This window comes from Nelumbo lutea, chromosome 1 (assembly GCF_056320005.1).
Source record: "Nelumbo lutea isolate HS-2025 chromosome 1, American lotus-T2T, whole genome shotgun sequence".
Lineage (NCBI taxonomy): Eukaryota > Viridiplantae > Streptophyta > Magnoliopsida > Proteales > Nelumbonaceae > Nelumbo > Nelumbo lutea.
The window spans coordinates 191,156,287-191,225,231 of NC_142684.1; the positions used below are offsets into that span (position 1 = coordinate 191,156,287).

Consider the following 68,945-nt stretch of genomic DNA (forward strand, 5'->3'; position numbering starts at 1 on the left):
GACCACCTCATGCTAAGGGCAGTTCGCCCCCACGCACTTCTCCACCAAGCAGTTCGCCGGTAAGCAGTTCACCACCAAGTAGCTCATCACTAAGGCACGCCACCACCGGGTCAAATGACGAGGTACTTAGCCAAAAAATTTTACATCACTAAACATCGGTACGTGGCCGAAAACGGTTACATCAATTGCCGCCGCCTATGAGAACATGCTACAAAAAGCTAAGTTCTCATCTTACAAAAGATAAGTTCTCATCTTACCAAAGCTAAGTCCTCACTTTTTAGCTATCGCTTTATAGTTTACATTTTTTATGAACTCAAAGACTATGCAGGGAGCTAACGGACTAAGTAGCTCTACCAACCTTACTTTCAATTCAGATAATGCCACAGCAATCCTCTCTGCAAGGTCCCCCCTACAAAGATGAGCTCTTCGTGGCTTCCGTAGGAGTTGGTGGCCAACTGACTACATAGGCACCCTTACTGGTCGAGCCTTCCAAGGCTCCCGTGTGAGCTGGCAACCTAAAGTTGGTAGTGCTGCCCCCGAAGGTCGAGCTCCTAGTAGCTTCTTGTAGGAGTAGGTGACCGGCATTACGAAGCTGATGCAGGCCAAGCCTACAGGCCACATTACTACTTAAGACCCGGTCACCTCTCCGACATGGGCAAAAGTCAAAGAAGAGTAGACCACTAGTCACTCCAAAGCCTACGGGCCACATTACTACTTAAGACCCGGTCGCCTCTCCGGTACGGGCAAAGTCAGAAAAGAGTAGACCACTAGTCACTCCAAAGCCTACGGGCCACATTACTACTTAAGACCCAGTCGCCTCTCCGGCACAGGCAAAGTTAGAAAAGAGTAGACCACTGGTCACTCCCAAAGCCTATGGGCCACATTACTACTTAAGACCCGGTCGCCTCTTCGGCACGGGCAAAAGTCAAAGAAGAGTAGACTACGAGTCACTCCTAAAGCCTACGGGCCACACTAGTAATTGGAACTTACTAGCTCATCGACTTACGGGCCAAAAGAAATCTACTCCCTTCGCTGAGTTACTATCAGCTCGGGAGTGGGGGGCTATTGATGAGGGCAGATTTGGCCCTCTAGTGAAATTGTGACACATGGCACCTCGTGACAACTAGGTAAACACCCAGCCAACAAACTTATGAAATTGGTGACCCACCCGGGCACCAGTCTGGCTGGCCTAACGCGCGCTTGCGCGACCTGCGTGCGGCCTGACACACGCCTACGCGACCTGCGCGCAACCTACGCGAACTGCGCGCGGCTTGGCACGCTGCCTGCGTGAATTGTGCGCAGCCTGGCACGCGGCCTGCGCGAACTGGCGCAGCCTAGCGCGCGACCGGCGTGACCTGGCCGACCTAGACCAACCTAGCACATGATTTGGCCAAGCCGCCCATAAGACGCCCACCGACAAACTCGGTGGCGTACATCCCCCCCGAGCTCGATAGCTCACCAGGGAGCTCGCCAAAGAGCCAGGCAGCTCGGTAGAGCTTGCCACAAACAGTTCGACAGAGCTCGCCACAGGCAGTTCGCCCCCAGATAGCTCGCTATAGGCAGCTCGCCACTTGTAGAGAAGTTCGGTACAGGAGTAGTTTGGCGTATCACAAAAAGATCTCCTGCCTGACGACCTGGCCTAGACACTGACCCGCCGACTGACACAAGCGCCAACCTGACGACCTGCCGACTGACACAGGCACCCCCTGACAACTCAGCCTAGGTGCCGACCTGGCCGCCTGATACAAGTGCCGGCCTGACGACCTCGAGGAGTTCACCACCGTACCCCAGTTCTGACAGGATGTGACGAGTCTTACCGTTTGGAGGCTTTTCACCCACCTAACCCACGAGGACTCCAGTATATGAAGACCTCACCCCCCAAAGGGGAGGGGGATGAAAAAAGGGAAGTAACCCCTGCTCTCTAGCTCTCTCATATTATCTCCAAAGCTCTCTACAATAAGAGTGCTAACTTAAGCATCGGAGAGCCCCCGCCGGGAAAATACCCCTGGACCTCTGATTCAGTTCTCGTAGGTCCCTCAGCTCCCGCTGCCTACAAAGAGGAGGAAAATATGGGGTTCTCGTAGGTCCCTCAGCTCCCGCCACCTACAAAGAGGAGGAAAAGATGGAGTTCTCGCAGGTCCCTCATCTCCCACTGCCTACAAAGGAAAGAAGACCACCTCATGCTGAGGGCAGTCGGATTGCGCCGCACCATGGAGCTCCACTGTTCTCTAAGTCACCGGCCGCCTAGTAGGGAGTTCGCCACCAGGTAGCTCTCCACCAGGCAGTTCACCACCGAGCAGCTCGCCACCGAGCATTTCGCCACTAGGCAGTTCGCCACCGAACAATTTGCCACCAGGCAGTTCGCCACCGGGTAGTTAGCCACCAGGCAGTTCGCCACCAGGGAGCTTGCCACCAGGCAGTTCGCCCCCAGGCAGTTCGCCAGTAGGCAGTTCACCACCAAGTAGCTCATCACTAAAGCACGCCACTACCGGGTCAAATGACGATGTACTTAGCCAAAAGATTTTACATCACAAAACATCGGTATGTGCCCGGAAACGGTTACATCAGAACCGTAGTTCTCTCCCCCAATTAAATGTTCAATTTCGACGATTGAAGTTTGAAGAGGCTCAATTAAAGGTGCGCAGTCTGTAGCCAGCAAACAGCTTGGAATAATCTTGATCGAGGAAGTATGTGGGGCAGCGCTACGGCACTACGCTCAACGCTTTGGTCTCTTTATGGTGTCAGTGCTCCCTCTCCTTGAATAGTGAGGCCCCACGGGCCACGGCCCGTCGGCCCCAGCTTGTCATCCTTTGGTTTCTGGTGCCTCTCGCCTACATGACTCATGACCCGCCAGTCCGCCGGGCCGTGCATATCCAACAGCCGTGAGACTCTAAACGATAAAAAGAAAACAAATAAAATAAAAATAAACGGAGGTAAGTACTGACTGAGGAACGGGGAAATGTCATGTCCTCCTGGCACTGGTTTCAGACTTCAGTTCGGCTGCGTCTGTTTAGCAATTAGGCATCTGCCACCCATCGAACGCTCCCAACACTCTCCAGGTGTTGGAAGCTGATCCGAAATCAGACGGGTGTTCTCCACTGTCACCGTGGGGTTAGGCCATTTTAGAATCAATGCCTTGAGTTGCAGACTGGGTACCCAGTTATCCCAGAGATCAATTTGGACTTTGGGTCAAAACTGTATGACTAATCTAAATTCCATTTGTAGCCGATGGTTAAGTTGCTGGGACCCCATTAAAATGCATTGATCAAAGAAGAAATCGCCTGATTTTGACAAGATGGATTTTCAGTTTCCCTTTCTGACTCATACATACATACATACATCAATCGGTACATATCCATAAGATTAGATATTCCAATCAAATGCACTATAGGATGGGCCTATGATATATATGCAAGTCGCAGGCTTCCCTTGTATATTCCAATATTCTCCTTTCGTTTTCGCCGAGGAAAATGACCAGTAAACCAGAAATGGCCACCGACCAACTCATAGCAAATGACAGGCTTGAGCCTTGGGCGGCCCCCTGCAAATTTTCGAATGCGTCGTCAATACAAAACAACGTGGATTACAAAATTCACCATGTCAGTTTGGACTGGCATGCAGTAGGTCTGTAGGTAGGCGTCACTGTTTTTAACTCACCGGCCAAAAGAGAGGAAGAATGAAAGAAAAGAACGGTGAACGGAAATTGAGCAGACAGACGATGAGACGAGGAAGTACGTCCTACGAACAGTTGCATCAAATGCGGTTAACTCCCTGTACACGGCATCTTTGGGCTCTTAGTCTAGCTCTCAGTCTCACCAGCCTAATTGCTCTAGGGACCATCATGACGGTTAAAGACCACATTTCAATGACATTGATATGACCAACGACATCCAAGACTGCAGCAGCGAAAAGACATCTTTGAACGTGACCCATTTACTGAACTACAACGTCCTAAACCTGTCTTAAGTACTACCTTTTCCTTCTTAGAAACGAAACAAACAAAAGCTTGCGCAACGCTACTACTATCTGTTCACTTGATTTCCCGAACCTTGAGCAGATTTGCCTTGGAGAGATGAAAATGAGATGGAGCCTGGAGGCTGACTCACACGCCAGAGAACCACTCTGTTTTCTAAGAAAAAAAATTGGAAAAAAGAAAGCTCACATTGTTTAACGCAGAACAAAGATGAAAGAACCCTTATAGACAAACAATACAACACTGTCCAGTAAGATCATAACCAAAATAAAAACCACGAAAACAACCAAACCAACCCCCCATAAAGCTTGAAAGATCCATGTGCAATGCAAATCTAATATCTGCTGCCGTATAAGCCAGTATAGCCAATTGTTTCCCCACGATATGGCATCCCAAGTCTATCCAGCCGGCCTGAACCAGGGTATGCTTTGCTAGCGAAATTAGCATGCAGAACTGAAGCCTTCTGCGTAGTAGTTGATCTTATATCTCCAAACCCATAAATAGAGAACCTCTTGGTCGAGCTACACTTCTCAAACTCGGGCCTCTGTTTGGGCGCACTCTGAGACCTTACCTTAGCTCTGGATGATTCAGTATTTGCCATGTAATTGGGATAGTCGCCGTACCCACTGAAGATGCTTCGTGAACAGTCGCTTTTAGTTGGAGTGAAGGACCCTCTCCTCGAGCTGCCACGCCGCGATGATGCTGAGAGAAACTGTGGGCTGTTACTAGCGCTGTCATCAACCTCGTAGAACTTCAGAGGGCTAGATGACTGAACTTCGCCAGAAGATGGGCTGGGAATTGACAGCTGAGCTGTAGTGGAGTCTTTGGATGGTGATTCCAATGTTGCAAAGCTCCGACTGTTCCTGTCTGAAGCTAAGTTCTGCTGGGATGATTGAAAGATATTGTGCCTCCGTTTGGAGCATAGATGTGGCTTCCCGGTATCTATTTCCAGAATCTTATCACTCTTCTCATCATCTGCTGGGTCAGTTCTTACTAGGGTTTCTTTGTGGTGATCCCATGATCGTTCGTTCATCCAATTCTCCAACCAATTTGGACAAACGTGTGCTTTGTCATAATTAATGTCACTGATATTTGGCTTCAGGCCATTCCTCTGCATCAAGCAAGGAGAGGGGTAATAAGCATTTCGTATACAAATACACGGACATCTGATATATATAGTCCTGTATATGTAGAACTATAAAATCTTTGGCATTAATATTTAAATACATGCTCTTCACCCAAAAATACAAACAAAATCCTCCAGTGGTGCATACCCTGAGACTGGAAGTCCGATCATGTCTAGCACTGTTAGCACGGGTAGAACGCTCATACTTCTCTGGGGTTGCAGGGCCCTGCAACAAAATAACATATAAGAGATCTATTGTTTCCACTGGGAAAGTGGATTTCAGAAAGAAAACCACTGAAATTTACATCAGGAAAGGACACAACTTCCATGAGCGACTAAAAGAGCACCAAAAGATTACAAGTACACGGTCTCCATGACAAGGAAAAATTGAATAAGCATCATTTTACAAGTATCATCTATCAATCATGACTCCGATTAAACAGAATATACTACGATCAAATTCTCACTTAGATAAGTATAAATGAGATACGAAGCCTGCACTTAGAAATACATCAAGAAAAAGAATCTTTTAACAGCCAATGCCCACATTCAGAACAAGGAAAATAATCCAATTAGCCATGACATAGATGAAAACCAGAGTTTGGACATATTAAACAAGAGTATATCATAAGACTGCTCTAAAAAGCATGCAAGGATTATGCTTAGGGGCATGCCTCAAGGAGAGATTCAAGAAAAAACACCTCAAGACTCAACATTGAGGGTAACAGCTGAATATATATGCCTTGAATTGCGTCAAGTATCCATAGGTGTCTCATTTCACACTTCTGTTCTAGTTCATTACTCCATTTATCAACTATAATGTGTGAAAGAATTAGTCTACGACTAAGCACCCATGCCATTATAGCACCATCAAGTCTCTGATACATCAAATAACAACTCCACTAGACACAGAACAGAGCACTATAAAACACTCAATGAAGCACAAAATACAGGTGAAGTAAAGCATGCTTACAGGATGATGGTATAACGAGTGCTTGCTGCTGAGATGCTGTGATTCTAATGAAACATGAATGCGACTTGCCCGGGCCCGTGCCTGGGCTCGTGCCAATGCCTGTAAACACCTTAGCTGCTCTGCCATCCCCTTTCGAACAATGTGGCCCCTCACAAGTGCCTGTAGTCTCACCAGACCCTTTAAGGCCCGCAAAGCCCTTCTTGCCTTCATACCCAATTCATCAAAATCAGAACAATTTCAAATCCAACAATGAACAACTATCATTAGATAGGGATACCAGATACCCAACAACCAGATACAGGGAATACAGGAATATAATAATAAATTGAGCACTTTCCAATAAAAAAAAAAAAAGTGCAGTGCAGATCCTAACATTATAATTTATAGAAGAAAGATGCGCGTTGTTGAAATCATTCAACAATCAGGAAAATCTGACCTTAAAGGAAGCAACCATATCTCATTAACCCACCATGGAAAAGGATAATCACATGCCTCTGACTATCTTATCTTCATAATAGTAATCTAACATGCATACTTTACATTATTATATGCCACTGTCGTCCAAACACCAGCCAGCCATTGAAACGACAGATATTCTCTCCACACCTAAAACCCTGCTCTGTAAAATCCATCTACTTTTATATCGGGTCAATTGTGTAGCCTCCATATGCAGAATGCTTGGGTTGGGCGAGTGGGCGTCAATAACTTTCTCAGTGGGTGAGCCTCTGTGGTGAAATTGTGTACAGAGGATGAAGTAAATCGCTAGAGGCTGGACAACATCCATAAACGGGTCCCGGTTGTCATCAAAACTAGGGTCAAAGAGACTAAGAGAGTAATTAGGCAGGTGGTTGTGATCAATCCTCTGCCATTGGCGAAGAACTAATTACTCGGAGCTTATTAGCTATAGATGATCTCCTTTGCCTATTGGTTCCTTATGTAAGAGCCTTCCTCAGTCCTCACCACTAATCAATCTTCATAGCGGTAAGCGGTAATCAAATTAGATACTAATAGGAAATAAACACCAACCTCCTTGTTGTAATAACAAAAAGAGTCATTTTCTGAAGAAACAGCACAGAACTGTAGTCATTTTCGTGTGAAAGTAGAAGGCAAAGAAGCACTCTATCTCCCTTACGCGCATTTCTATTATTATAACAGAAAATCATGTACTAGCAATTAGCAATGTTAAGCACATAATGAAATTATATGAATAATACGTCCATTTCAGAAACCAAATCGAAAAGGGGAGAAAAAAGATGAAAGTAAAAGAAACTCCCAAAGTAACAAACTTTTAGAGGTTAGAGAACAAGAATCGACTTCTCTGAAGTCCGATCTCTCTAATGGCCGACAAAAATCAGAAAAGAATCCCCAACACCTGGAAAGGCGGCAAAAGTTCGAGTAGGAAAGCATCCTAAAAGTGTTATTTGAATGCTTACTGCTCAGTGCTTTTGCCCAAAATTTGCAACAATAAACAAAATCGGAAACCAAATATTAAAGGAAACACGAGATTGTGAACAAATAACCAAAAATCAACCCTCTCCCCGTCTACCCAGATCTTGCAGAGTTTACAGGAGGCGTCAACAAAAAGCAATCGAGCCAACAGCTACGTAGTCAAGGACATAAGAACCATGATTTCGTTTAAGCTTAATTGCTTTTACACAATTCGAAAAAGGGAAGCAAAAAGGTCCGCTTGCTTAAATTGGAGAAAGGAAATACTCGTAAAGCTAAACAATGTTCACTGTAAATCCGCAAAATCATGGAAAAAAGAGACGCTTTTGCAACCTCTTACCCCAAGACAGAAATGAAGAAGAGTGCAGTTGATCAATTGGGTAAAAAACAAGGAAATCACGTCCGTTCAGTCCCGCAGATGGGGTATCGGTGTGCTTTCTGAAATTCCTATGGGTTCATGAGAAAAACAAAAAAAAAAAAAATAGCAGAAGTGAGTACTAACCAGATATCCTCGAAAAGCAGATTGAATCTTAATAGCCGCCCATACATCTCTCGTCCCACTGTTCACGCTAACATACGCCGTGGCGCAACGCCCACTACTCGTCAATTTCACAACCGCGGCAGCCGCCTGTGCTGCTGCCACTGCAGCCTCAGCCACCGCAGCAGTTGCCGCGGCAACAGCTATCGCGTGCTTGTTCTGATCAACACCGTCCACGTAGGAACAGGACCCTCCCTCCCTGTAAGATCCCTTCCTTTCATCTCCATTCACCTCTGGCCCTGGTATCCCAGAACGTTCCTTGTCCCTGAACGATCTGACGAAACTCCATTTCTTCTTCTCCTTGGCCGGTTTCCCATCCGATACACCAGCCTCGGCAGCCGACTCTGCCCTTCTCCCGCCCAACAGACCCCGAAACCACTTGGAGGTCTTCCCCATTTTCACAATCTGAAAACCGCCACCGGTTTTGGTTGGCCGTATCCCTTTTCCGTTAACAATACCATTTCAGAGAGAAGAAGAAGAAGAAGTGTCTGATGGGTCGGACGACGGTGAAGTGAAATGTGTGCAGTGATGAGAGTCGAGGGAACTAAACCAATAACCAAAATAAATAAAAATTTGCATAGAAGTACGGGAAAAGTTCACTGATCGGTTGAGTACTGAGTTCTGAGTATCCTATTTCTAGACGTGGGGGGAAGGAAAGGAATAGTCAATGACGATCCAGAACGTCCATCGCCATCATATACCATCAATATAGGGGACCCACTGGAACAAAGTCCAGATACTTTTCTCGATAATTTTCACAATTAATATTAATCATTAGAGCTAATTATACATAGATACCCATACTTTGGGTAGTAACAATTAGGTACACTCGAATTTCTTTTGTTTTGTGGGCAATCCGGACACTCCTAACCGCCGGCGGATGGTACTGAGAGGAAGATGGTAAAAGATTTTCGAAAGAATTGCCTGATGAGAATATTCCGATGATTAAGTTATAACGCTGGAGGAAGTAGTAAAGAGTGCGAAGAAGGCTATGAGTGCAGGTCGCGTTAGATCATTGAATACTTAAGATTAGCTTGAGACAAAGTTCAGATATATTTAAGATACATTTTCCCTTTCGACCAAGCGGCTCTTAAATATGAGCATTCTTGTCAAATCAGGCGTAACCACCACTGGACCTCTGTCGTAACCGTTATCTGTCAGGGCTGCGTAGGTAACCGTTGCAGAGTACTATCCAATCGGATGAGTGACACGTCCTGGAATGACAGACACACCACCATCTGTCGAGAGACGTGGATGCAATCTGTCGGGCTGGCAGGGACTGCGCCGTCAGTCAGGAGACGTGGTGTAGTCTAACGGGTACGGTCTTGTCAGATAGAAGCTTTCCGAAAACGTAGTGTCACTTAATAGCAAGTTGCCTCGTAGCGAGCTATCCCGTAACGAGCTATTCTGTCGCGACCTACCTTATAGCGAGCTCCTAGGGGTACTTCGAGGTGATTTCTCTTGAAGTTGCCCTTAGGGCAATTCTTCTGCCTAAGTGTTGGAGCAAGCTGGTTATTCCAACTCGCGAGCTGGGATAGACTTATCTTGGAGTATTCCCTTTTAGTACATCGGGGGTCCTCCAGCTCGTGCTGTAGCGAGCTCACCCTATGGCGAGCTGTCTTGCGGGCTCGTTACTTAGTCGTGGTCAGACTGTGATGCTGAGATGTTACTTGTGCTAAGTCATGTCCATGTGTCATCGTCTCAAGGGGTCGGGTCAAATCACCCTCCATCACATATAATAATAATAATAATAATAATAATAATAATAATAATAATATAAAATCATAGAAAATAACATATATAATATTTTTATTTTTATTTTTGTATATAATAATAACTAATTATTATAATTCTTAATTTTTTAAATAATAGATAAAAAATATTTTATATATACATAATTTTTTTATTTTTATAAAACATTTTTTCTAAAGTCAAGCTCGAGCTCAATGTTCTAACTCGAACCAAGCTCAAGCTCAAGGTCAAGACTTACACTACCTTGGCGAGCCAAGCTTGAGCTTAGTACTATTCAGCTCAGCTTGACTCAAATCCACCCCTATTTCCCGCCACAGAATCCAGCAATGGAAATGTTCATTGCTCAGCATTCTACGAAGGGTATTAGTATGTGTTGTATTACATCATCCTTAAAGGGTATTTTAGATAGGCTTTTAAATTTTAGGGGTCTTTTAAATCTTTATCACATAGTTTAGGGGTACTTTAATTCATCTTTATAACAAATTTAGGTAAATTAGATATAAGTACCTAGACTTTGGGGGTAGTGTCATTTAAGAGCTTAAACTTTCAACTACAAAAATTTAGTACCCTAAACTTTCAAAAATATACATTTAAGTCCAATTCCATTAAAACTGATGTTAAAAATTAAAATATATATATATATATATATATATATATATATATATATATATAAATGCCCCTCTTTATTTTTCTTTTACCTTCGTATGCATACATACGGTGGTAACAAAAATATTTGGTGGGCAGTACATTTGTATGGATACAAAAAGCAACATGTAAGACTTATTCAATATTCATCTATCTTGTTATCAAGAGGTTTCACTACAATTCAAATGTTTCTTGCTTGTTTCATGCTTTTATCTAATGGTCCATTTGATTGTTGAGAAGGAATGGGATGAGTCTTTATTTTCTCAATTTGGGTGCCTGTATATATTTGCCGAAACCTATTATCCCATAGAATTTATTTTCCAATGTTTAGTTGATGTGAAAATTTTGAAGGATGTTTGATTTTAGCAAAAATGGTATCAAACTCCATAACACAGCCCTATCATATCCAACTCCACATGTATTCACACCAAATGTAAAGCACCCTTGTTAAACCAAGCACTAATGCACATGGATGGCTTATTTCTACTTATCGGTGCTAACGCACTAAATTAGGAGAACGGACTTTTCTAGTTCTGTAACAATAACATGGATTTTGTTTTCCAAATCTATAATAATAGGGTTAAACCAGGCGCTAATGCACCAGATCAGGAGAAGGGATGGATTATTTCTACTCCTCGGCGGCGAAAAACTCGTCCGACCGACCATGGTTGAAAGGGCAAGACATCGAGAGGTTGATGGAGAAGCTTTCAACAAAAGTGAATGAAAATTGTACAAAAAATAATGGAAAACACGAGAGGAAGTTGGATCTATACTTACTATTGGAAGAAACTGCAGGGAACACCATTGGTGAGCTCGCAGTTGGAGGATGCGCAAGCAAAAGACGAGCAACTAGGGTGTTGGTGGCCTAACAGTCTCGATAGGTTTTCTCATGTAACAGATATAATTTTCTCGTCTCAACGAGGTCTCACCATTTTGGTGTGACCTCATGTTATAACTTTTGGGAACCTGCATCCCTTTATTTTCTTGGGATTCTATTGTAACAAACACGGGAAAAGTGGAATATTCTATCAATATTTTTTCATCCCTTTCCTTTCTCACAAACCAAACGGACCATAAGGGAGTGGTCTGTAGTGTGGATGATAAATTAGGTGGTGTATTCTCATCCACACCACACCACGCCACAAAAAGATAGTTGTTCTACATTATGGACAAAAATGGATGGATTGAACCACACCAAACCCCCATAAGCATTTTGCAAGGTGTGATGCATTTCAATACACACTTTGTTTTGATTCCATGCATCTAACCTACAATGTGTGAGATGATCTATGAAACAATATTCTATTTTTAAGTAATATATATTATAAATAAAATAATACAATTTAACTATCAAAATACAAATTAATGCATTTATACATAATATGAATAATTGAGATGATTAGTGAAAACCATCTCTTAAAAAAAGCAATAATAAATCACAAAAAATTAATAAAAAATATAAAAAAATCAATAATATATTAGCATTAGTAAATTGCCAAGAGTAATATTTTTTATCAAATAAAATAATTTTATAAAAAATGATAATTTTTATACAAGTGGTAGAAATTATTAAAATGAAAGGTCCACTATTTTAGAATTAGCAATTTTGGAATTATTGAATTTGGATAAAATGCATTACATGTGCAAAGCAGGAATTATCAATTTTGAAATTATTCATTGTGGTTGAAAAGTTCCACGAGATTTAACCATATACAATATGAGTTCAAATCAGCCCCCCACAAGACTGCCCCCCTAATGTCCCACAGCACATCAGCGCTGTGTATTGGGAACATCTCCCAATGATAATATCTAGAATGATTCGGGAGATGTTCCCAATACACGGCAAGGATGTGTTGTGGGACATTGTGGGGGACAGTTTTGTGGGGGGCTGATTTGGTCTCAAACAAGATTCTAAGATATGGTGTGGACCGTTCCATGATATAGTGTGATTCAGTTTACACCACGATGCAACCAAAAATGTTGAGAGGAGGTGTGGCACATTTCAAAACTGAATATATGAATCAGCATTTCTTTTATACCACCATTGGATTGCATTTGTAGGTAGAGAAGAGGAACAATAAAAAAAGAGAATCTAAACATGAACATTTTGAGTTCACATCTCTGCCCCACAGCACATTCTTGCCATGTATTGGGATCATCTCCCAATGATGACATCATCCGGACTAATACTATATAATCCGGAAATGTTCCCAATATACAACAAGGATGTGGTGTGAAACGTTGTGGGGTGGAGATGTGAACTCAAACATTCTAATAATAATCACCCTCATTACAACGATAGTTTGGACTTAAAGTGTATATTTTGAAATTTTAAGGTACTAAAATGTTACACTTAATTTAAGACTCTTTTATGTGTCACTAAGTCTAACATTACATGGTATCTATATGCAATTTATCAATAAATTTTAATTTTAAACGTAAAATTTATATACAAAAGGGCTCATTTTGTAACAAATTCTTTTCCAAAACCTTTTCTATCAATAGTAACAAACGGTCCAAATCCCTCTTTGATTAATTGGTTTAGGATGGAAGTTTTCTATGCGGACCGACTAGCGGACGCATTCCTAGTATTTCCTATTTTCCTAGTTAAAAATTAACAAAATAAATTTTTATAAACGGTCTTGTCATCGAGATAAAACAAAAAATTATCTAAATATAGGGCTGATATTTTATTCCAAGTTGTCGGTCCCAATGTTAGAAGACGGTTACATCTGTTTTTTTTTTTGTTTTTTTTTTCTACTTTGTCTTGGAAATAGTGCCGATTTCGTCCATTATTACAATATTACGCCTGTTACAATTTAAAATGTCTCCTATCTCCTGGTTGGACCTGAGTGACACCGGATCAGTTGGTTTTTTATCAAACCAATGGTTTTTTTTATCAAAAATATAGGTTTAACCTGGTCAAATGGTTTGAATGATTCAACCATTCGGATCAACACCAATTTGAAAATGCTGGTTTGAAAATAGGTGGCTTGCGGCCCAGCTCGACTCAACCCAAATTCTAGCTCGGGTCACTGGGTAAAAGATTCTAACCCGCTTTTTCCGAATGGATTGGATTGGATTAGATTCACAGATTTGACCAACTTTTTGCCGGTTCTATTAATTATTTGTAATATGGTTTTCAAAATTGGATCAGACTGGACAGTCGGACTGGAAAAACTGGGAACCGGTCAGGTGACTGATTCCATTTTCTTCAAAAACCAGATTTTCTCCCAAAACCGTTGATTTTGGTCAGTGAACCGCTGAATCGGACGATTAACCGTTCGAACGATTTTGACTGTTTTTATTTATTTGAATTTTTTATCAAAACAGGCCAAACATTTGATTCAAACAATCAAACCATTCGACCCGGTATCGAACCCCTGACCAATCTCCAGATCGATTTTAAAAACCATGATTTGTAAGCTGCTGATATCCTATAACCGGACCCCTGACCAATCAAACCTACCACTGACATGGTAGAGTGTTGGGAAGTATTATGTGGGTAAAAGATCCCAACTCAAGTGAAAACGCCAAATGTTTATATTTTTCGGCATCTTACAGCATAGCTTTCAACTCTACCGTGAGACAAAAGGGATAAAGGATAACTTTCTGTTTACTGTTACTGTTGCTTCAGGTTTTACTTCCTTAAAAGTAAAAGTAAACCAGCTGTATTCTTTTTTTTTTCTTTCTTTCAGGGGCTACACAACAGGGTATTCCATCCGGTGATTCACCAATACTCAGTTTGAAAGGTTATAAATATAAAATTTGTAGAGTATAAAATCTTGTACCCTTAGCTACCTGACTTATTCGACCCAATGGGGCAGATGGGGATTGCTTTGAGGGTGGGAACGGGATGGGGAATGGAGGACAATTTTTGAATTATATTATATATATATATCAAAGTATATTTAAAATATCAAAAAATATTATTAACCAAAAAATTTCAGGGATCTAGATCTCCATAGGAAACCTGTCTCCATCATGGATGGGGGATGGAGAACAATTTTTATCCTTGGCAGAAATCGGGGTTGGGGACAGAGAATAAGATCCCTTCCTTAAACCCACAATGAGTTTTCAGCATTTCTTTAAACTCGCCACAACTTTTCAAAATGTCAAAAGCTCACCATGTCACTAACTTGACGTTAAACAAACTAACGAGCGTTAATATATTACCATTTTAATCTTCATAAAAAATATAAAATATATACAAAATAAATTAATGGGTGTTAATATATTACCATTTTAATATTTAGACATGAAAAAAGGAAAATTTTCAAAAAAAAAAATTTCAAATACAAAATACATAAAAACATAGAAATGACAAAAAAATATAGAAATTACAAACAAAATAAAAAAAAATATTTTCAAATTATAGAAACTATAGAAATTGAAAAACAAAATCAAAAAATAAAAATTGTAGAAAAAACACAAAAACACAAAAAAAAATTATAGATTGTAGAAAATAGAAAAATGTAAGAAAAAAAACAGAAATTATAACAAAACACTAAAAATGCATAAAAAACAAGAAACTTTGAAAACTGAAAAAGACCATTTTTCCTCTAACTCACCATTCAAGGGTAATTTGGTCATAAAAATTGCTATTTATGTTGACATGGACACCTCTGTTAAGAAGCATTTCGATGCACTAAGAGAAGGTGGATTTTGGAAAATAAAAACTTACTAACATGGTGAATTTTGAACATTTTAAAAAGTTGTAGTGAACTTAAGAGAAATGTTGAAAACTTATGGTGAGTTTTAGACAATTTCCCTTTAATTTATTACTAGCGGAGTAGCACGGGCTTATATATATTATGATGGTCTGAGATCTGATTTGGATCTAAACCTGACAAAACTGGTTTAGGATAATAAACACGGATTTCTTTGTCCCCAATCGAATTCAACTTCTGTAGAGCAACACCTTTTGACCAGCCCCTTGCAACCTTGCATTAGGAATATCTCCCATGAAATAAATCATTTAAGTATGGAGATATTCCCAAGGTAAGGCTGTAAAGTCTGTTGGAACAGCCTTTGCCCTAACTGAAGCGGACTCTTCCCAAAATATTTTAAAATGAAAGATTTTTATTCATTTTGTATATATTTACATATTTTATTTTATATTTTATATTTTATATTTTATATGTTTTTATTTTTTTGAATTTATTTAAACAATTATTTGTGTTATTTTCTTATGGAACCCCATTTCATTTCATCTTTAATTTTTACATATTATTATTATTTTGTTTTTTTAATTTCTATTTTTTTTTTTACATTTTCTACTTCTTGTTTTTCTCTCCTTTTTTATTTTTGTATTTTCCTATTACTTTTCTCTTTCCGCCATTTATCTCCCCTAAGTCTCCCATGACATATCCGAGTCTATTAAATCAGTCTATCCATTTCACATTTCCCAATTTTTTTATTATATTACTTATTCCTTTTCCTTTTTTCTATTCTTTACATTGAGTTAATCAAATCCTCTCGGCCAATCACTCTTCCCTCTCAGAATCTACAAACAGAGTTTGTTCTGGTATCATATGCCCGTCACCATTCTTCATTCTCTCATTCCCTTTTTCTTTTCATTATTATTTTTCTCTTTTTTTGTTATTATTATCCATTACGGTTCTGGGAGACTCAACCGAAAGAATCTATTTGAATCGATACACCCGGTTAATTTGAAGTATTAAAAAGTATTATATTCGAATCAAACAGTTGATAAGGCAAACACAATAGGAAAAGCACAATGTTTAATCATACCATTCCCTAATGAAAACACTGCAACACTTCGATTGACCCAAAACAAGGAGTAAATAATTAACGACGAATAACAGGAACCTGAAGAATTTGAAGCATGAAGGGAGATCTAAATAAAGAAAAAAAAGAGAACGATAATAACAGATAAACAAGGGCGTATTTCAATCCTTCTCCCTTTTACATTCGTCATTGGCCAGGGAATTTACAGAGAACAACTCTTCAGAGTTTCGTCACCGTCTCTGGTAACTTCTACAGATCCCCGTCATCCCATAGCAAAACACAAAGAAAGTATAAAAAAAAAGGATGAAAAAATGAGAAAACATAGTGAGAAATAAGGCTTACCTGGGCTGAATGTTGGCCTGAACACGGTTACTGAAGCAGAAGAGCTTCAGTCTGCTATAGTCGGATACTGCTAGCTGGAACAGAAATGATCTCCATGAACTGTAACCGGGAGCATGGTGAGAAGAAACGATTCCTTGGATGCAAGTTTTTCCCAAGCTGAGAAGAGGGACAGCTGGGATGATGGATATTTTGTGACTTTGGTCAGCCGGTGAAGAATATGGAGAACGAAGAATCGATGAGCAGTCGGGGAAATCCAAAAATGTGAAACACACCAGTACGAATGATGCAGAATGATGAGGAAGCCTCAAAATGGTCAGAAATCGCCAAAAGCAGGAAGGAAAAACAGGTCGGCGTTGCTGCTAGATCCTCTGTTCTTGTTGGGGAAATCAATGAACAATATTCAGAAGGGATGGGTCATTTTATTCCTAGCTGTTTCCGTCACTATATCGAGTGTCAGATGTTAGGGGCGATGAACGGTGTTCGGTCGACTCTTCAGTTCGTTGGAAGAGATGGGGAAATCAGTCCAGACGACCACTAGCGGCGATGACAGGGAAGGGACGCGAGAAGACGAAGGAGTAGAGAACGAAAAAGGGGAAGGAACGAAAGAGAGAGAGAGAGCGCGGGCGGACGGAGAAACAGCCGCTTCCCGGAGTTGCAACGGCGGTGACTGATAAAACAGAGGGAGGAGGACGAGAGAGAAGAAGAGAAATAGTTCCTTGCAGAAGATCGCCGAGGAGGGAGCCATGAACGAGAGTTGAAGAAGAGATTTCACGTGACGAAAAATTTCACGTGCGGATACCTCATCCCGCTAGAAGCGCTTTTCGCACGTGAAAAAAATTTTACGTGTGGATACCGAATCCTGCGTGAAGGAAAGGTCGACCGGATCTGCTCCTCACATAGGGCGCCTCATTCGCGCCTCACACGCACATCGTACCATGCATTGGCTTATGAATTATTATTCGAGAGAGGTTCCAATGCACACATCCCATTCCATACTAATGTAACACAAAGACATTATTAATTGGGCCAATTGGCAAATAAATGAAAATTTACAAATAAACATAATTCAATTACACTCTCATACTTGAACAAGCCTCTTCAGCTCCCCTCATCAAAGTTCACACTTGAAAACGCCGTACTGTACGTTGAGAATTATTTGGGAAAGGGGGAAACTGGGAAAGTGATTCAGGCTTTCGGGAGCACTCGTGACATGTGGATGGAAGTTGGGAGATGCTCCTCACACCTGGCGCCTCATACACACATCCTATCATGCATTCAAACTGATGGAGGGAGATTTAACCCGATTCCTTGGCCATATGATACGTGGAAACAATCGAGAGTGATTTGGCAGAAGTGCTAATTCGGTACTACAGTGGGCCTATAACCCGAGTTCCGAGAAAAAGAGTCCTGAACTCCCCAAGGGGGAATTCGAGCTCTCCCTTCGAGGTCCTGAGCCTTACAAGGAGCATAAAAGACAAAAAAAAAAAACCAAACTGCCCACCCAGGGGCAGTTCAGGCCACACTTCTATCCGAACTCAAGATCACCTCGCACACCACTTCGGCTCCAAGTCGCCTGACTGAACAACCCTACATGACGCCCAGGAAGCCCATACACGGAGGCGGCGCACCTGACTGATTAGAGGTCCGACACATGACAGTCGCCCTTCAACGGCCACCTGCCACCGCCATCTCAGACGTGGCAGAGACAACCTTGACAAGGAACAATGGAGGTTATGACACCCAAACGAGCAACTGGCAACTGCTAGAGGAAATGACACCTGATCTGGCAGAGGAAATGACACCCGATCTGGCAGAGGTAATGATACCCGAACTGGCAGAGGTATGGAAGTAAGTGTACAGGGTGATTATAAAAGGCCCCCATCTCTCAAAGAATGAGGTATATGATTCTTGCGCTTTCTGGTCTTAGAGTTCCTCATTTCCCTTGCCTTCTAAAGAGCACTAACATGAGCTTCGGAGTGTTCCAATCGGATTCCTCCCCGGAAGTCTCCATTTTCTTCCTTGTTTCAGGCACCTCCAATCTCGTCAGAAGTGAGGTAACCGGCAGCTAGGACCGACCGGATTGCGCATCATCATTTGGTGCTGTCTGCGGGAAGACTTCAAAAAGCCTCCCCTAACCTTTAACTCTCTCTCTCTCTCTCTCAAAGAAACCTTAGCTTCCATGGCTTCCTCCAGCAGCAATAGGCACAACGCCGACTTGAATGTTGTAGGGGAACACCCTCAGCTCACCACTGTATGTATCGGACAATTCACCATCCCTCTCTTGACGGACGAAATCCCTAGCCTCAATGCACCAAGCATGGTGGCACCTGTGAATGTTCCCCTTCCCCTCCCTATCGAGACAACTTTCGCCGAACCTACTGTTGTCCATCTGGTGACTATCCAAAACCAATTCAATGGCTTGATGCAGTGCATGCGGGCAATGCAAGCCCAAATGCAACAATTCCAGCAACATCAGCTCCATCAGCAGCAAGTATTGCACCACATTTCTCAGTATCACTATCAACAGCAGTTCCCCCAGCTGCCTCTGAACCAACCACTGCTCCCACCTCGGCACCCTGCTCCGAAGCTGGCCAAGCCCTCCCCTTAGAGCGGGCGCCTTCACTGAGAAGGAGCCTCCCAACTCCAGGACCCCTCCAAGAGCCAAGCCTCATCCCCGGGCAGGAGGGAAAGACTAATCACCCCCAACTCGCAGCTCGCCGGCGGATCGGGAACCTCCTTGCTAGTCAAGTCAGCACCTCAGCACTCTAAGTTCGAGCTCCCACTCACAGAGAACCAGTTCGGCGTCCTGGCAGCGAACTATTAGCAGTCTGGGCCGATCAACCTCGGCAACACCGAGGCAAGTAGCGCCAACACCAGGCCCTCTAAGCACCAGCGAAGATGCCGACGAAGTCGTCAAACTACCACCCGCATCCTACCCGAGCTCCGAGGTAAAGAAGAAACAAGCTCGGACAAGGTAAAAGTTGCCCCTATTCTTTCAGCCCCTTCCCCCTGTCATCAGAATTCCTTGCAGTCCCCATGCCCAAGGATTTCAAACTCCCTCCTCAAGACGATTATGACGGGTCTTTTGACCCCAATGACCATGTCGATGCTTTCCAGTCCCAAATGCACCTGGCAAGGGCCAGTGAGTCTTGTATGTGTGTGGCGTTCACTACAACCTTCAGGGGTGTAGCCCGCACCTGGTACAGGAACCTGGCCCCCGGGTCGATAAGAAGTTGGACCCAGTTCGTGCAGGTCTTCACCGTGCACTTTGTTACCAGCAAGCAGTGCCCCTGAACCGAGGAGAGTCTCCTCGGAATAGTCCAAAGGGAAGGAGAGTCCATCTGGGGCTATATCAAATGGTTCAATGACGCATGCTTGCAGATACCACGTCTAGACCCCGTGGTACAGCTCACGGCAACCAAGAGGGGCGTGACACACAAGGAGTTCAGGTGGCACATGGTAGTCAACCAGCCTGCGACCGTAGCTGAGTTCCTCAAGCTCGTGGACAAATTCATAAGAACGGAGGAGGAGATCAACCAAAGGACTGAAGGCGGGATCGAAAAAAGGAAGAGGGAATGCGAGCCCTCCAACTCAGATGACAGGAGAAAAAGAGACTTCACCGAAGACGATGCGCGCGGGGTCCACTACCCCTACGACGACGCACTTGTCATAAAGATGAAGATCAACGACTTCGAAGTCCGTTGGATACTCATTGACTCAGGCAGTTCGGCAGACATCCTTTTTAAAGTGGCCTTCGACAAGCTCCAGTTCCAAGATAGCGACTTAAAGCCCGCGAACACCGCATTGGTCGGCTTCAGCGGAGAAGAGGTCAGACCCCTGGGAAAGGTCACAGTACCTGTGAAAGTCGGCACGTGGCCTAGCACGGTAAGACTCAGTCACAATTTCTTGGTGGTCGCGACCCCCTCCCCCTACAATGCCATAGTAGGTCGGCCGATCACCCACACTTTAAAAGGCGTGGTGTCCACTTACTATTTGGCCATGAAGTTCCCAACGAACTTCGGCATCGGGGTAGTGCAGGGTGACCAGCTCGAGTCCCGCAAGTGCTACGTTGCCGCCCTCAAGGAAAAGGCCAAGGTAACCAGCGACCTATGGAACAGAACGAGGAGCGAGTTGCACCAACAGAGGAAACTGTTCCCATCTCTGTCTTGGCAGAAGACACCACCAAATTACTTAAGGTTGGAGCATCCCTGGAAGAACCCCTGCGATCCGAACTGGTACGCATCTTACTCAGTAACTTAGATGTTTTCGCTTGGTCCGTGGCAGAAATGTCCGGCATAGACCCTATGCTCATAACTCACAAGCTCAATACTGACCCTGTAGTCAGACCCATTAGACAGAAGAAACGCAACTTAGCCCCTGAACGCTAGAGGACGGTCGATGAGGAGGTCAAAAAGCTCCTCGCAGCAGACTTCATAAGGGAAGTTCATTACCCGAGCCGGGTAGCCAACCCAGTTTTGGTAAAAAAAGGCAAATGGCAAGTGGCACATGTGCGTCAACTACACCGACCTAAACCGAGCTTGCCCAAAAGATTGCTTCCCCCTCCCCAGGATCGATTGCCTAGTGGATGCGACCTCGGGACACGAGTTGCTAAGCTTCCTGGATGCCTACTTGGGCTACAACCAAATCAGCATAGACCCATCCGACGAGGAAAAAACCACATTCATAACCGAGTTTGGCCTGTACTGCTACAAGGTTACGCCCTTCGGACTGAAAAATGCAGGGGCGACCTTTCAAAGGCTTGTGAATAAGCTGTTTCAGCTCTTAATTGGCACAAAGATAGAATGTTATGTAGACGACATGGTCGTCAAGACACAGTTTTCGCATGAATTAATACAAGACTTGCATTTTGTCTTTCAAATTCTGCGTCAATTTAACCTAAAACTAAACCCAAATAAGTGTGTCTTCGGTGTCACCTCGAGTAAGTTCCTAGGGTACATCGTCAACCGGCATGGTATTGAGGCCAACCCAGACAAAATAAAGGTCATCCTAGATATGAGACCACCTCGAAAGGTAAAAGAGATTTAGAGGTTAAGTGGCAGAATAACCGCTCTGAGTCGTTTTATGTCTAAGTTAGCAGATCGTTGCCTACCCTTCTTCAAGGCAATAAAAGGCAAAGGGTTCGAGTGGAACCCGAACTGCCAACTCGCATTTGAGGAGGTCAAGAAATGCCTCGCTAGTATCCCGGTGTTGACCTGGCCCGAAGAGGGCGATGTTTTAGAACTGTACCTCTCGACAAGCAACGAAGTGTTTAGTTCGGTACTGATAAAGAAAGAAGATCGGGTCCAACGACCCATCTACTATGTTAGTAAAATATTACAGGGAGCAGAAACAAGATATCCGAAGATAGAAAAACTAGCCTATGCGTGGATCTTAAAGGCCCGCAAACTCCATCCGTATTTGCAAGCCCATACCATCATCGTCCTCACCGACAAACCCTTGAGGCAAGTATTACTCAAGCCCGAGGTCTCTGGACGATTGACGAAGTGGGCCATCGAACTCAGTGAGTACGATCTCCAGTACAAGCCTGAACTGCTATCAAAGCCCATGCCTTGGCGGATTTCGTTGCAGAATGCACGTTCAGCTCCGATGTCCTTAGCCCGGTTGAGCACGAGGCTCCTAGTTCGGGTGAGCTTGATGCCCCCAGGTCGGTTGAGTCTGAGCCCCGTGAGGTCGCACCCAGTTCGGTATCTCTCTTGGTTAGGCCAAGCGTGAACTGGGATGAAGAGCCTTGGATCCTTCACGTAGATGGCTCCTCAAATCAGCAGGGCAGCGGAGCTGGTGTAGTTCTTCGTGGTTCGAGTGGCACAAAACTGGAGTACGCGTTACGCTTCGAGTTCGCGGCATCCAACAATGAGGTGAAATACGAGGCACTGATAGCAGGGCTAGCTCTAGCACAAGAGGTAAAGGCAAAACACATAGTTATCTGCAGCGATTCCCAACTCGTGGTCAACCAAGTTACAGGGGAATACGAAGCCCGTGAGCCAACTATGATCGCCTACTTGGCAAAGGTAAAAAAGGCTCTGCTTAGTTTCCAGTCACACTTCATCAAGCAAAGGATGAGGTCAGAGAACACTGAGGCCGACGCCCTGTCCCGGCTAGCCAATACCAGTGACAACACCATGAGAACTGTGTACGTAGAGGACTTACCTCGGCATAGCATTCTCCAAGGGGTAGAGGAGGTCGCTCCTGTCACCTAGGCAGAACTGAGCTGGATTGATCCACTCACGAGCTTCCTATTACATGGAAACCTCCCCATAGAACGCAATGTCACCAGGAGGGTTGAGCGCCAGGCAGCCAAGTACATCATGATAGATGGACGGCTGTATTGAAGATCCATGAGTTCCACCAGGCCTAGCCTATTAAAAATATAATAGTTGTAATATAATTTTAACTTGAAACCTTCATAATTATGTTTCTAGGTACAACCCTTTACTAAATACTAGGTCAAATATCAATCTATACTACTAATAAAAGAGTGAATAACCCCATTTTTGGACTTTTTATTAAACATTTTTATCCCTTATCTAAGCAACATACAACGGGCATAAAAAATGGCATATATGTCATTTACTTTCACTCCAAAAACTGCCCACTTATAACTGTTCAAAAATTGTCCATGAATTGTAAATAGTGTTGTCGTGGAGATGCTGTCACATGCAAATGCACATACATATTTACTAGTCTCTTAAAATTTCTGAATTCGTTCGAGTAGTTCAAATCTCTCAATCAAGCACGAACTCAAGGACCAATCTAATTTACTTCCTAAAGATTCTGTAGCCAATATGTGGGGACCTACCAACGAAAAACAGGAGAAATATAACAAATTTCTAATCACATCAAATTACTTTCTTGGTTGAAATAAAATACCTAACCAATCTGGATCTACTTAATAGTCTAATATGTTAGGAGAACGGAATAAAACACTTACCAGAGTTTTCATGTCTTCCTTGCACAAGAACAATAAGAATAATGGAATTGGGAAACTAGTATAGTGCAAATCTAATAATCCAATCTGAAAGAAGAGGAAAAAACAAAAACCTTAAAATAACACCATCAATAGGATTTTCATACAAATAGATGTAATTTTTTACAAATAAAATTTGCTCTATGCAAAAAATACAATTGTTCTTCCCTCTTCTTTTTTAAGAGACTTTTTGGAACTGTGCTCATGATTGGCCATCATCTTTCCATGTCTGTATAAACAAAATCAATTACAAATATATTTTCTTTTTGTGTATTCAGCATAAACATATCGAAATACAATTAAACACCATTTGTAAACACTAAAACCTCCCTTAATGGTTGACTGTGATGTCTCAACTGCATTACCGCCATTTGTGTGAAGAAGCACCGATTCCTTAAATCTAAATGCACTCAAAGCAGACTCCTGCACATCGCTAAAGTTCTTAGCCCCTCTAAGCTGGCACTGCTCCAAATTTCTGGATTAGACCAGTCATCCTTGGTATGATCTCTTCAAATGAAGGTCGATTCTCAGGATCACTGCTTTTTTACAATAAAACGAATGCTCAGTTCCAAGTAGATTGTAGAATTTCACTGCAATAGTAGGTTAAATCAATCGAGGATTAGAGTACCTTTGCCAGCAATCATGGATGATCAATGAGACACGAGGATCAAGGTCATCTGGTAAATCTAACCTACGATCCATGAAACCAACAATGCCAACAACCTTTAACAGATGAGAGGAAGGAATTAGTTGAGACTTGAAAGTAATTTTTGGATAATTTGAAGATTCCGATAACCCAACTCATGCCTATATGGTATTTAGAAAGAGATCTTATGGCAATATCTTTCACACTTGATTTCTGATCTCCTATTTTGATTTCTTGAAGACAAGTGCTCAACATGGTAACTATTTGAATTTCATTGAAAACAAGAGTATATATGCATACCTGCAAGGAATTTAGGTTGACCCATGGAATGGATATAGTCATTAACTCCCACAGTATGACACCAAAACTGAACACATCAGACCTGTACATAATATTTAGAACTGAGGCAAATCCATACTTTGGTTCGGTTTTACAGGTGTTTGGTAAGATTACATCTTTGTACTAAAAACGAAAGTAAATTTGTGTTTCCTGACATTTTTGCATTCAAAATGGGAGCAAAATTTGAAACTCAAAATTGGTCGATGTAAGAAAGGTAGATTCCAGTCTCAAAATTCGTTTTTGTACCCATCACAGCCAAACACAATATAAAATTTATCAAAGCAAAACCAAACCAAGTTTGCATCCGTACTTTTTGACCAAATTTGCATTTACATCAATACATATGTTGTTTGTACTCTTACCAAAACGTAAAAGGGTCATGAAATTGTTCACAAACACATAGAAGTTCCTATAATATTTTTTTATCTTTAAACTGAAAAGTAAAGAACAAATCAGTCATTTCCTACATTGTGTATGATTTATGGACAAAGATGGATCAAAATTCATCTCAAGTTCTCAATCCCAGAGTAGCTACCGAAACAACGTAACAATTTATATAAATTCTCAATACATCAGTTCTAAAAAGAGGATACTTTTCATTTGAAGGATCATTCCGGAGGACTTCAGGAGCCATCCACTGGGGCTGCATCAAAAATAAAAATACTTTTTAACAGATATACACAATGCCAAAATAGTTAACAAGTAATGAGATATTTATAGCCACAATGAAAATCAGTCAGATGGTATTGAAACAACAAAGATAATTTAATAGTAATTCAGTTTTCATGATTGACAGCATGTACAGGGATATACCTAGTAACTTATAAATAAATTTTAAGAGAATGAAGATGGATAAAGAAGATACTCACTGTTCCTCTTCCTGATTTTGCAGTCAAGAAAGTTGCATCCTTCAATTTTGATAGGCCAAAGTCCCCAACCTGATGACAAGAAGAAAGCAGATGTTTCAAGAAAACCACAAGTAAATCGTCCAACTGTCACTGTTAAATAGGGGACAACAGACCCGTATTTATAGCAGGGCATACCCCACTAACATACCTTGACAGTCCAACTTTTATCAACAAGTAGGTTTGAAGATTTGAGGTCTCTATGTACTATTGGTGGATTTCTGTGATGCAAATAATTCATACCTCTAGCCTGAAAAGGAAACATTTATCAATAACAAAAGATTTAAATCACCAATTCTTCTGATGGAATGAAAAATGTAAGAGAAGCAAAGAAGGAAACATACAACATCAAGTGCCATCCTCAGACGCCGTCTTATATCTAATGTCAGATTGTTCCTATGTAATGTCCTGAAAAGACTTCCCCTGTAAAAATAAATATTAAATTGCATACAATCACAAGATTATTCTACCAACAAAAAAAGGAACAGTGCATGTTTTTTTATAGGGAATTACAAGATTAGCACCAGGAGTGTTTATTACAATAGGGATGCAGATGTCACACAATCCATTTAGGTTTACAACAATGTCCATTACAGAACCCCCAAAAGGCAATTGCGCATCAGACAACAAACCTCCCCACATTTGAAGTATTGTGTACTAGGTTACCACTTCAGTCAAATTCCAGATTTTCTCCTTTACATTTGTCTTCTACCTTTTACAGATACTATCAGTTTACCTGGGTAGGAACTCAGTCACTATGGCAAGTCTCTCAGGTGAATACACCGCTCCCATGAATAGCAATATATTTGGATGTCTAACTCTTTTCATTATATCAATCTGTAAGGCATCATATATGATTTAGGAATCAGGTGCTTCATTTAACAATTGGAGGATTGATGGGATATTTCCATACCTCTGCGCTATAGTCCAGTAAAATCTCTTCACGATATTCATTCTCAAAGTAAAGCTTTATGGCAACATCCTGATTAAAACAAAAAAAAGGACAATAATTTTCCATCTAGTAGTATTCCTGTATCTCTGGAAAAAGAAGAGCAAGAAGGAACTTGTGAATTTTATATATAATTACCGATCCATTCCACATTCCTCGATATACAACAGAAAATGAACCTGAGAAGTAAAGCACAAAGAAATAAAATATAAATAATATAGTGAACACAAAGAAATTTAAAGACAGCATGGACCATTGCACCTACTTTTGTCTCCTCTAAACTCCAAGCTTTGGAGTCTGTTGGAATAATGTTAAAATAACTTAGTTGCAGATGTTAGGGCCTGTTTGGCTAATTAAAGTATTTTTTATTTCATTTTTTTTATTTCTGTTATGTCTGTTATTGTACTCAGGGGCACAAGGGTCTTTTCCCTTGTTATTTCTGTCGCCCTATATATAGTAAAATAAACAATGGCACCGCCAATACTGTTACATTGCAAACCTTCTCTCTTCTCTCCTCTCTTCTCTTCTCTTCTTCTTCTCTTCTCTTCTCTCCTCTTCTACTTATCTCTGGCCGGCTACACTGTCAAGATGGTATCAGAGCGGGAATGCTGATTAACAGAGAGCAGATCGATCAACCCTACTGTCAAGAGAAGATCGATCAACCCAAAGAACAGATCGAACAGACTAGCAGAAAAGAAATCTGATTATGGACTACAGAATAGCTACAACCGGTACAGTTCTCCCTATTTTTTCTCTTCTTTACTCTCCTTGGTCATGTGCCGAGTGAAAACCCTATGAATCTGGGGCGACTGAATGCTGTCGAACCTGTGTAACCCTAGTTTTCTTGGATCGTGTGATCCTGTTCATGTGTTAAGACAATTGTAGGTCAATGCTGACCTGTCTTCTCAATGGTTTGAGTTGACTATAAGTAAGAAGGATCTCTCCTGCTGATTAGTGGCTGTTAGACATTCTGAAATTCTGGTAGGTGGGCACTGATAAAACTATACAGGTCTGAAATCTGCTGAATATTACCTCAGTTTTTGTCCGGAATTTGGTACTGTTTGTGCTCAATCTGGTTGGTAAACCCGAGTGTGTGGGTGTGAACTAAGTGGAGCATTGTTTTGTGGAGTAAGGAGGGGTCCTAAGTCCAGTGTTTGGGACTGATTAACTGTTTGACCATGTCGACTGAGAATTCTGCTACTTCAGAGATCTCAGGGAACCACAATGGAGTGAGTGGGGGAATGGATATGAGTTTTCCCATGGCTGTCATTCCCTTTGATGGTCTGAATTACCTTGAGTGGTCTAGGGGGATAAAACTCTACATCACTGCTAGGGGGCGAATAGGATACATCAATGGGAGAATAAAGGAACCGAAGTATAGAAGTGCTGAGCATGATAGGTGGAAACAAGAGAACAGTATGGTGATGTCTTGGCTCTTGGTTTCAATGCTGCCACAAGTAAGGAAAGCAGAAGTGTGATGAATGGTGTAGAAGGGGAGTCAATTGCCCTAGCGGTCCGGGGAAATTCAGATAAAAATATCGGAGGAGGCTTTAAAAGGGGTGACACTCAGAAAAAATCAGAAGATAAAAGCAAGCTTTGGTGCACTCACTGCCAGAAGACACGACACACTAAAGATACATGCTGGGATCTCCATGGAAAACTTAAATGGGCACAGGATTTGGGTACGAAGTCAGCACCGGATCAGGGCAAGAAACCAGGCTAGCAGAATCAAAAAAGGTATAACTCAGCTAATATGGCATCGATAGAGACTAGTCCTTCCGTAACTCAGGAGAGACATCCCGGTTCTGACCCTAAGGAAGACATTATCAACTCCTTCCGTGAACATTTGGAATTGTATGGTAGGACTCTCCGCCAGGTGGATTCTGGGCCTACTCCTTCTACCTCATTTGCGTCTACATCAGGTAATGCCACAGCCTTCCATGTGTCATCTCATACTATGATTCACCTTGGATTATTGACTCCGGAGTCTCAAATCACATGACTGGTAAGTCAAATTTGTTCCAGACATATAACCTTCTCTTTGGGAGAGATAAGGTAAGACTAGCTGATGGTTCTTTTTCTACCATAACTGGTCGAGGCACCATATCTCTCCCACTTGGCCTTACTCTTCCTAATGTCCTGCATGTTCCAAAATTACCTATTAATTTGCTATCCATTAGTAGTATTACTCACTCTTTGAACTGCTCAGTCACATTTTTTCCGTCTTCATGTGTGTTTCAGGATTTGACCTCGGGGAAGACGAATGGTAGAGGAAGCATGGTGGATGGTCTCTACGTGTTGGAGAATAATGCTGGTCTAGTGGCGACTAAGTCCACAAGTTCGTCGAGTGAGAGTCAGGCCTATTTATGGCATAGTCGTTTAGGTCATCTTTCTTTTGAGTCGTTAAAAGTTATGTTCCCAAAGTTGTTTGAGTCCTTGTTAGTGAGTCAGTTACAGTGTCAAACTTGTCAGTTGAGTAAGCATTGTAAAAGTTCTTTACCTTTGAGAAATAAAAGATCTGAATTTCCATTTCATATTGTTTATTATGATGTTTGGGGCCCTGTTACTCTACCTACTGCGGCTGGCTATAAGTATTTTGTTACTTTGATTGATGATTATTCTCGATACACTTGGGTTTACCCTATGCGATCTCGAGATGAAGTGCCACAAATTGTGAAAAATTTTCAACGCATGGTGTTCACTCATTTCCAAACGGAAATTCATATTTTCCAGTCGGACAATGCAAAGGAATATTTCCATAGTGATCTCACGAAGTTCTTTGCTTCGAGTGGGTCACTTCAGCGAAGCTCTTGTGCTAGGACACCCCAACAAAATGGTGTGGCTGAACGAAAAAACCGTCACCTTCTCGAAATTGCTCGTGGCTTGCTGATTCATATGAATGTGCCAAAATAGTTTTGGATGGATGCAGTATTGTGTGCGACATATATCATCAATCGCATGCCCTCTCGACTACTAGAGTATAAGGCCCCACAACAACTCTTGTTCCCTACAACCCCGCTATCCACCATTCCGATGCGTGTTTTTGGGTGTCATTGTTTTGTCCACAACCTGTCACCTGCTCGTGGTAAACTTGACCCTCGGGCTATTCCTTGTGTTTTTCTTGGTTATCCTTCATCTCAAAAGGGGTATCGTTGCTATGATCCCATTGCCCGCAAGTACTATGTTTCCATTGATGTCTCATTATTTGAGAGTCAACCGTTCTTCTCGGTTTCTCTTCAAAGGGAGAGTAGGGTTGAGGAGAAACAGGCAAACTCAGATTCAACTACCTCCTTTACCCGATCCTCCTCCGTTCCAGGTTTTTCATCGTCGCCATAAGAGCCAGCAAAGTTCAAGAACCATGGAGCCGGACATTATGCAACCAACATCATCGGATTCACCCGAGGCAGATCTGTCTCATCAGCCAGGTACACTTGCTCCCATTGCTCCTTTAAATGTCGATTCACCTGTCCCCAATGATTTTAATATTCCTATTGCTAAGAGAAAGGGTGTTAGATCTTGTACCACTAATCATCCTATCTCTAACTTTGTGTCCTATGAGCATGTTTCACCTTCGTACCGTGCCTTTCTCTCTTCTGTGGATAGTGTCCCCATCCCTAAGACCGTGGCAAAAGCTTTGTCAAAACCTGAATGGACAAATGCAATGCAGGAAGAAATTGATGCCTTACACAAAAATGGTACGTGGGAGTTGGTAGATCTTCCTGAGGGGAAGGAACCAATGGGGTGCAAGTGGGTGTTCACAGTGAAACACAAAGCTGATGGAACTGTTGAAAGGTACAATGCTAGACTGGTAGCAAGAGGCTTCACACAGGTATATGGAGTGGAGGTAGCAAGAGGCTCCAGTAGTGAAGATGAAGCAGAGTATAGAGCGATGGCTTATGGGGTTGCGGAAATCATGTGGATAAGAAATCTATTAGGTGAACTGGGTTTCGTAGTAAGCAATCCTATGTCACTCTACTGTGACAATAAAGCTGCCATCAATATTGCTGCTAATCCAGTTCTGCATGATAGGACGAAACACATTGAAGTGGACAAGCATTTTATCAGAGAGAAACTTGAAAGTGGAGAAGTGTGCACACCATATGTCAGCTCGAAAGAGCAACTTGCAGATATCTTCACCAAAGGTCTTCATCATGTGCGGCACAAAGATTTGTGTGACAAGTTGGGCATGATTGACATTTATGCTCCAACTTGAGGGGGAGGGTTGGAATAAGGTTAAAATAACTTAGTTGCATAATGTTAGGGCCTGTTTGGCTAATTAAAGTGTTTTTTTATTTCGTTTTTTTATTTTTGTTATGTTTGTTATTGTACTCAAGGGCACAAGGGTCTTTTCCCTTGTTATTTTTGTTGCCCTATATATAGTAAAATAAACGCTGGCACCACCAGTACTGTTACATTGCAAACCTTCTCTCTTCTCTCCTCTCTTCTCTTCTCTCCTCTCTTCTCTTCTCTTCTTCTCTCCTCTTCTACTTATCTTTGGCCGGCTACACTGTCAAGAGAGTCCAAACCTGATGAGGGCGGATTTGGCCTCCAATGATATTGTGACACATGGCACCTCGGAACAACTAGGTGACACCCGGAACCACTTAGGCAACAACTTGCCTTAGCCAAGTTGATGGTGTCCCACCTGGCGGCCTGGCCCAGGTGCGAACTAGCGGCCTGGCCCAAGCGCGAACTGGCGACCTGGCCCAGGCACCGACCCGGCGGCCTGGCACAGGCACCGACCTGGCGACCTATGAGACGTGCTCGCCAACAAATTTGGCATGCATATCCTAACACTCCTACGATCCTTGGAAGTTGGCCCACGTGCCGAACGATCCGGAGGGTGGTCAACATGCATGGCGGTTGCCTCAGGGTGATCCGGAGGGTGATCTCAGATGCGGTGCGTAAAGCCCATGCCAAACAATGCCTATATAAATGCACCAACCCCAATGGCATAGGGGGGGCAAGTAAGCATATTCCAACTCTTATACTTTGTGATTTTTAGCTCGCAGCCTACTATGAGAGTACTGACTTAAGCATCGAAGCGACCTCACCGGGTTAGCCACCCCGGGTCCTCTGACATTGATTCCTTGCAGATCTCTAAAGAACTACGAAGCTCAACAATCAATCCAAATCGCCACCAGGCAGCTCAGCCCTCTGGTCAGTCGGCACCTAATAGGCAACTCGGCACTTTGGTCAGCTCGTCACCTACCTGCCTAGCTCGGCCCAGTCAGCTCGTCACCTAACCTGCCTAGCTCGACCTAGTCAATTCGGAACCTAACCTACTCAGCTCAGCCCAATTTACTCGGCACCTAATCTGTCCCCAGCTCGGCATCCAGGTCCTCATCCAGCAAAAGTTCACTTCGGCCTCCAAGTTATCGACCACTTGGAAGCAGACCAAATGACGAGGTACTTAGCACAAAAAATTGATACATCACAAAAAATTGATTCATCAAAACCCTTCCCCCTAACCTATCACCAGTATATATCAATACAAAACAAGCATATTTAAAGTAATGAATATTAACTAGATTTAATGCAAAAAAAAATTCATGATAATACCTTGCCCAATCTCCTCCCCTATATGCAGATCTTCCCAATTAATCTCACAATTAGCAGTGGAGTGTGATTCCCTATCTCCTTTTGTTGATGTACTTCCATGGCTATTACCAACACTTAGTCCTGAGCTCAACAGAGGTGAAGACTGTGTAAGTTCTGGCTTTTGTCCTAATGTAGAACCTACTTCTGAGTCTTCAGACTTCTCTGTATTAGTCTGTGGCTCCTCCTTCCTATCATGTTGAAGATCCAACACGGGCAACAGAATTTCAGGCCTGGACATAGAGCACTTGCAACGCTCCAACCCAGAAGTCAAAACAGTGGATTTATTGGTTGAGGAAGAAGAACCTTCCTCAAAAGCATTTTGAACTATGTCCACATTTCCATTTGAATATACTCCTTGAGCAGCATAACTGGAACATGAACCTCTTTGCAAGTTTGGAAAAATGACCCCTGAATTGCTGGATTGAGCATTGGATGAACCATGTGCTAGAACACTTTTACAGTCTTTTTGGTCATCATTGTTTCTTCCTCTCATAAGATACTTTGCTAGGACCTTGCCTGCCTACAGTCATTTCCAAGGAAGTAGTTTAACAGAAAATCCATTCAGATTGGAAGTAATATGAGTGGTATGGGTAAAGATGAAGTTATATGTCTATTAAACTATTCTAAATGACAGGCCAAAGTGATCAAAGGTCCATTAACCAATATTGGTACCAGATATCCAGGGCCTAGGGAGGTGGGCTGGATACAGACCTAACCTTTGGCATTTTTTGCACAAAGTGGATACTTTCAGAGTTGAACAAGCATTCTCACACTTGTCAGCCCAAGATTTTTCCATTGCACAAAGCGATCAGACTAAATAAATTTTTTATAAGGTTCAATGAATATCAAATACATGCCAAAATGCCCATCCTTTATGAAGAATTTCCTTTCAGTTCTACTCCTTCAGATGTGCAATCTGAAATGGAAAGCAGTTCATACAGATAACTATAATGGTTCCTTGTTCCTGACAACCAGAGTGTGAAGTAGAAGAACCACTAACAACACGAAAAGACTTACTTGTGTTTTGGTCTTCATTGATTCCATATGTTCAGTATCTAGGACCTGCTCTCCCCTGTTTTTGGTATTTGTACATGTACTGCAAGTATTATCTCCATGTTGACGTAAGAATACTTTTGATGCCTGCTTAATTAAACATAATTAACAATATTTGCTTGGAAAAGAAGTCAATAACAGGGTGAAAGTTGAACTGAAATATGACAGTGTAACACATAAGCACCAGATTTGAAACAGATGATGCAATCTGTGGAACCAGTGCAATCTGTGGGTGAGATTGCCACTGAATATTTTTCATGTTAAGCTTCCATTGTCTAGGTTGGCTGTGTGCACGATCTTGATGTGTTCTTTGGTTTTGCGAGTTTATATTATTAAATACAGCTGCATCGCATGAAACAGTAATAACACCAACAAGCTCGCCTTCTTCATATAATGGGCTTTTTGTCGCTATCGCCATAAATATTTCACCGGACCTCTTCTTAAATGGAAACTGACCTGACCATGATCGACCAATGCTTAATTCTGCCATGATTTTCTCCATGGATGCATAATATTCCTCATTGATCAGCAGATCTACAACTCTTCGTCCTAGTACTTCATATTCCGTCCATCCATAGAGTTTCTCTGCCGCATAATTCCTGGGATATAGAAATCCTTTTAGTACAATGGCAAGTCTATCACCATGTTCTTATCAAAACAATCATTAGTTTATGTTCCACTCAAAATTGTATGTCTCATTGTCTCTACAAGAATTAATTCCCATGGTTCAAATTTAAAGAAGGGAAAGATAAAATATATAGGATTAACAGGTTCATATTCCGTCCATCCATAGAGTTTCTCTGCCGCATAATTCCTGGGATATAGAAATCCTTTTAGTACAATGGCAAGTCTATCACCATGTTCTTATCAAAACAATCATTGGTTTATGTTCCACTCAAAATTGTATGTCTCATTGTCTCTACAAGAATTAATTCCCCATGGTTCAAATTTAAAGAAGGGAAAGATAAAATATATAGGATTAACAGGTAAATACAGCTTAAAACGTGAAAAGCTGCCCAAGGATTTATGATTCCATATTCTGTGAATCCTGCTAAACTTGGTGTCTTGGACATCTCTTACATGTTACTACTTTGTGTTTCTTTTTTTCCCTTCTGCTGTTGTAACTGTATCCAGATCATGTTTTTAGCTAATCTCAGACCAATAGGATATCTAAAACTTTTAACCTAAAAGGAATTTAATTGAAATGAAAACTTTAATTAAATGAAACAAAAAAAAAATTCCTAAAAGGAACCCTGTCAAACACCAAGCATATTTTTCTAAAATGAACTAAATCAAAAGAATGCTTCATAAGATTTCCTTAACATGCATGCTGTGATATGTCAATTGACTGGGATATATTTTTTGATAGATAAGCAACTGGATATGTTTGATACCACAGTCCTCCTTTCCTATAGCATCATCATCTATCATAGCCAAAGCCCAACTGGTAAACTAACCAAATTATAATACCAGATACAAAGTTTGTCTCAAACCAATAACAATTTTTCCTAGCGCCTTCCCATTTTCTCCTTTAAATGGACATAAAGAGTGGGAGACTGTAGTTAAACACTGAGGGTTACATTACTGTGGAATTTAATGTGGGAGAACTGTAGTTGCATATATAACTTTTAACACTTATTCCCATACATAAAATGGCAATGGTACTTCTGAAATTGCTAGTTATTCCATTTGATGGGTTGCCTGAATGTTTCAATCTCACTACTTATTTTTCCTCCCATAGTCCCGTTTAATAGTATGGCATGAAAAGACAATATAAAAGACACGAGTCCAACCATATAGAGGTTTTCATGAAATATGAACACAACTTTTTACTTTTTACCTTTGAATGTCACAGAGACAATGATGTTGCTATCAAAGCAGACCATCTAAATATTAGGCCACCCATTTAATGGACATACCATGAATTTGATTAAATTAGAATTATCTTGTTTATTAATAAGAAGAACGTACTGCAATTAGATAGTTTGGAGTTTGAACATGAAGCTGGCCAAGAAGTTGCAACATACCAGACGCTTTGGTTATCAAACAAGCCTTTTAGATGTTCAGAGTCCATTTCAATGCAACATAACCAAACTTTACACTCTTTACAATCCTAACATTGTAGATTTGTAGTAAAGTTCTTTACCAATCGGATGGCCAAAACAGTGAATTTAAGATTTGGACAGTAGTATGGTTCTGTGTTACATACCATCTTGTGGTGCTAGCCACGTATGCAGGTCAAAGGCATGCATGGAACATCGGCTGAGTTTCTTTCTTGCATTAGAACTGCAATCTAGTTCACTGCTTGAGTCAGGGAGTTAATACCGGAGATAATTAAGATTGTACGCATCAATTATGTGTGTCAATAATGAGTTATCAAATGGCTTCAAAAAAAAAATAATGAGTTATCAAAAGACAACTAAAGAAAGAGGAGTCAGAATCTATGTAATCTCTCGAATGCCATTCAATTGAGTATGTTCTGAATTACTATTTCCTTTACAAGGTTCGATATCCCTTTTAAGAAGTGAAGTTGATGTTCCACCACAGCTCGAGAGGGAAGAGTAAGAAATCTCAGGCTACCATTTCTCAAGTGCAAGAAGAGCTCCACAACAAGTTCACAGCAGTGTTGCCCCATCAATAGAATGCTCTGTTCCACTACATGTAACAGAGGTACATCCCGACAACACTAACCATATCTAACTGATGGAAACCTCAAAATCACATCAACTCATCTAATCAATAACAAAAAACTATAATCCCAAAAAGGAATTAACAGAATTTATACATATTTAAGCTTCAAGGAAACTATTTCATCAAACATGTGTAAACCGAAGTTACGTAAATCTAAAAGCTCTTCATCTCTCTGAAACTATTACTTTCAATTATTAAAGCAAGGCCTAGAAAGAAAGAAGTCGTGGCAAAGCAATAAAATCACAAACAAATGAACAGGAGTAAGGGGTACCAGAAAATGATCTCCCCAGAAGAAATTTTGCATACGTGAACAGCGTGCCCCATAGACTGCAACACTTTCCGGTACGGAGTCCTCGACAAGAAGAAACCTGGTAGGTGACCCCATCCGGAATCCGACGTACCCTCACCGGAATCTGACGAACCCTGTCCCCTCCCCCTCTGATCTTCTTCTCTCTCCTGCATCAACATTTCGAACTGCTCTCGAAGCTTCAAGTGACTCATCTCCAGGTCTCGGAACCGACTAACGAAGACCCGGTAAAGATCGGCTCGGTAGCTTTCGTCAGCCATGGTGGTGGTGGTGGACGCAGTCCGATAGTCGTCGTTGAAAGGGAGTAGAAGGAAAAAGGCAGTGAGAGAGAATGGGGATGACCGCGCTGTAGCTTTTGTTATTCGTAATCTTGAAGTGCGCGCTTTGTACTACTTTGTAGTTTGTATTTGTTGGGATGGAATCAGATCGTGAGACGGACAATGACTCGCCATTCCGCCGCGTGTTCTCTTTCACTTTGTAGCCATTTTTAGAGTTAGAGCCTTAGAGATTACGTCTTGCGTGTGAAGCGCCGCCGGGTGTTAGGAGCTGAGGCACCGACGAGGGCGAATCGGGAGCTTTGTCTGAATTCCTAGATCGGAGATGGCGGTTGCCGGTTGATCTCTAAACAACCTAAAACCAGAAATCTGTCCGTTGATTAATTTAAAGAAAGAAAATGCTCCTAATATTATCCAATTTTAATGGAAAAAACAATTGGAATTGCTTACACTCAAATCAGGATTCAATAATACATCTTTTTAATGGATTAATTAATTAATTAATTAATAATTTGTCATTGACGGCCACGTGACTATATCGTATCGGTGACTCTGGATTACGAAAACATAAGGAGGCTAGATACTTAGCATACTACACCTTAGTATGCAGTACCATTAAGTTCCATGGTCTACAGGTGCAACTGGGGCCGAGTTGGATTTGGGTTGAGGGAGGTCAACCCTAACCAATGTGTTTAAAACCGAACCGGATAGGGAACCGTTCTGGGACTGGTTCCCATGTGAAATGGCCTGACCTTCTGGTTTGAACATTTAGCCCATTTTAACTTAAAAAATAAGGGTGCAAATATGATATATCTAAAAAACAATCGATCAATAACATGGAATCATAAACGTGGTAGCAAACAAGGTGTTATTTATCAAAATTTATGGATGAGTTTTGATTGGTCAAAACTGTTTTCATATCATATCTTTCCCACATCATAGATTTATCCAAAAAATAATCAAAAACCATTATCTGATTCAATGATTCAACCATTCGGATAAATGAATCACTAACTAAATCAACAGTTTTTTTGGCAAAAATTGTTTTAAAGTGAAATGGAACCAATTAACTGACTGATTCCCGAATTTTCTGATCCGATGACGCTAACCCAACCCAATCTTCATCCAACATTCTCAACCCTAATCTAATCCAATTATGGGTTTGAATCACAACCGTACGTACAAAATTTAGATATAAGTATGTAAATGCACCATATCATATTTATGCAAGCACAAATATTATGATAATACTTTACGGGAAAAAAAAAAAAAAAAAACATGTATATTGATGGGCTTGTTATTGCTGGGCCAAGGGTTGGCGCCTTGAATTTAAAGATGCCAAAGTTCCATCAATGGACAGTAAGAGACTATAATGGGTAGTTAAAAATTATGGAATACAAGCCACGTAACCTCATGGGCCCAATTTTCCTTATGAGGCACCATTTGGCCATCACTTTTTTTATTTTAATATAATTAAATGAACCATAAACAATTTTGGAAAGATGGGTCTAGTAGTCAAGATCAATCTATTCATCTAGGCCCATAACTTGCAGTGTATTTCCATAAATTCCTTGTCTAGATTCTGAATCCACCATTGGTTGAGTTTTAAGTTTCAATTAAAAGTTAAAACATTGGCTATGCCAAAAATGAACATAATATGATAATAAGATTATTCTTTCCATCCAATTTAGGTACTATTTAGGTAGGAGGTGTTACTTAGAGATATTGGTACAGTTTTTTTTTTTTTTTTGGTAAAAGATTTTTATTAATGTTTTAGGAAAAAGGTTCAATTAAATGCATGACTAAAGACCACAATCAGTGCTTCCTTCTAAATTTAGGCCCAGATTATCTTATCTATAGATAAGATCCCTCCCGTGAATCCTGATTGGTTGGAAATTGGCCCACATGACAAATTATGAGGAGTTGAAACTTCTACCAATAAAAACAGGTTCCAACCCTCTACCAAGTTATCTAACACCGTACCTCATAATGAGACTGAGATACACCATAAATGTGGGCCCGCTGTATGAAATCATGTTGGTAGAGGGTTGAAACATGTTTTATTGACAGGTGATCCCGGACTCAATTATGACAGAGAGACTAAGTGGTCACCCACACTCATCCAAAAAGACATCAATTGAATTAGGCATCGACCAAAAGACCCTTGATAACGGTTGAAAGTGATGAGATGAATGGTTTATTGATTAGTGATTACCATACCCTAAGGCCTTAAGATATTTTATTATTTTGTTGAGTAAAAGACAAAGCAACGAAGTATTCATTCAATTCAGTTTCGGTCAGTATCGAATAGTTCTTTTTACCTTATTTTAATTTAACAAAGAAAAAAAAAACGGGAAGAAGAGGCAGAAAAGAACATTACAAAGGAGACGATAAAATAGAAAATATTGCTAGTTCATTACATATAAGAATCAGCTATTAATTATAATCAACCACCGCCTTGACTAGAATCAAAGATAAAACTGTAAGAGTGGCGTTTTTCCTTCTGTATTTTCACATCGTTATGTTAATATATTGCTTTTTTGATGGTTGCCAAAGAAAAATACAATTTGGTGCGTCTGTGTGTGGGGGGTGGGGGGAAGAAAATGCAGCAGATCTGACTAGGCTTGTATCCCTATTCTAGCTATCTGACGGGTATGGTAAATACGTTAATGAAACGCTTTACTTTTACAAAAAGTTTGACAAAAAAATACAAAGTATTAATATTTAGACTTTTATTATCTGGTGACGCCATTGTATGGATTTTGTAAATTCCAGAAACAAGCTTGATTTTCAAAGGTCTGAAGTGTGATATCTAAAAGTGCAATAATTACATTAAGAATTATATTAGTATTTGTGAACTTTTCTTATCCATTATTGATGATATTCAGTTAATAGATGTCAACACCATTGTATTCATCTAATTCTAATATACTGCAGATTATGTAGGGAGATGTTGCCATACAAGACCATAGTGTAATGGGTAGGGTAGGGATGTGGGAACTATTTGTGGATAAGAGATCCGGAGTGGCCTTGTACTCATAAACTGTTCAGCCCCCCTTAGAATTCTTACCCCCACCATACAGGTGGGATGAATCCTGCCCGAGAATGCAGTTTATAAGGGGGATTACCAGTAGACTATGGAAGCTATAATTTCAAAATTCTACAATGGGTTGCAGTGTACTTCAAAGATATCAAGGAGCTTCAAAAGTACTGGCATCTCTTTTCACTCCATCCCTGAACTGAATGGAATGGAATAATAACTTGCAGGGGGTAAGCAATAATCCTGTAAAAGCAATAAAGAAACATGAAACAAATGACAGTTCTTAAAACCCAAATGAGCAAAAGTGTGGAGTGGACCTCAACAATTCCAATCCTAAATTTGCCTTCTGTTAACTAACATGATGATAATGCTTAGACAAAGCGCATGCATGGGCAATGCACGAGCAGATAGTAAATACAATACAAAGACGACCAAAACCATTAGTCACAGTGAAGAGTCATCATATATATATAAACACGACATCCGGCTTCTTGAGCAATGCATGGCGCGCCACTGCCTGTATATAGATAATTTCCCTGGGGTTACCCAAACTTGACGACCCAAATCTCCATAACAAATATACCAGGGCAGTGTTTACAGAGGCAATCATCAATCCAAAACCATAAGCAGAACATTAGGATCGTAACTAGCCCACCAGGCTACATTTTCCTCGCTGCCCTAAGGTTGTATTCATGCTTGAGAAGATTGGCTCTGAGAAGCATCGCCCTGACATCTCGGTCAAACTCACTGCCAGTCTGTAGTACCCGTTGGAATGTAGCATTCCTTTGATCAGCATGTCGTGCATACAGAATTTTATTGTGCGAATCAATTCGAGCCTGCGGGGAAACCGGTGGGTCAATTAAGCATGAATATGTGTGAAAATTGCCAGAATTAAGGCCTTTGAGTTTGAGGCTCTTGGCTCTTTCTCCATGCAGGGTCAAATCAAAGTTGTACTTGAAAAGAGAACATGAAAATGGACACGATTTACTCCAAACCTTACCTGTATCTGGTTGTCAGTGATCAATGCTTCCAGTTCTTTCTCCAATCCTGCAACACTTGTCTTTAAGGCACTAGCCATCATTCGCAGATCAACAGACACGAAAGGGTGTGTATACTGGATGAGGGCTTTGTGACGAATTTGATTATAAAGAGTCTCCACATGGTCATACAAATGGATATCAAGTAACAGATTCGCCTTGAGATTCTCAAGGTACTCGAGACACGATGCATAATGGCTGCAATGTCAAAAAAGCTTTACCTTGCTTAGATTTTAGACCAGAAGTCCAATCGAAACTTTTACATCTGACAGTTTTTAGAAGCCCAAAGGCTGGATCTAACAATTATTAACTGTCATTTTCATTTGACAGTTAAAATAATTGTAATTACGTCAACAAAATATACATAATAAATTTTATAAAGAACCCTACTTTATCAGCAATATTGCAAGAACTAAGGGTCCTTTGGTTTGCAGTAAGAATTGGAATTTGGAATCGGAATTTGGAATCGGAATCGAAATGGTTCATTCCCTCACCTTCTTTGATTCATATGCGAATGAAATTAGCTGGAATGGGTTCTTGTTTCCAAGGAAGGGGGAGGGAATGGCGAATTCCTCAAATGGGGAATGTCATTCCACCTGGAATGGGAATGGGAACCCAATTCCACCCTTCCGCTTGGTTCACGGGAATAGGGGTTTGGAATTGGAATTAGAATGGTCCATTCCAAACTCCAACCGTTTGGTTGGGCGGAATCAGAATCACATTCCCATTCCTGCTGGAATTGGAATTAGAATGGTCATTTCCTCCCCTCCCCCTCAGGAATGAGAATCCATTCCAGCTGACTCCAATTCTGGTTCCCATCTGAACCAAACAGGTAGGGAGAATAGACCACTCCAATTCCAATTCCGATGGATTTCTATTCCGATTCCAACTTTAAACCAAACAGACCCTGAGAAGTCATTAATATGTAATGGGTAGGCTTTGGAAATATCCTCGACGCCAATCTCCTAAGTTGGAATATTCTCTTTGAAACTTAAGAATCTAGGAACTTGATTGAAAGTATTCCAATCCAGAAAACAAAGTACTTCCTTGCTATATGGATACCACAAGCAAAAAGTTTGGCAAATTCCAGTATTTCCATTGAGTTTGAGATAAATCTGAATTGAGGCAAGAAAGTGAACATTTGAACAGATCCAGAAGTATTGTATTTAAGGAGATTTTGGCATGTCTGTAGTCTCTTAGCAAAGTTCAATACCAACATGTTAAAATTAGGAAAAAAATATAATGATGTGGCTGATTAAAGGCAGCAAAATAAACATTGCACTTAATAATTCATGTTTCTTTACCTGGAATAGAAATCGTGAATAAGCTCCCTTACTTCAGGTACTAGCTCTAAGAAATTCCGGAAGTTCAAATTGTCTATAACTTTGTTCTGGCATGTAAATGCAAACAATGTAAACTTTCTCAATTAAGCAGAAAACTAACAAAACGCAGTACTTTCTGACAGAGAACAGAGGATACATACCTTCAACTCTGTCCTGTCAAAACTAGCAAGTGCACAAAGTCCACCATATGTTGCAACATCTTGAGGTGCAATCACTTCTGTGTAATTATTCCCCAATTCAGGACCTGTTTCCAAGAACTGCATATACACCAAAACAAGCAAATGCATCAAGGTGATGCATAGCTGCCTCGCCCAAGCACCCCGTGGGTTCTTATTGGCACTTAGTGCACCCTTAACAAGAAAAAAGACAACTAAATAAAGCTCTTAACTTCCGGTCCACAAATCTGTATCTTTAGCTTTGTTCTCTGTGGTTGATGGCTTGATACTAGTAACCCTTTTCTTTAAGATTTTCTGGAAGATGGTGAAAGCTGTTGGAAACTTCTTTTGCTTCTGTTTTCTTCTACTTGGAAATTTATATTGTGATCACTGCTTTTTGGCTGTACTTAGTGGGGTTGATGTACAGAATCTCTTTGCACGTGCATATTTATAGTATACATAATACAATACAATATAGCACCTTACCTTTTTCAATCCTAGTTACAAATTACTAAATTGTAACATTACAACATAGCTAATAATATTTTAAAACTAACCTGTCATCAAATCTTGCTAAAACACATTGTATACTTTTTTTATATTAGAGCATTTGCAAGTATACACGTGTAGACTTTTATATTAGAGCGGTGGAACTTCTCTTTTTGTTAATAAAATATTATTTTAATTATCAAGAAAAAAGTATACATATGCATATGAATATATAGATAGATAGACAATTTGACAAATAGATAGTTACAGTATATAGACAAAACTAAAATTAGCATAATCAAAATGAGATATACAATACAGAATCGTAATACAAACCTTCCGAGCAGCAAGTTTGTACTTTTTACCATCCAAGTGAGCCAACCCTGCAGCACATCTCAGTTTTGCAACTGTAACAGGGTCCAGTGCATCTGGTGTTTGTTCTGCTTTACTAACATAGCTGTTAACATGTGTAAATTGACCCATCTCGATGCTGACCAGAATTGCATTCAAACACATCTGAATTATGTGCTTAGATGTAGTGCAATAATCACGTGTGCGAACATAATTTTTAAAAGCATCACCAAGTGCACCATGGGCATAATAAAAATCTCCAAAATCATTATATCCCATTCTGATGCTTTCTTTGATTAGATTTGTCTGCAAAAGAAATAATAAACAAGTAAACAGATAAACTTTGGAATGTGTAAAGGCCAAAAAGGAGAGAAATGGAAGAAATACATAGTTATAGTAACTGATTATTAAATGATGAGTCATGGATAGATATTAGCAAGTGAGGTCAGATAGTGTAATTACACTCGAAAGGAATATGATTATAAAATAAACAAGTATCACCAATCAAATTAGACTATAAGAAGATGAATGTGCAGTTACTAACATGAAATGAAACATCTCAGTTTTGATAAATGTGCAGTTACTAACATGAAAGTTCAGAAAATGTTCAGTTACTAACATGAAATGAAACATGCAGCTTATATCTTTTGATAAATAACCTTTTAACAACTCATAAATTTTCACTGTATAAGCTGCACAAAGAAGGTAAGTGCTTGCAAGAAAAAATAAGTATCGTAATCAATGTTGGGGCACTTGATAGAAAATAAATCTTCTATTAGGACTGATCATGGGCTGGGCCTGGGTTTTTACAGAGTAGTAACAGCATTTTGAGCTGCCCAGGCCCACACAACAGGCCTTATAAGATGTCTGGGCCCAAGCCCTGGCTGGGCATCCAAGCTTGCCTGTACAATTAATAAAATTATACTTTAAAAGTTAAAATTTTAATCTAAGTTTATATTTAAAATTACAGAAAATATATAATTTATTATACACATATTTTAATAGATTATACACACGTATACTATAAATATTATTTATATGGTACATATATATTATAAATATTATACATAATATATTATACTGTTTATATTAACCTTTTTGGACCAAGTTGGACTGTCTGGACCTAGAATTCTAGGGCCTGGGCCCAGAAATTTCTGGGATGGGATGGGCCCAGGCAGAAATGATTGCTTTGCAAGTTAAACTAATTAACTTGATTAATAATTTAAAAAATAAAAAGAATAAGAAAGACTGACTAACACTTGTAGGCATGATCTATAAAAAAAATAAAAAGAATAATATATTATATATATTATCATAATTTGAAACTTTATGTTCCATGTGAAATGGAATAGCATTATCGGAGAGAGAGAGAGAGAGAGAGAGAGAGAGAGAGACGATAACAATATTATCATAGTTTTCAAGGTGCCAAGGCGAGGCTAGGCGACAAGGGGGCGCCTTGTCGCCTAGGCGATGGATTTTTTTAAGTGAAAAATACATATCCTAGGTAGTTCCCTAGGTTCCATAACCATCTTTCCTTAATAACTATCCATAATTTTCATAAGAAAATTATAAACTTCATGTTCATGTCTAGAAAATCAACATATTTATGAGAAGAAAAATAAGAAAGAAAATAAAATTCAATAAATATGGGACTGAACCCCTATTTTGTTATAGGAAAAGAAGAAAAGAAAATGTGGAAGAAGAAGAAGTGGAGGAAGAAATGTGTTGATTAGACAAAACTTTAAGTTTTTCCCTTATTGGTTCAAATTCTGAAGTCTTTGAGGGTTCAATACAGCAGTTAGCAATGTTTGTATTGATTAAACCCTAACAAATAAGAAAATAATAAAAAGAAATTAGTTTATAAACACAAAAAATGAATATTTTTGTTTAATAATGTCTATTTTATAATTATAATCTCAAAAAAGTAACAATATAAAATTATTATGTAAGAAGCATACAAAACTGCTAGGCGACTGGGCAAGGCAAGCCTCCAAGGGCGCCTTGTCGCCTAGGCATCGCCTTGACAACTATAAATATTATATAAGAACAGTGTCTTGTTGCCCATGTCAGTTCACAAATCCGCCATTTCCTTATTGGTATTGATAATTGGTTTTTATTGGTTCGGAAAATAAGAAAAATATAGAATAACATGCTAATTACAAAAATGAAAAGCCTAACATATTAAGCATTTGTATTGTGGTCTTTTTCTAAGGTAATTATAATCTTGTATTAAGAGAGGAAGAGGGAGAGTAAAGGGAGCCCAGTGCACAAGCAAGGTTCAAAGTATCAATACGATACGAGCTTCGGTCGTATCGTATTAGAACTTAGAAACGGCTGAAACTCTTTTTTTTTAGTTTTTTTTTCAAATTTTGGTTTTTTGGAAAGCTGATAACCTGTTTTTTATTATTAAAAAAATTGGGGGTCCAAAACACTTGGAAATAGACGTTTCAGACCTTATCGTTTTCAAAAGATACGATACGATACACCCAATACGGGATGTATCGTATCGATACTTTGAACCATGTGCACAAGGCTCCCACCAATGCAAGGTCTAGGGAAAGATAGATATACACAGCCTTAGCCCTGTAAATACACAGAGGCCCCATTCACTTTTCGGGAAGTTACTTACCCAAGTAAACCCATGTTCTTTTATTTTCTAGGTAAATAAAACGATGACCATTTTAGCCATAAAAAATCCATTATTAAAAGGGGCAACTTTGTCCCATCCTAGTGTCAGAAACTTTCTCCTAGTTGGGAAAGTTGCTTACCCACCTGGGAGATGAGTATCACTTACCTGGGTAAGTGATACACATGAGGGTGTCCCAGGTTTGATACTTGATATAGAGAAGGCTTATGACCATGTTAACTGGAGGTGTATTGATTTTGTGTTGCATCAAATGAAGTTTGGGCAGAAATCGAGAAACTGAATTAAAGTGTGTATAACCTCTCCCAAATTTTCAATTTTGATTAATAGTCAGTCAACAGGGTTTTTTGATAGCTCTAGGGGTCTAAGACAGGGTGATCCCTGTCCCCCTTGCTCTTTATTAGTGTTATGGAACTACTTACTCTGTTCTACAAAAAGCAGTTGATTCTGGTGATTGGGAAGGTTTTGCAATCGCTCATGAGGGGGAAAAGGCCAATATTCTCCAATTTGCATATGATACTTTATGCTTTGTGGATGCTTCTCCTTCCCAATTAGATTTTGTCATTGGGATTTTAACCTGGTTTGAGGTGGTCTTTGGGTTCAAAGTCAATTGGAACAAAAGTCAAATCATTCCAATGGGTCAAGTAACCAACATAGTTGATTGTGCGGAGGTGCTGGCTTGTCAGATTGAATCCCTCCCATTGAAATATTTGGGTTTACCCTTGGGGCCAAATTGTTTAGCTTCCTCGATTTGGGATCCAGTTATTGAAAGAATGGAGAGGAAATTAGCATCATGGAAGGCAAGATATCTATCTTTTGGGGGTAGGGTTACTCTGATAAAAAGTACCCTTTCCAATTTACCTACTTATTTCCTCTCTTTTTTCCCCATCCCAAACAAAGTATCAAAAAGATTGGAGCAGCTTCAGAGAAGTTTTCTTTGGAGGGGTTGGGAAGAGGAGCAAAGAATTCACCTAATCAATTGGGACCAAGTATGTCTTGCTAAGGCTGAAGGTGGTTTAAGTATAAGGAAGTTGAAGAGCTTTAATTCTGCCCTCCTTTGTAAGTGGATCTGGAGGTTCTCGGCTGAAAGTAATGCTTGGTGTAGATCCCTCATAGCTGGTAAATATGGGGTGGAGTGGGGCAACTAGAGATCTAGGGATCCTCCTCCAAGTTGGGGCAACTCCCTTTGGAAAGGTATCATGAAGAATTTCTTTGTTTTCTTGGAAGGGATTTCAGTCAAGATTGGTAAAGGGAATAGAACTAAATAAATTTTAGGACTCTTGGTGCTTGGATGAGCCTCTAGCTGAGTTTTTTTCCCTCTTTCTCAGAGTGCTTCTAACCAATAAGCATCTGTGGCTGAGTGCTTTTGTTCGGCTGGAGACTCTGTTACTTGGAACCCCCCCCCCTCCTTAGGAGGAATCTTTTTGATTGGGAGTTGAAAGAGATTGTAGAGATGATGACTCTTCCTCAGAAGCAGAAGATAGACCTGCTCTCGGAAGACAAATGGTGCTGGAAGTGGAATCCGGATGGGGAATTTTCTGTCAAATCCCTGGCCTCTAAGCTTTGCAGATTGGGTCTCACTGATTTCCCAGCTACACAGATATGGAACTCTACAAGTCCATCAAAATCCAACTTTCTGATTTGGATGATGGCCCTTGACAAATGTCTTTCCAGATCTAAATCTTGTGAGGCGGGGCATTCAAATTTTGGATTTATCTTGTGGTCTTTGTGGGTTCCTTGCTGAATCAACAAACCATTTGTGTATTCACTGTCCGTTCTCCTCTCAGGTTTGGGAGCACTTTCTCAAATCCATGAATATCAGTTGGGTTATGCCTAGATCGGTTAAGGAGCTCCTCTGCTGCTGGAATGTCAAAGGCCTAAGCAAGAAAGGGAAACTGGTGTGGAGGACTATTCCTGCTTCTGTCTTGTAGTCCATTTGGGCCGAGAGGAACAGTAGGATTTTCTGTAATAGAGCTAAGAGCCCTGAAGATATAATTCAGAGAGCAGTGCGCAAGATGATCTCTTGGGTGTCTGTTACTGAGGAGTTCAGAAGTCTGAATTTGTCTGTTTTGTTTCATTCTAACTCCTGGTGGAGATTGTAATTGCTGCGGTTTTCAGACTGCCTTTCTGAGTATGAATCCAGCTTGTATGTGTTTTGGTTTGAATAAAATTACATTACCTTTTTCCAAAAAAAATACGAGTAAGTGATACCCAAGAAAAATAAATTTGCCATGGACCCCATAAATCTGAAAAAAGAACATGGGTGTCTTGGTCAATGGGATTTTTAACTTCCCCCCCTCTCAAAAATCCAAAAAATGAACGAGCCCAGAGAAGCTGTTTCCAAGATGTGAACCCTGGTCACCCAGGTCGCAATGGAGCAACCCAACCATTGGCCAAGGCCCACAAAGGAAGAGGGAGAGTCCCTTACAAAATAATAACAATACTGATTCTTCACAATGTATACCAGAGTATTATTTATAGAAACTTTTCATAATACAAAATCCTTTTCTCAAATGATTGTTTGCTATTTGGTTGAAGCCTTCAAAACTTCTTGCATATGCTAGCCTAAAAGATGATAAGCCTTTTCACCATGGTTCAAAGTATCAATATGTATCATACCATATTATATGATACATATCGGTTTTCAGGGTCACCAATATGTGAAATACCAAGAGTTAGTGCCTTTTAATGGATTTAAACATTAGTACCCATCCTATTAGATGCATTGTGAATTTCCAAACTGCAAAAATAAAATTAAAAGAAAAGAATATCAACCTCGTAACACACTTGATACTTGAATGTTCAGTATCAAGGCTTCTAAATGCAGTATCTTACCCTCAAAAATTCTTTTGTTTTGTTCTAACCAGAGAGACCAACAGATAGATAGCTGCTGGTGCCAGCTTGCAAAAAGCATTTGTTGTGCTCTTGTATACCATGCATGCTATTTTATTATCTTGTAAAACACCAACACGATGCACTTTACATCCAAATGACTCATGATGAACAAATAACAATCAATCAAGAAAACAATAAAAAACAATCTATCAAGAGCAAAGATGCAAATTAAAGAAGCCTAACCCCAAAGAACCAATTTCACTTTTTTTCTTTTTTTATAAGTGATCTGACATTTTATTAATAACAGAAAATACACATATAACAGTCGATGTGGAGAAGAACCAAGCTCACTTTAGGAGTCTGAATTACAAAAAATTGAACCTAATCCATACTGAACCAACCAAGCAGGTATAAGATAATGCAGTTCTAATTTGCAACTTTGGCATTCATGCAATGTGTTCATTCTAAAAGTTCCATTGATTTGGACACCAAGTCATATATATATCACAAACCCAAGTCAGACCAGACATAACCAGAACTGCAGTTTCAAATATGTGATTAGCCTATTTCAATTCACAGTGGTTTCATAAGCAGTTTGCATTGTTTCTGTGTTTCTTTTAAACATAAGTTGGAAAGATCCATGTAGTCGAAGGCAGCTGGCAATGACTATGCATTTTTGCCTACCAAGGCAAGGCAATAAAGATGGAACAAATAAACAGATACATGTTTTAGTATGTATATAGGAACTCTTTAATCTTTGAGGAAAAAAAATCCCTGATGAAACCCCCGTAAAAATTCGAAAAAAGTTAAACTTTGATGTTGTAGTTCAGACAACACAGGTGAGTCGGGTATTGGAGGAGCACTCAGAGTCAGAGATCATAGGGGAGAGATTCTATATTTCTATTTGCTTTTTCAGGCCCAAAAGGTGTGTGGAACTCAATAAGGACAAAACTCCAAGCAGTGCTTTAAGATCTATGGCTAGCAAGGAATCTGGGTTTTAGAGTCATGCATATAGAAGGGGATTCACAAACAATCATTATTGGACAGTTTAAAGGCAAAATGTTAAGGACCATGGCACCATAGTCACCAGATTATGAAGCAATGCATTTGGCTAATGAGATGGAAGCAGTTCTCAATTGGGTTCATCAAACTGCCATCTGATTTGGGATGAAGTAGTAAAAATGTTGTTATATTAGAAGTTGTTTTCTAGGAGTTGAGGAAAGCAGCAAGGGGCTTGCTCTATTAGTATCTTTAAGGGAATATACAGGTTGTATAACCTTATGTACATATTTCTCCTCTATTAATAAAACATTGCTAATTGCTGACAAAAAACCAACCCTTCTGAGTTATGAACAGCTCCTAAGGAAAACTAATAAGATCTCTTAAATTATGGATATCAGTGCAGCAATATTTCAGGAAATTCCTCCATGTCTCTAGTTTTGGTTTTATTACCTTTTTCAACTCATTGTTCATGGGTTCTTATATACACATTTTCTATACCTTGGCCATACAGGCAATTGTATAAGACAAATCAGTACTTTGCCATTTCGGGGGAAAATATTATGTTAATTTTTTATCAAAAATAGGAATCAAAACAAGGCATATAATCCAATCATGTGTCCGATAAGATCATTGAGAAGTATAACACCCTCCCTCCTACAGACAAGTAAATTGGATGGTCTCTATGGCAAATGAAGAAATTGCCACAAAACATTAAGTACTATGGTTTTGGGACAGAGTGCATTTGCCATTTTCTTGAGCGACAAGAGATTACATTCCCATATCCATATTAAGTTGCCAATTTGAACAAAAGGGAAAAACAAGCATATAATCCAACCATGCGTCCAATAAGGTCTCTGGGAATAGATTCAATCTCCCCCTCATCTTACAGATGAGTAAATTGGATAGTCCCTGTAGCAACTAGCAAATGAAGAAATTGTCACAAAACATTCGATGTTTTGGTTTTGGGACAGAGTGCATTTGCCTTTTTTTTACCAGGAAGAGAGTAAATTACCATCACTTATAGTTATGTACATAAAAAAAGGAACTAATTGGAAGATGATTGCACATTAGAGGAGTCCTGAGGTTACTCTTCAATGGAAAATGAATAAAACCTTAAAGCAGTTTTTGGAACACAAAGTCACTAATTAAAGGAAGTGCAGAGAACTAAAAAAAAAAAACTAAAAATCAGATAAGTTTCTGGAAGTAAAGCTTCAAGATGTATCTAATAAGTGGTAAACAGCTAGAGAAAAGCATGTCTCAGTATTAAAGGAACTGAAAAATCAGCAATCAGATTCAATTGAGTGAAACTGAAAATATAATATTACAAGTATTTAGACATTTGGTTGCCTGAATCATATAGTTCAGATTCAAATAAGGAGCTACCTTGTACTCAAAACTTAACAATGAAATTTTTGGGAAAAATGTAAATCATAAAAGAAAACCAAAGCATGAGATTTCGAGGAAAAAAGATAAATTGAAGGACAGAAAAAGGTTAACATGATTAGGTATTGTATCTGAACTTTTGAACAAAAGTCCCATTGACATCAATGGACATCCATGTCAATTAACATTATCATATTAATGAGGAGTTTAAGAAGGAAAAAAAAGAGGAATATAATAACAGAAATATCCGAGTTTAAATAAACCAGAAAAACAAACCAAAGGCAACAGAGTCCCTTGTTAAAGATCCTTTCAAGTCCCCGGCTGGGAACTTATACTAATACTAGATGTCCTATCTGACAGAGACTGGAACTGAGAAAAAAAATGTACAGAAAATATTCTTCAAGAAAATAAATAAATGAACAAATCAGTTAGTAATATCAGAAAATATGATATATGGGTATCAAAAGGATTGAACCAGTAGTAAAGGGCCTGAAAAATCAGTGGATCAGATTCAGGTGAGTGAAACTGGAACTGTAATATCGCAAGTTTTTAACAGTTTAGTTGCCTGAATCATAAGAAGCATTGAAGATCCAGACAAGAAGCTACTAATCAAGTATTAGAAAAATAGTAAGAAAGTCAAAAGATTTAATAAAGGACCTAAGAAGCGCAATAATGGAAAAGATAGATACTCAAATGTCCAAAGTCCAAATTGCGTTGTGGGTTTTCAAGAACAATGAGAAATCATGGGCAACAAGTACAAAATGAATTAACAGACCTAGAATACCAGAGATCTCAAACTTAGGCTTGAGATCCAAAAGAAAACCACACATCTACAACAAAAATCAAAAATCAAGAGATGAATATCAGAAAAAGAAGTCTGATAGAAACAAATTAACAAAACAAATCCTACCATAGAATGGCCAGAGATGCCTGTAGGAGGCTCTCAATCTATAAACACAAAACCCTAACTCGGTCAAAATATTATGTTAAAATTGTACACAAGTATTATGGAATTTCATGTTAACCATAAACTACTAAACCAAAAATCAAATCAATAAATGACTAAATGACAACTTACACCAGATTTTAATAAATAATGACAAAATATTTGAATAACCTCTCTCAAAGGAAAAAACAAATACAAGTAAGAAACACTCATGTCGACCCAAAATGGATTAAACATATGGATCAATATATAAAGGGGGCAATTATACGTTATTTGCTTCCAATAGAATGTTTATAACCATATCATTTGTCTCATCACCCAGGTGATGGGCCTCCTTAACCACCTAGGTAATCACCTAATTGTTGCCTAGGCAACACTTGAAGAACACTAGGGCCAACTTGGAAAGTACAGCACAGTTCATTATTATTTGCTTTCTTTCTTAGGTGCAAGCTCTGAGATCTACATTGAAATGCTTACTTTCTGGTGTGTTGGTTGAACCAAATTTTCTGAAAAAGAAATTTGAAGATACTAACTAATATAACTTGTCCTAGCATCTTCTCGCATTCTATGAGATGGTATAGTTGTGCATCAATCTCAAAATAGAATTCTTCAATTTTAAGAAATAACTTCTATTGTTACCATGAAAAGTAGCGACAGTAGACACCTTATCCTGATGGCTATGTCCGTAGAGTTTACTTTGTTTCTTCCACTCAATGCAAGACAAAATGACGAAATACAAATTACTTTATTAGGAACTATTGAGTCAAAACACGGTCATGAACTTTATTGGTCTTAGCAAAACTTTGAGCATTAAAACCATTGACAAAAAATGAATTAGGTAATTTAAGCTAACAAAATATACCCAAAATAAAACGCGCTGCCAAGATAATCAAAACAATTTCTGGGCAAAGACATGAGAAGAATCCATTCTATCCGATTCAACTCCAACCTCGAGGAAAAGGGTTTCGCATGTAGAGGAGAAAGGAACCAATAAGGAATAAGAGCGCTCGATCAATTATGGATGTTTATCTACCCTAGCAGTTGTCTCAACCAGGATCTACATTTTTACAAGTAAATTTCAAGGCATCTATCTGAGATGTGGAATTGTACACTAAAACCGAATTCGATGCCTTCTTAGTTCCTATTTTCATCCCACAGTTTTGAATTCTGATGGTCTCTTCCAAGCCGAAATGAAATGCAATGATAACAGAAAAATAAATAGAACACAACGGAGAAAAATCAAATGGACAAGTTCAAGCAACATTGCGCCACTTGGATAAGTTCAGAGAGTGGTGTAAGAGACGAGTAGGTTTAAAAAAATACCCTATAAGAATTGAGTTCATTCTCGAGTTTCTCCTTCCTCTGCTCAGCTCGACGATCAACGTTGTCGGCCCATGCCTGGTCCATCCGATAAGCGGGCCCTAACCTTCCATCAATCTTCTGGACAACCTCTCTAAATAGCTGAGTATTCTCACCCTTCTTGATCTCGTCATACGCCATTCTTAACGCCTCCAACTGCATAGACTGGTTTCCACATTGATCGGCAATGAACAGAAGCCTAGTGATTTTTGTTCTCCCACTGTACAGGCTTGCATAAGCCTCCACGTCCATCTGTTCGCTACTTATAATCGGTTTAGTTCGCTTCTCGACACCTCCATTGGAGTAGATATCCTCGATCATCGTCCCTGCACCTTCCTCCTCGGCTTCCATGGCTGTTCTGCTGCAAGCCCTAATCAACTTCTCGCCCTACGGTTCCCTTTATTTCAAGGTTTGCAGCTAATTACCTCCCTGTTGCAAACTCTGTAGATTTTCTCGCTTTATTGGCTCGTCTATGTGAAGGGTTTGCTTTAGTTTTCCTCCACCGAAGCCTGTCTCTACTTCGGCCTTTCTACGCCGATGAAGGGCATCAGTGGCTCAGTGCCAAACCCAAAATCACAACTATCAAAGTATCAATCACCAAACCGGCAAACCCCTCCCTCCTCGCGAGTAGTCGCGCCTCTCCAACGTTGATCCGTTTCGGCTTATGCCTTTATGGAGGTGTTCTTAACAGTTGACATAATACAGGCGATATGAGATGGGTCGGATCAGAGTGTATCTATTCTTTACCCATATTGTACAGATGACCCAATGTCCCAAATCGGTATTCCGACTCCTATCACTTGAGCTCAGATTAGGCTCAAAGCTTTTTTTTTTTCATTCGGATTGGGGTTTTTCTATGTTGGACCCGATACAAACAGATCATTTCGACCCCCTACTAAAGATCCCCAATACCTTAATTTGCGACAAATACCTCCTGAATTTTAGCCGTTAGACAAAGATCTCCCTTATTAATGTTCTCACAGTTAACTTCGAAAAAGATTTCATTCACTTGTTTAAAGTTTTTTAAATCCCCAAACTATCCTTTCTTATTTATTTGAAATGTGAGAAGACATCACCAATCAGATCACCATGGATTTCATTGACCACGTCAGTGATTGATTTGTTCAATTCTCTTCAATTGGTGATTTCTATCATGGAAATCCACATAAATGGAGCCAGCAAGATCGCCTATTCTACTATTTGTGTGAATAACCAGTGGTGAATGTTGAGGGTAAGTGGTCATTGGCACTAATGGGGAGTAGAAGTGGAAGTAAGGGAGAGCAGAAAATGGTGATTGGCGAGCAACAAAGCCAGGGAAAGAGAATACGAGTATTAGAACATGTTAGGGTTTAAGAGAAATGGGTAATGAAAAGAAAATTAAAAAAAAAATCATGTGGATATTTTGATAATTTAATGCATTTCATCATATATGGCTTAATGGTTAAGGAGTATTTGCCGTACTGTAACAGTTTGGAGGAGTCTTTGTTGCAAATTAAAATATAGAGGCTCTTTGTCACTAACCCCATAGTACAAGGGGGTTTTTGTAATTTACCCTAAAATTTTATCCAAAAAGAGTCCAACTATCATCCATTCACTAATATGTATTGCACCTTAAATGAGATTTCAAACAATCATGATATCATATGGTTTATTTATTTATTTATCTTTTTATTTGTACATGTTTTATACTACCAAAATTTCAACTAATATTTAAAGATGTGTGCTAGTTCACGTTTTTGTTGCAAAAAAGGTAAATTATAGATCATTACCTTGTATTTGAGGGGGTAATTTCCATTACCCTAACTTTCATATTTTGGCAAGGATCCTAACCCCCTCCATTAGCATTCTGCCATTTAACTGTTTTTTCTAAATTTGTTATTGGTTTAGTTGATAAAAGTTGCATGTTGTGTTTGTTGCAATTCCAAGTTTTCATATAAGTTTCTCTTTTTATTTTTATTGTAGTTTCCATTTTATAGAAGCTTCTTTAGTGGGTATTTTGATGAATCAACTTCTTCATCACTCAACTTAACAAAGGGGGATTTGTTTGAATCTAGAAGTTTAAGGGGTCATTGTCACAAACGAAAATTCAAAGGCAATTGCCACTACCCCTAAAGTACAAAATAGTAATTTACCTATAAAAATAGGGCTTCTAGCTGATAAGGGCAACTTTTTGCCCTGAATATCAATATTTTTATAAAATAATTAAAATATTGTAACTTTTTTAGAAAAAATATCAAAAAAGGGAAGGTGATACTATTCATCGTCTTCCTTTGCCGCTCTCTCAAGAGGAAGACGATGGAATGATACAAGCGTGTCAAACCGTGACCCTAATTATTGTATCCTGAATCACACCGCATAACTAAACATTTCTCTCTCCAGGCCCCACCCCGCTACAAAGGAATTAAAAGAAAATTACTAATTAGATGCTTACCTGCAATAGCAAATGGACAACCGTTTGCTGACAATGGTAGCCACAAGTGTGGTGCAATCTATGTTTGTGTGAAAAGAAGGCCTGGGCGACTATAGCAGCACCCGATCAGTGGCATTCGCATCCACCCCGCACTGCCATTTAACAAGGCAAAGAGATTGAGAGGTAATACACCCAAACTGCGATCTATTCGAGAAGGTGATGCTTGATTTTGCACTTGAAAAGGGTAATCATGGGGCTGGTGGGTTCTATGCCTTGCATTGTGCAGCTCGCCGAGGCGATGTGGATGCAGTTCATCTATTAACCAGTAGGGGCTACGATGTCAATGTACCTGATAGGCTACGATGTGCCTTGCATTGTAAAAAGGGTTTTTGATCGCCTATTGCTATAAAATATTTTCTTGGGTGAGAAAAGAGAAGGAAGATGATGAACACAGAGCCATTGCCTTTATTTAGGGCAAAAATATCATTCCATCATCTTCCTCTTGCGAGAGCAGCAGAGGAAGACGATGAACAGTATCACGACCCTTTTTTGATATTTTCTAAAAAAGTTACTATATTTTAGTTATTTTATAAAAATATTACTTTTATTGATATTCAGGGCAAAAAGTTGCCCTTATCTGCTAAAAACCCTAAAAAGTATCTAAATCATCATTACTTGATCCATTCATAATGATACTAGGCCTATTCGATAATGTGCATAGTGAAACCAATTAACTATGGTTTATTTGGTTGTAGTGGAGACTTAGTGATCAAGTCATGCTAATAACAAGGGTTTAGGGGGTATGGCCATGAGGGTTTGCTTCCCTTCTGTAGCCCTACCCCATAGATTTAAAAACTTATAAAAAAAGTATGGAGTGATTGAACTTATTGCTTTTAGGGTAATCAACTAGTAGGGTTAAATGGTAAACTCACGTTGACCCACTATCATGTTAGGTTAAGCCAGAATTAAGGTAAACCCATAGCAAACCTGGTCGGTTGACATTGTGGCATTAAAATATTTGACTGGGTATAAATGTCCTACATGTGGGGTGGGTCAAATCAAATTCATGTTTCATTTTAAATTTGATTGGCTATAATCTTAGATCATTAGTTTTTTTTTTTTTTTTTTGTCAAGTTTGGGTTGAACCAAACCCATACCTAACTAAATATATTAACATATCTAGTTACTCTTATCATTTAGTGAATAAATCATTAAGCTAAGGTGGCCATCTAAACAACGTGGAAAAAAACAAAGATGCTTTTTCAATCTTCAAGGGACATTTAATAAAACATCCTATTGACTATACTTTAATGATAACAAACACAAAATTGAAGGTATTAATGTGTTTGAACCCAAAAAGGCATGCTTCTATACCTTTTTGGGCTTAAAAGTTGAACGAAATTCATGTTTACATCTATTGGGAGGTAAGAACTTGTTTCCCAAATATTGAAAATAAAAATTTTCAAAATATCAATTATGGGAACTTAAGAAATCAAGTAATAAGACTAAGGAGTTGACTACATATGATTGGGTAAGTGAATAGTGCTCATATAATTGACTAGTTATAACAACAAATCGATTAGTTAAATCTGGAGAATTTGGTCCCATATAGGAATTGACTAATTATGCTATATGAATCAACTAGTTGATCAAACTATCAAACATGAACAATCAAGTAGTCAAGTAGTTAACCTAACCAAACAATTACTTTGCACGAAAAATCTCCAGCAATACATAACAATCAGTTTTGAACTTCAATGGCTCTTTCCTCTTTGGATTGGCTTGAAATTACTTGGAAATCATTTCTAAACCTCTTTTAACGTGGAAACGTGATGAACTAATGGATTTTAAAATATCATGTTTTTGAACGTTTGAATCCTATGTATAAAATACTGAATAAAATATGATTGAATAAGGAACCTAGTGCAAGATCTTGACATATCTTGAAAAAGAAGATAAAATTTATAAGAAATAACTTAAGTGAACCAAAAGTTTTATCATTTCAAAATCCCTTGACCTAGGGAGAAAAAGAGAAAGAGAGAGAGAGAGAGAGTTAATAGTGAGCGACTAAATTCCAATGAGTCCATTGAGCTAAGCTACACATTATCAAATATTGTTTGTTGAATTAGTTCCATTATATTTGATATATTTTCATTAAAGAGGCATATATCTGTTGGTTCTTATTGTATACATCATCATATGTGAAAAATTTTGATAGCATTTAAAAGATATTTCTTGTTAGGGCTTTATAGCTAGTTGGTGTTTAGTGTGTGAATACCAGTAGAAGGTTAAGTATCGCCTTGAATCTATCAATTAGCTAGGGGATTCTTTTTTGTTAGTCTATAAGTTGTGAACACCGATGGAAGGCTTGAATAGTGCTATTAAACTATTAAGTTCTAAATGGTCTTGCTAGCACCCAATTAAGTCAAACTAATATAGTGGATTGAAATTATTAGGTGATGTGCATGGGGAGAGGGTGTGGGCCAAGAGAGCCAAATAGGGGCGGAGTCATAATTTTTTCTTGAGGGGGCCAAAAGCCAATATGATTACTTAAATACTAATTCAAATAAATTTAAACATGATTCTAAATATCAAAATAATGAATTCTATTATTTATCAATTATAAAATATTTAATTAGGTATTTATCTAATTTATATATTATATCATGAAAGTTTGAAAGTATAATGAATACAAAAAAAAACCTCCTCACTTTTTAAGTTGGGCTCGTCGCTCTTTCATCAAGTAGAAATCATCAATAATCATGTCTACCGTGAAATTTTCAGCAATTTCATTCTCAATGTAAACAATTAAATAATCTATGAGAAAAACATCATCCATTCTATTGAGAAACCTAATTTTAACAATTTTCATAGCTGAAAAAGCTTGCTCAATAGTTGTTGAAACGGGAAGAGTCAAAATAAGTCGAATCAATCTATCAATTAAATGATAAACTTTCGACATTCCAATTTCCACGAATCCTCAACATAAATCACCAATGGTAAACAAATTCTGCAAATTTGGATGATTGGGAACATCAAAATTATAGTCCTACAATTGGTATCTTAACTGAATTTTTTATTGATCAGAAAAAATCTAGAGGATAAAATTTCTCAACCAAATTACATATATCATCAACTTTGAAGGATTTATAAGCATCAATAGGATCCATAGTTGTACTCAAAATAAGAATATTCGTTGTTTGTTCATTGAATCTGTTATTTAAGTCTTGCAATTGATGATTTATAGCAGATGTAAATATATCTATTCGATAATGATGCTCCACTATCATAATATCATTTTGGCAACAGGATCAAATTATATATGAAAAATGAGCATTTATATCAGAAAATTAAATATCTTAACGTTGACAAAACGATGTCACACTCTCCAAAAGAATTTCCCAACCATCATCTCTTAACTTTTGTATGAACAATTTTGTTGTAGAGACTAAATGCATAACATTAAGAATGTCTTGAGTGTTTTATTTTTTATTTTTTTTGCAAAATCTGACAAATTACATTAATGATTCCCATTATCTTCTTAATCACATGTAGAATAAATACAAAATCAAATGACATTAGCATTTTCACAGCAAAAGTAACTTCTTTGTACCGAGAATATGTGGATCATTCAGTAGTTATATTTTTGAGAATTAAGAATATTGCGCTAAACATTCTTATTAGACTACAAATTGAATTAAAATGAGAGCTCTACCTAGTATATCCAGGTCGTTGCAAAGTGTCAATTTAATTAATCCCTCTTTAAGTTTCAAGATCATCAAGTGCAATCAAACATGTAATTTCAACTACTTGGATAGTTTGCAACTCATCATTACGCTTACAAGAAACACTAACAATGTTAACAATAAAAGTCAGATTCTGAAAAAATGTGTAAACATCATCTATTTCTCTAGATGCAACAATAAAAGACATTACGCTTACAAGAAACACTAACAATGTTAATAATAAAAGTCAGATTCTGAAAGAATGTGTGAACATCATCTATTTCTCTAGATGCAACAATAAAAGATAGTTGCAATTGATGAGTTAAACAATGCACGTAATATGCATAATGACAATCTTAAGAAATAAAGCATGTAAGTTATTCAATTCTCCACGCATATTATTAACTCCATCATACTCTTGATCTCAAATATTTTGAATATTAATATTATGACGAGATAAAACATTTGAAATCTCTTCATTAAGAGTTAATGCAGATATATCTTTGACATGTACCAAATCCAAGAAATTCTCTCGTGCATATCCATCTCTATCAACAAACTTCACAACAATGGCCATTTGCTCTCTTAAAGATTCATTTTGAACTTCATTAACAATTAAGCAGAATTTTGCTTCTCCAATTTCCTTACGGCACTTTGTACATTTCTAGCAAAAATATGCAAATTTTACTTTTGAATTGTTGGCGATGTATATTTAGCATTTTGTGGAGGCGCATTTTCTAAAACAACTTCACTCACTTATTCATTGTATGATGCCAAAAGTTTGATTATTTCAAAAAAAATTATTCTGATTTATTGAATCTGGATGTTCAACATGTCCTCTAAAAGCACATACCTGAAATGTTAATCACCGAACAACATATATTGAAGTTTTCAGGCGTAACAATTGTTCAAAACTTGTTCTGAATTTGCTTCTCCATCACCTTTTAAATATGACATGATAGGTTTCTTAAGTTCTCATAACACCTAATAGCATAGTTATGGGTTAAACTATCATATTTCCCTATATGATTTAAGACATCACAATCTTTACCAATATTAAATTTTCTTCAATTTCTAAATCCTTTAATAGTGAATGATGCAGCATTTCCAATTTGTTTCTTTGCAAATAGATAACATGGAAAATAAAAGGCAACATATTTTGTAGGGGAATATTTCAACCAAGGAAAGCTTTTGAATCATTCAGAGCAAAATCAACGAATATGACTTTTCGAACCAGATAATGGATACTCAAATTGAAGAAATTGATATGGCACAAGCTTAACGTATGTCATTCGAATTTCAAATTTCATCTTGATGATTAATTAGATAGTCTAAAATTTGTAGTCATAATCTTGGATCACGAATTAAAGAAGAAGCGATATCCACATTTTCTTGTTCGGTTCTTGAAGTTTAAGAATTGTGATTGGTAGGTGGTTGCTCAAGAATTGTACTAATATTAAATGCTGGAGTTGATTCACTAAATTTTGATTTTTGTGAATGTGTGTTATCAACATTTCTTTCTTTCCTCTTGAAGAATGAATCAATTGTTTTTCTCTTAACCATATCTCAACCTAAAAAAATATAAATCAATTCATTACTATTGACTAAATTTTAAAATTAAAATACTAGTACATTATGCTATGGAATAAAAAGAATATAATATCAAAAACAATTAAACATGACTATAAATCTACAAAACAAAAAATATATGAAAGTTTGAATCACTAATTACAATTAATGAATTAGACAGAAAACAATTAAATAAGGGTATTTTATTTTTAATATATTAAAAAGGTGATATATGTTAAGCAAGTGGTTTTACATTTTCTTTGGGTGTAAATAATGTTTTTTTTTTAATTTCCATTATTTTCAAATTTCAATTTATGTTGCCATGTGATGTTTAATACTTTGGGGCTTTATATATTTTTCTTTTTTTTTTTAAATTGGTTTTCTGTTTATTAAAAAATAATTGAGCTTTCATTTTTTTTCCTTTTTAATAACAAGGAGGGGGGTTACCTAGGCCAAGTGGATAGGTTGGGACAAGGGGGTGGGCCAGGTGTGTGGGCTTCATGTGGGTGTGGTTAAGCAAGTGGTCTAGGCAGGTGGTTGGGTGGGCGGGCTGGGCACTGGGCGGTCGGGCGCACACGTGTTGGGCACTGGGCAGGTGTCTCATGCTTGTGCGTTGCGCGCACGCTGGGTAGGGCATGCTCACGCGACCGCGACCCACATGCATGGGCGCAGGTTTCTTTTGGACCTTTTTATCGAACATATGGAGATTATATCATTTATTATGTATTTATTTTTGAAAATGGTCTACATTCGTCCATTTGAATTAATAACTCTTACATTGAGAAAATAATAAAAAAATGCATCAATAAATAAAACAAAAATAAAAAATCAAAGAATTTAAAGTTGTACCAAATATGTTCTTCTAAATCTATAAAAACAATGCTGCAATTGAATTCCAACTTTCCAAGGTTTGCAGTCTGTACAATGACAAAATAAATTAAAAAACTAGTACAAAGTACAAACTCCACTTATCATGAAAGAAAATAAATAAAAACTAGTGATTCACTATTGAAACTTCAAAGTTTCGGTGGTTCCAATATGCAATGTTGTTGACTTACTGTTTGTCTGTTGCAAATTTTTTGAGAGGTTTTAGTTTTAAAGCATTTTTTTAATCTTCTTTATTCTTTAGTTTTAATATATTATAAGTGGATGGATCCAATAGGGCAGCTAAACAATTTTAGTTTTATTTTATATCTTCTTTTTATCTTTTCTTTTATTTTGTGAAAGAAAACAATTAGGGTATGTGACTACCTATACAAATATACTACTACATTTAAGTGTCATCTAACATTTTGACTAAAATTGATGACCAGAGTCCAGCCACCCCCCCTCCCCCTCTCACCCTATCGCACTACTAAATCATAACATTTTTTTTTTCAAAATCAGGGGAGGGGGGCATAGCTCCCCTGGGTTCCCTTGGCTCCGCCCCTAGAGCCAAACCTCTATAAATCTTTATGATATTGATTTTACTTTTTATTGTCCACTGCATTATATTCACTATTTAGCACAACAAATTTCATCAATCTCCACACACACACTCACATTGCCTTAAGGAGACTGTAGGGAGAATATTGGCGAAAGAACCCAATTCACCCCCTCTTGGGTTCAACCTCTAGGCAACACATCTCAATGTCACTCTTAAACATAGAAATTCCCACATATTTTCTTAATGAGTTTATTACCTCCAAAGGCACTCACATGGCAAATTATTATTATTGTAATCGTTGTTGTTGTTATTTGTTAAAACTTAAAAGCATTGTGTATTGATGAGCTTGTCTTCTATCAACCTAAAGGCAAAATTTTCATCCACTCTAGTTATATGAAGAAGTTTCTCTAGGATATTTATAAGTAGGGATGGCAAATTTCCCCATTTCCTCGATCCTTGTAGGGACCTACCTTGAATCAGGCAAAGATGGGGATGATTTTCCCCCTGTGAGGATGAGGATGAGGAAATTTTCATCACTGATAGTAGGGATGGGGCAAGGACAAAGAGAACACTCCCTATCCCATGGGGCCCCCAATCTCCACCTCATGGGGATCCTTACATATGTTTATGTACATATGTATGAACATATTTGAGTCTTTTTTAATAGGATTATAAATTTTAATTATTTTATTTCTAATTTTTTAGATGAGATAAAAAACAAAATGTTAACATCATAAAAAAACAAGGGGAGTGGGATCCTCCAAAGGGACGAGGGTGGGATAACCTTGTCCCCGCTAGCAGGGATATGGACAATGATGAGACATAGATTTTTGCAAGGAGGGGGATGGGAAGTGGTTTCCTGTTCTTTCCCCTGCCTTGTTGTCATTCCTATATGTGAGGCCTTTGGACTATGGATTAACCACTAGAAGTTTTGTGTACAGTTCAATCACAATACACCTCTCAAATCAAATGGCTTCATTTCAAAGCAATGGGTTTTTCTAAAGTTCACGAGGGAGCGTCATTATGTAATCCTTCCTATTTGGATTGGGTAGCGAAAGTTAAACTTTCCTAGTTATATTGAGGAGAACGTAAAAGATAAGCTCCGAGGTTGAAAAAGAGCTATTATCTCTTTAGCAATAAGAGATTATGATAAAATCAATTACCATGGCCATGCCTTCTTGCGTCATGAACCATTTTATATACTAAAATATCTTTGTGATCGAATTAATTTAAAGTGTTTAGGCTGTAAATTAGAGGCAAACTATGCAAATATGAAATGTTCAAAGGCATGAGGTTTAATGAGATCCAGTGTTTCAACTTTACACTCTTATCCAAGATAGCCTGACATTTTATTCATGATACATCTTCTCCTTAGATTTCAGTCTTGATGCCAAATGAACCAATAAAGGAGATTCAACCCAATGACAATGATTCTTGGTGTTGGAAGATTGTGTGCTATGAAATGGATCTCATTTAGAAAGGTGCAAATTGGAGAATTTGTGATATCTAGAGAGTTAGCATTTCGGGCAAAGCTTGGATGCCATCCCTTCCCCATAGAAAATTTTGATCTATTAGACCCATCGGTTGTCACTTTCAAGAGGTTAGTGAGCTCCTACTTTTATAACCCCTTAGGTGGTATTATAGATTATTAAAGTCAACATTCTATATAAATGAGTAACATTTGGCTAATGAAATAGCCATGTTAGAGAATTCCAAAATGAATGGTGTTATGCCCTAGCCCATTTGGCACGGGATTTGGAGGTCGAACTTACACAGTAATTTTGATAAGGTAATGTGGTTGATGAGCCCATTGGCCCTAATGTTTGATGCAATTCAAGCCAAGCCTTTTGCTTAATGGATCATCTTATGGTTCATGGGCCCTTGCTTGTTTTGATGACAATGTTGTTACTCTACTATTACTCGTAATTTTGGAATGCAATAAACTTTGAGATCTATGATGTTACCTCTATGAAGTCTTATCACGTTATCAATGGAACATACCCCCGATATTGGTCCCTACCTCCTTATAGTTGGACAAAGGTTAATTGTGATGCCACCATATATACTTCCACTCGTGAGCTTGAATTATGCAATTCGAGGTAGATTTTGTGATATGATGGTAGTCATGGGAAAGATGGTTGATTTTAGCAATGTTAAAGCTACAAAATTGATGGTTATCGAGTTACGGATCCATGAAGTTGATTGCCAAAATCTTTTATTACGTGAAAGTTTAAGCTAACTCAATGGAGAGTCCATGGCATTTAGGGCATTGATACCTTGCCATTGTCACTCCAATTCAATATTTTTATAGACATTAGCTAAGCCATGGCAAGTATTTTTTGGTAAGAAAATAGTTATCGATCAATAAACAAATAGAAAGAAAAACAAAGCAAGATAAGAAAACTATAAAAAAAACAAACAATTACCAATCAAGAAAATAGGGATCTTCCATAGTTAAAAGCCATCGTAAAGTTCTCATCCAAAAGTTGAACAAACTAGTTGAGAGTCAAATAAGGTGGCCCATGCAATGTTCCACTAGATGAGGGCCCACTATGTGTCTAATTTTTGTTACAAAGGATAATATTCATCGTTGTATTGTAAAATTGGCTCTTGAATGACTACCAACAAATTTATCCCTTGTATGAGTGAGTACGATTTCTGAAAAAGTGTTCAACTGTAATAATGGGAAAACATAATACTTAAAACAAAAGTCTTGTAACGAATCAATTAGTATCATAAAAGGTGTAACCAACCATTTTTTTATTAAATTCACTAAAGGGTTTTGATTGGTCAAAAGCCTTTTGGTGTCATAAATCCCCCATTTTTTACATATGATACCCATTGATTGGCTACAAGTTTTTTTGGCATCATGACTTTTTGGAGTCATATTTGGACTTTGTAATATAATGTCTACCGATATTTGGTTTTGATGACGAATAAACCAATTGTCGCTATTATTTGTATTAGCATAAGAGCACGTAATTTGCACATGTATATAATATAATGTTAAAAATGTATGAGTATATATTATATACATTATAGGCTTTGACTAATTTGTCATGTAAAAAAATTGACAGAATTATTTTTTTCATCAAAAGAATATAAGAAAAAGATTTTCATATTTAAAAGTAGATTGAATATTAAACATTGAATAATAATCAATCGCAATGTGAAAAACAATTTAAAGTCCAAAACTTATGTAAGTTTTAATTGATCGAGAAAGATCATTAATTTTATATGTATAACTAAAATATATAGATAGAAAATTAAATTTTCATTTCCTAATCTATACTATATATAAAAGTGGAAATACAATGTGAACTTTTTTTTATACTAAAGTTACCCTCTACTTCTTTGTTTGAGAAAATGTATGAAGCCATTTTATTACAGCTTTAATGCCAACTTTAATGACTAATAAAATGCCCATAATTGTGTATTTAGTCCATCTCTAAAGGTAAGGGTTGAAAATGTAACTTCAATTATTACTCTCCACCTCATTTAATCCTTTCTCATTAAGTCATAATTAAATTATTAACTCCCATTTTTTCTTATAAAATCTTACAGTTAAGTTAATTTTTATCAATAAATTCTATTAATAATATTTGTGTCAATATTTTTAACATAAACCCATATATTTTAAAATTGGCTCAATAACAAAACCATTCATTTTCTAAGTGGTGGCTAAAAAATTCAACCATTCGAATCAAATTGATCTACCTACGAAGTCATAATTAAGTAATAAAGAGGTGATAGATTGGTGAAAAGGGTCATTTCAGCAACTTGAGTGTTTTTAGTTTTCCAATTATACCTTTTAACTGCTTCCATTTCCAAGAAAGGGTTAAGCCAAATACTTGAGTAAAAGAGTGATCCCAACTTGAGATACCTTTCTTTTTTTTTAGGTAATCCATACACTAAAAGAAACTTGTTGTTAAAACCATTAAAATGAGAGATAGCCATAAACACAAAACACCCCCTTATCAGTAGTTGAAAACATTAAAATATGGGATAATAACAGGCTAATTAGACTGTTGGAACTTTCACTGCAATCTCCCTAATGTAGATACATAGCGCCCGTTCAAACCCTGAGATAACATCAAACATCAATATTAGCACCACAAAGTTATGAGCGAGCGACCCGCAATCAATCCCCATGTTGCAATGAACCCACAACACACTATCAACCCTGCGATGAACTCCCAATGCGTATCGTAGAACCACGATAAACCCGCGGCCCACCGAGGTTGCTTAGCACTCGAACCAAAGAAAACATCTATCGAATTCGTCAAAGGGACTTAAGCCTACTCGAGTGTGTGATAAATCCACGCCCACCAAGGTTTGCAATAAACCAACGACTTATAAACCCACTCGCGAACTAGACTGAGAGAAACTCGGGCTGAGCCTGTGGTAAGGCATGCATGGAACTGTAACCATGTGGAATGCATACCATCAAAAGATGTTGCGAGATGCTACATAGGGTTAATGTGACGATGCTCGCCAAGCAGTGATGTCATTAAACACCACGTTGGTTAAAACAAAGTGCACGAAAGGAAGTAGCACACGTGAGTAATGAGGGATCTTGGGGAAAAGGAAAGCCGATCCTCAAGAAAATCCTCCCATGAGACACGTGGCGAAACCCCAGTAGTGCACTTAATGATCGATAGCAAATCCAATATTCCCTTTTCCCAATACGATGCAAATGTCTTTATTTCCTACCTTATAGGATATTGGGACCTCCTCCATAAATAGGGGTCCTCTTCGTATTGAGAATCATCCAGTCTTTAGCATTCGTCACTCAACACCCCCAGGTACATAAATAGCCTTAATCCAGAAATCTCGTTCTCCCCACTCACATGCCTCTCATTGTCTTTCAAAGAGACTGCTCCCCTCCAAGCCTTACTCCACCTACACCTATCATGAATGTCATCCAATCCACAAATAGTAATAAAAAGAATAACAAATAAGAAGAATGAAAAAAGAAACACAAATAATGGTGAACCGTGCACATACTTGATTGTTGAAGACAAAGCGTATAGATGTGGAAACTTGTCTAGATATGAGAAAGAAGTGGCAAAATAAAATGGAAAAAAAGTTATTACAGTCGAAACTTTTGTGTGCATTATATCTAGAGCCTAGATCTATTTGGATCCTAGATCTATGCATGTGTACGGACGAACATGGATTTATTATATATAAATAATGGAGAAAACATTAGACCTGTGAAGCTCAAGTAGTTGTAACATCAGATCTACTATTACCTTGGTTGGGTCTGGAAGGGAAGACTTCAGCCCAGATGAAAATCGACCTTACCTCCTCGCAGGATCCTTACAACCCATATGAGATCTACAACATGAAATAGGACACAGAGTCATAAAAACAACAAGAGGAGATGAACAAAGGATTATGCTACCTGATTATTGATCAGCGATGACCATGCCATGGTCGAAGATGGGGGTGAGAAAGTTACCGTTCGGGGGCAGAATGTAGTAGATCTCCCTCTCACTCGAAACAACAGCTCTTCGTTCAGTTGAACAACACAAAAATATACCCTATTTACATCGTTATCCATAGAGCACAAGTTCGTATCCAAAAAATAGGTACAGTAATGCACTCTTGAAACGACACAAAGTTGCTTGTTAGAAAAAAACAAATTTACCTTCTTAATCGATACAATTATGTATGCCAAACAAACACAAACCCGGTTACATAAGATATAGCCTATGGTACATAAATACCCCAGTTCGGCGTTTATATCATAAGCAAACAGAGCCTAAGTATTTGCCCAATTAGTGGAGTTGGTTTGCAGTGATCCATTTTCTTTTCATGCTATTTCTTTTTAATTTCTTAGTGGCTTAGGTTGAAGTTTAGTAATGATCAATAATTTTACAGTTGTTGGTTAGAGAAACCTGAATTGGGTATATCTGTCAGGCTCAACAAAGCTTTGATGCCAAGCATGGGTAGAATGTCTATCTGCGAAGCCCAATGAAGCTCTGATGCTAAGCGTGGGTAGTAGGTTTTATTTATTAAACTCAATGAAGCTTGGAAGCTTTGCTATTTATGAGGGAATCTATTTTATTATTTATAAAGTTTTTTATGCCTTTTTGTATATCTCATGTAAATAGAAACAAAAATATGAAGGCTCATAGTATATAGCCTATGGTGTGTATACAAAGGAGGTGGATTCTTTCCAACTTCCAACTAATAAACTAGATGTATAGAACTTCATAAACTAGCACGTACTTCCTAATGTTAGCATGAGCTTGTCCTTTTCTTGGTGGTATTAATGTAGAATATTAGGGTCCTTGCACTTGCATTACATAAATATTGTCGATTATATGGACTTTTTTTTTTTTTTATTTTTTATGCTGTGTTTGGTTGCAATACAAATAAATTTGCACTGATGCAAAACCATGAAAGTGCAAATGATTTGAATGTAAATTTTGACCTATTTCTGTTTCAAAATTTATCTTATTTTGTTTGATTGCAATGTAAAACCAAAAACATAACTAAATGAGAATTTGCATTTTTTCCATTTGCACTCCCACACATTTCTACTAATGCAAATAAAATTGCATTGCAATCAGGCGCAACCTCATGTTCATTCAAGCTTCAAGTAACTTTGTTTTACCATTCTAATATTTTCCTTATTTATTATATTAACAAAGGCCGTGCATGGGTTCCAACTATGACAATAATTATGAATAACAATAATTTGTTAATTATAGTTAATAATAATTCATTGATTTTGTTAATTTTGTTATAATTAACTAATATAGTAATTAACTAATATTGTAAGACTATACTTGGCTTGGATCAGATGGCCAGTCTATAAAAATTGGGAATTGATAGTCTTTTTGAGTCCCAACTAAATGGCAATTTTCATGGGTTTTTATAAGCTAAATGGGTTAATTACCTGATTAACCCTAAATGTTAGACC

At 38.6% G+C, this 68,945-nt stretch overlaps 3 protein-coding genes and 1 long non-coding RNA gene across 10 annotated transcripts; all 4 read right to left on the minus strand.

Moving 5' to 3' along the window:
* Positions 1–4,166: 4,166 nt before the first annotated feature.
* LOC148880030 (protein IQ-DOMAIN 22-like) lies at positions 4,167–8,982 on the minus strand. Its single transcript, XM_088961827.1, has 4 exons — positions 8,021–8,982; positions 6,073–6,276; positions 5,248–5,325; positions 4,167–5,084 (listed from the first exon to the last, which is right to left on the minus strand). Exons 1-4 carry the CDS (start codon positions 8,450–8,452, stop codon positions 4,308–4,310), a joined length of 1,491 nt encoding a protein of 496 aa, XP_088817953.1. The 5' UTR covers positions 8,453–8,982; the 3' UTR covers positions 4,167–4,307.
* Positions 8,983–16,120: 7,138 nt separating this feature from the next.
* Positions 16,121–17,274, minus strand: LOC148880031 (uncharacterized). Its single transcript, XR_016105852.1, has 2 exons — positions 16,547–17,274; positions 16,121–16,453 (listed from the first exon to the last, which is right to left on the minus strand). It is a non-coding gene; the product is annotated as an uncharacterized LOC148880031 (long non-coding RNA).
* A 6,332-nt stretch (positions 17,275–23,606) lies between these two features.
* Positions 23,607–36,745, minus strand: LOC148880032 (putative serine/threonine-protein kinase SIS8). Of its 7 annotated transcripts, XM_088961825.1 has the most exons (15): positions 35,987–36,745; positions 35,234–35,317; positions 33,481–33,623; positions 32,989–33,111; positions 31,933–32,491; positions 26,509–26,549; positions 26,335–26,403; positions 26,158–26,258; positions 25,766–25,844; positions 25,573–25,671; positions 25,386–25,454; positions 25,110–25,159; positions 24,478–24,559; positions 24,160–24,254; positions 23,607–24,067 (listed from the first exon to the last, which is right to left on the minus strand). In XM_088961825.1, exons 4-15 carry the CDS (start codon positions 33,013–33,015, stop codon positions 23,983–23,985), a joined length of 1,356 nt encoding a protein of 451 aa, XP_088817951.1. In that variant the 5' UTR covers positions 33,016–33,111; positions 33,481–33,623; positions 35,234–35,317; positions 35,987–36,745; the 3' UTR covers positions 23,607–23,982. The 7 variants fall into 7 exon arrangements, 2 of the variants coding, with proteins under 2 accessions (XP_088817951.1, XP_088817950.1); XR_016104429.1 differs by having other exon boundaries at positions 24,160–24,559; positions 33,209–33,623; positions 35,234–35,310; positions 35,987–36,649; XR_016104428.1 differs by having other exon boundaries at positions 24,160–24,559; positions 33,209–33,623; positions 35,234–35,325; positions 35,987–36,649.
* A 2,857-nt stretch (positions 36,746–39,602) lies between these two features.
* FUS6 (COP9 signalosome complex subunit 1) lies at positions 39,603–53,748 on the minus strand. The gene is made up of 6 exons (XM_088961826.1): positions 52,846–53,748; positions 42,698–43,018; positions 41,858–41,974; positions 41,679–41,764; positions 40,338–40,572; positions 39,603–40,173 (listed from the first exon to the last, which is right to left on the minus strand). Exons 1-6 carry the CDS (start codon positions 53,230–53,232, stop codon positions 39,997–39,999), a joined length of 1,323 nt encoding a protein of 440 aa, XP_088817952.1. The 5' UTR covers positions 53,233–53,748; the 3' UTR covers positions 39,603–39,996.
* Positions 53,749–68,945: the final 15,197 nt, after the last annotated feature.

Coding starts and splice junctions, on each gene's coding strand:
- LOC148880030 (XM_088961827.1), bottom strand. CDS start 8,452: ATGGGGAAGACCTCCAAGTGGTTTCGGGGTCTGTTGGGCGGGAGAAGG. Junction 6,277..8,020: donor CTGCTTTTCGAGGATATCTG/GTTAGTACTCAC, acceptor TTGGGTATGAAG/GCAAGAAGGGCTTTGCGGGC. Junction 5,085..5,247: donor ATCGGACTTCCAGTCTCAGG/GTATGCACCACT, acceptor TGCTTGATGCAG/AGGAATGGCCTGAAGCCAAA.
- LOC148880032 (XM_088961824.1), bottom strand. CDS start 36,282: ATGGCTGACGAAAGCTACCGAGCCGATCTTTACCGGGTCTTCGTTAGT. Junction 26,404..26,508: donor GAGGAATGTGGAATGGATCG/GTAATTATATAT, acceptor TGTTTTAATCAG/GATGTTGCCATAAAGCTTTA. Junction 25,845..26,157: donor GTGACTGAGTTCCTACCCAG/GTAAACTGATAG, acceptor TTATTTTTACAG/GGGAAGTCTTTTCAGGACAT.
- FUS6 (XM_088961826.1), bottom strand. CDS start 53,232: ATGGAAGCCGAGGAGGAAGGTGCAGGGACGATGATCGAGGATATCTAC. Junction 43,019..52,845: donor ATGAACTCAATTCTTATAGG/GTATTTTTTTAA, acceptor TTTCTTTTGCAG/ACAAATCTAATCAAAGAAAG. Junction 41,765..41,857: donor TTGACAGGACAGAGTTGAAG/GTATGTATCCTC, acceptor TTTACATGCCAG/AACAAAGTTATAGACAATTT.